Genomic DNA, 72,089 nt, shown 5'->3' on the forward strand with positions numbered 1-72,089 from the left:
CTGTTTTTGGTAGAGTAGTCTTTAGAGTAGTCTTCACTGTTGTTTATATACCTAGAAAGTTAACTGGGAGCTTTGACTCTTAATGTGCCTTCACTCATAGTGTGCCTTCTTAGCTGCTTGAGAATTCTGGGGAGAGGATGTACACAGCACTAGTGCCTCAGCCCTGCCAAGGTCTTCACTGTATATATTTCGTGTGTTCTTCTGAGAGTCTTGATTTCCTATATAGCAATAAACTCAGCATATATTAAATATAATTAGCGAAATCTGCATTATAAGATCCCTTAACAGGTGGATGACGCCTTTGGTGAATTGGGTCAGGCAAAGGAAGTGAAATAATTAGATGATGACTGTCAGATCATTGTGGAATACATTTCCTCCTTGAGGCTGACAGACATGGGCTACATTGTAGCCATAAATACTAAGATGTTCTCTGTGTTCTCACCCTTTTCTGGAAACATTCCCTTCAGCCTCTTTCTGTAACCCAAATCTGATCTTTCCAAAACACGTTCCTGCCCGTCACCCTCTCAAATTATTAGCTATTTGCTCTTCCTCACTCCTTCTGTCACTCAGCCCAGAAGTATATGTCTTTTTAGCTTATTACTACTGCTTTGAGATGAGTGGTTCTTTTTTTTTTTTTTTCTTCGAGATAGAGCCTTGCTCTGTTGCGTAGGCTGGAGTGCAGTGGCGCGATCTCAGCTCACTGCAACCTCCACCTCCCAGGTTCAAGCGATTCTCCTGCCTCAGCCTCCCGAGAGTAAACTGAGATTACAGGCACATGCCACTACGCCCAGCTAATTTTTGTATTTTTAGTAGAGACAGGGTTTCACCAGGTTGGCCAGGATGGTCTCGAACTTCTGACCTCATGATCCGCCCACCTTGGCTTGCCAAAGTTCTGTGATTACAGGCGTGAGCCACCGTGCCTGGCCGAGATGAGTGGTTCTTAACCAGGAGGGACTTTGCTCCTAAGAGGACATCTGGCAAAGTCTCAGAGACATTTTTAGTTGCCACTACTGGGGCAAGGTGCTACTAGCATCTTGTGGGTAAAGGTCAGAGATGCTGCTAGTCATTTTACAGTGCTCAGGACAGCTTCCTGAAACAAAAAAGTATCCAATCCAAAATGTCAGTGGTTCCACTGCTGAGAAACCCCGTTCTAGGGCATTAGCCATATTTTTTTTTTCTAAAAATGGCCAGCCTTGGAGCTCATGCCTTTCAGCTATACAGCTTGCTATTCCTCCATGGTTCAGCCATCTACTGAGCCCCAAATTGTTCCCCTTCATTCCTTGAAGATTATAGCATTGAGCTTGCTATGACTCCGGTACAACTCCTTATCAGTCTTGGGATAACTCATTGTCTACACAGACTTCTTAGTTCTGTGACCATTTCCCCAATGTTATTTTTTCCCTACTTAGCCTTACATATCCTAGATCTTGATTCCAACTGCACACTTTGCATAGTCTTAGTTTCAGGCATCCTGCAACCACAACCTCCCACCTTTCCAGCTCACCCACTGTAATAACCTGACTACTAATTCGTCTACCTCTTTGGAATCCACAATGCAGTGATTCTGCCACCTTCCTGTTGTTCCTCTCACCCACCTCAGGTCCTTCCCTTCATCCTTCCCAGCTTAGTTTCTACAGACCATCACTATAATCACTCTATTGCATAGTCTCCCTCTATCATTCTTGCCTGGCAAAACTCCAACCCAGGTTAGATCCAGCTTTCCATCTAACCCAACTGAATGATCCTAAAAAAAAAAAAAAAAAAAAAAAAAAAAGCGTGATGACTAGCCTCACTTTAAATTTATGACCACTAATTTCAGTGGGCCTTAGCATTGCCTGATAACCTGAAACATCTCCCCAGTCCATTTATTCTCCCATGCTTCTAGACAATTCATACTTTCTTCCCCTCAAACTCCAATTTCTACCCCACCTCTACTCTGTACTTATGACCTTGCCTCCTATTTCACCAAGAATATAAAAGGATTCAGAGAATTTCCCTAACCTCCCTACCACATGTACACATCTATCCAAATTCCTATCAAGAGCCAACTTCTATCCCGTGTACTAAATCCCATTCTGTAGCTATTGCCTGAGAACATTGCTTCAGTAATTTCCCCCTCTACCAGATTGCTTACTTCAGAAAATAAATATGGTACAATATTCCCTCTTCAAATACAAGTTTCCCTTTTGTATTAGTTGGCTAGGGCTGCCATAACAATACCACGGACTGGGTGGATTAAACAACAGAAACTAGTTTTCTCACGGTTCTGGAGTCTGGAAGTCCAAAATCTAGGTGCTGGCAGGGTTGTTTTTTGGTGAGTACTCTGTCCTTGGCTTGCAGATGGCAGCCCTCTGTTTTCACATGGCCTTTCTCCTGTGTGCATGTGCTCCTGGTGTCTCTTCATATAAGGACACCAGACCTATTGGATTAGGACCCCACCCACATGAGGTCATTTAACCTTAATCACCTCCTTAAAGGTTCTTTCTCCAAATAGAGTCGCATTGGGTGTTAGGGCTGAGTTTTCAAGAATTTCACAACCCACTTTAGCAACTTCCCCCCTTTTCTGCTCCTCTTTAAAAGGACCTCAAAAGAATTGTTGTTTGGTATCTCTAGTTTCCCTCCCATTCTCTGTACGATCTAATCCAGTCAGTCAGTCATCCTCAAGACTCCACTGAAATAGCTGTTGTCAAGGTTACCGGTAAACTCCAGGTTACAGAATCCAGTGTTCAATTCCCAACCTTTATCTTTTTTGACCACCCAATATCAGAGAAATCTTTTAAAACATGTCAGCTCATGTCACTCTTCTGCTCACCACTGTCCATTGGCCTCGCATCTCAGAAAAGCGAGCCTTTACATCAGCATGTAAGACCCCACATGATCTGGATCCCTGCTCTTACTGCCCACCCATCCGCCTCCATCACCCTGTTCCAGCCAAACTGGCCTGCCTGGTGCTCCTCAAACTCTCCACGCACTGTCTTGGGGCCTGAATCACTGCCCCTCCATCTGAAATGCTTTTTTCACAGATACCTTCATGGTTCATGTTCCTCTCAAGTTCTCACTCCAGTGTCAAATATCACCCTATTAACTACTCTGTACAAAATAGCAACTTCCCACCCCAGAGTTGCCCAGTTTCATCGCCATCTCACATATATGTATATGTTTTGTGGTTTGTATTTTTTTTTTTGGAGACAGGATCTCTGTCTCTCTGTTGCTGAGGCTGGAGTGCAGTGGCACGGTCTTGGCTCACTGCAGCCTCTGCCTCCCGAGGTTCAAGTGATTCTCCCACCTCAGCCACTGAAGTAGGTGGAACCATAGGCGCACCCCACCATGCCCGGTGAATTTTTTGCATTTTTTGTAGAGATGGGGTTTTGCCATGTTGCCCAGGCTGGTCTCAGAAACTCCTGGCCATCTCAAGCCTCTCGAAGTGCTGGGATTACAGGCCAACATATGTATGTTCTGTTTGTTGTCTGCCCTCTCATGCTAGATTGTAAGCTGTATGAGGGCAGGGATTTGATATTTTTAAACTACCATTCTGTCCCCGTGTAGGACAGTTCCTGGCAGATAGTAGAGACTTCATATTATGATCAGTGAATAAAGATCTAATTGGTAGAATTTTTCGTTTGGATCTCCTTTTATATCCATTTGGTATCTGTTTTATAAGCCAGACTTCCCTTCTCCCAAACCTCAGTATTTGTCATTTAAACAAATACCACTTGGAAAAGCAGCAGCCTTATCTCAAGCCTGTTGGATAAATTATATGCACCTGAGAGACCAGCCTTGAATTTTCCAGTTACCTCATCTAGGGAACTGCTTGTCATGAAGAAGCCTGTTGTATTATATCATCTTTCCCCATGTGCCTTTTAATGAATCCGATTTCAGAATTGAGAACAAAAAGCTTACCATTTATTTCAGTTGGAGGTGGTTTCAGTGATTGGACAACTTTATGTAAATGAAGTAACATTGCAATAGAAAATTTCCATAAGACATCTAGGTTCTGGCTACTGTGTTAGCCTTTAAGCAATATTAATGGTAACAATTCTGTTACAAATACTTAAAGTTTGTGTGTGGGTGTTGGGGATCGGGGCACTGTCTCATGCATGCACTACAGTGGAGTCCAAACCCAATTTAACTGAGCTGTCTTGCCTGCTGAAAGACCTGGCAGAGTCAGTGATCAACAGAGTCCAAGACTCTAAGGTGAGGCAAAAAAAGAGTGGGAGGATTGAGTAGCTGTCCCCAGCGTAACAAAGTGCTTCAGAAATCACCTTTGAATTGTGAGCATTGAAGCATCAACAAGATGCAGCATTATGATGTAACTTATGCCTCTGGTGTTACAGGTAAGAAAAAAGAGTCACAAATAAGAGCCTCTGTCCCCTGGGATGTTGCAACAGGATAAACACTTTGGCTGTCTTGGATAATAAACATACACATACCTGTCAGGCCACCCATATTCTAATGTCCAAAATGCAACAGTTGCTCAACTTTCCTCTAGAGAATGTATCCCTGTGTGGTAGGTTTGGCTCAATGAAGAGGTGGTTCAGTGAAGTGGATGCTCATTAGAAGCAGGATACAGTATAGGAAGAGGCATCTCACTCTGCCTTCTTAGCTCCTACATATTGATTTCCATTCTTTCATCACTTCCTCAGCTCTTCCCTGACTAGCTCCAATCCTGTTATAAGCCCTCCCAGCTGCACAGTCGTCTCTTGTAGCACTCACTCAGCATCATGGCTGCTTCACAGCCACGCGGGGTTATTTGATTAATGCCTGTCTCCCTTAGATGCTAAGCCTCAGGAGGACAGGATAGTTTTTCAGTTTTGCTTGCTTTTGTATTTCCAGTGCCCAGCAGTGCCTGGCATACAGAAAGTGTGCAATATACATTTCTGAATTACTGTATGAATAAGCAAGAAAATAGTCTCATCCTTCCTTTCTTATGTAGTCTCTACCTATTAATACATTTGGATTTAGCTATGGAATCTGGGAAAAAAGAACTCAAGATAGTAGAAACATTGTGTAGCTGCCTGTCTGTCTCCCCTCTTCCCTCCCTGGGGGTTAGGCTGGGTTTTGCTTTTTTTTTTCTTCTGCATTTTCCCGTATCTATCTCCATCCCCTAACTACTGACTTCTGTGGTACTTTGTACTATAAACGACCTTGGTTTCATTTTGTTATGAAAACATTTTAGTCTAGGTCATATGTCTAGGAATTCTGAATTTCTAGTATAATTCTTTGTGCCTACGGATGTGCTTTTAAATTTTTCCTGCCCTCTTCCTAAGGCTAAATGCTATATAACAAACAGCAGTACAATATCCCACTTTGGAAACCTAATTCTTTCAAGGTATTATAGTTGATAGCGAAATTTCAGACAACCAGAGGCCACACTGAGCACTGGTGTCTCCATGCTTATCCTATTAGTGCAGGAGAATCTGGCTTCACCTTTGAGCCCTCCTAAAAGCCATTTCATTGAGCAAAAGACAATCAGAGCAAAGAAACAACTCAGTGTTCATGAATTGCCATGCTAAATGACTCACAGGATTGCTAGAGAAATAAGTCACCTCCTATAAAGAGAAATTTTTTTTTTTTTTTTTGAGACAGAGCCTCCCTCTGTGGCCCAGGCTGGAGTACAGTGGTATGATCTCAGCTCACTGCAGCCTCCGCCTCCTAGGTTCAAGTGATTTTCCTGCCTCAGCCTCCCAAGTAGCTGCGATTACAGGTGCCCAACATCACGCCTGGCTAACTTTTGTATTTTTAGTAGAGATGGTTTTGCCATGTTGGCCAGGCTGGTCTCAAACTCCTGGCCTCAAGTGATCTGTCTGCCTCGGCCTCCCAAATGCTGGGATTACAGCTGTGAGCCACTGCAGTGGGCCTGCAATGGGAGTCACTGATGAGGTTGTTGAAGGGCCCAGGACTCTGCCCAGCTGTGGCATGCACCATACTCCTATTTGATCAACATGGCCAAGGCAAAGTCAAACTACAAACCTTCCATGAAGTCAGTTTTGTCGAGTAAGAAATACCTTGTAAATCCGGTGCTCAGGAATGTTGCACTTTGGTGACAGACGTTCACCATCTGGCTCTCAGCTGCACCCGTGCTGCTGCTGGTTCTCATATTCCCAGACCTTGTCCCACAGCAATAACACTAGCACTTGTGTGGCCCTCCATGGTTTTCAAAGCATTTATTACCTCATATCATCCATGACCAAATCAGGTGCAACAGGCAGATGTAAAAAGCAAATCCAGCAGCAGTAGTCGCATGAAGGAAGGCTGGTTGACAGGCAGGACTCAGTGCAGCACTTCAGTTAGACCACTACGTTGTGGGATGCTGTCCATCGCTAGAAGGTACAATGACCCACCCTGTCATACCTAAAGAAACTGATTTACACTAAAATGAATATGAGCCTGAGGGAGGATACCAGAATGCCACTTCCATTAATACATGAGACATTTCCATCCCAGCACTAGGATTTAAGAATGCATGTTTGGTATATTCCATCCCACTAAGGCAGTGGTTCCATTTCTTTCTGCATCCACATCAAATCAATAGCATCTTACAGCTATGAGAACACCTACCCAAGACATAACTAGGTTGCTTTGCTTGCGTACAATAACAAGGGAAATTAGAGAATCTGTTTTAAAATACCAGGAGGCATCTACCTTGCAGTAGACTACTTGTCAGTGGCCTCAATATCTGAAGATTATAGGTTACAATCCCTGCATCCCTCTCCAAACTAAAAGCCAGAATACTTGAACCTGAAAGAATTCCTCTCCCCTAAACAGGGCTTGACTGGAGACTGACAATGTTCGTCCAACACCTTCTAGTTGACATTACTGATCTATCTGGTCAAACATGTTATAGTATATATATTTGCTATGATATTCCCAGCGGAGCATGAGATACATGATAATCCACACATTTTACAGATGAAAGGATTGAGATGTCCAAGGAATCTGCAACTTGCCTAATTTCAGTCAGCAAATGGCAGAGCCAGGTTTGTACATTCTTGCTGGCCTGGGAGCCACTGCTTCTCAAGTGACTCAATCTTTACCTTGGTGTGTCTATCTTATAGCAAAACTTCAAAAAGGCAATATTACTTCCTTTGCTTCTTATCAGAAACCTTGCTGCTGCTAAGTTCTGAAAACTGCCCGCCTTACAAATGAGGAAGTCACAATGTAGAGAAAGTGAGGATTGATTGATTGACTGATTGATTTTGAGATGGAGTCTCACTCTTTCGCCAGGCTGGAATGCAGTGGCGCGATCTCAGCTCACTGCAACCTCCGCCTCCCGGGTTCAAGCGATTCTCCTGCCTCATCCTCCCCAGTAGCTGGAACTACAGGCACGTGCCACCACACCCAGCTAATTTTTGTATTTTTAGTAGAGACAGGGTTTCACCATGTTAGCCAGGATGGTCTTGATCTCTTGACCTCATGATCCACCTGCCTCGGCCTCCCAAAGTGCTGGGATGACAGGCATGAGCCACTGCATTCGGCCAATTTTTTTCAACGTTATACACCCAGCTAAGATGAACCTAGAACTAGAGTCAAGTCTCAGTTCTAGACTAGAATTCTTCCAACCAGGCCATTGTCTTTACCTTTGTAAGCCTTTAGATCTTGTCCTTATATAAAACCTCTGCTTGAACAGGCTCCGAATGCCTCAGTCCACACTGTGACTGGGTTAACACAGGCTCTTGTTTCCCAACTCAAGGGAGAGAAATATTTCTATGTAAGAAGAACTGTGATTCTTTCTAGCAGAAATTAGCAGAGTAAGTGTTTTTGGAATAATTGCTAATGAGAAGAAGGAAATCTGAATAGTTTCCTGAAGTATAAAATCTCAAGTGTTTGTATTAGGGTACAAACTGCTATATAAACAACACAAAAATCTCAGTAGCTTAAAAAAAAAGATTCCTTGATCATGTCATAGTCCAGTGTAGGTGAGCTGGTGCGAGGGGGGAAATGCACATGGGGAAGCCATCCCGGGACTGAGGCTTTACTAGTCTAATAGAAGGGCTGATGGCCAAAAACTAGGCTAAGAACTGCTGAGCCTAGTGGCTTCACCTTCCCTAGGGCCTTGTAATCTTCCATCAGTTCCTTTGCATCCCATAGGCTGAGGAGGGAAGAAACAGCATGAATGATCTTTTGAAAAGTGGTAGAGGGCAGCCTAGAAGTGACTTACATCACTTCTCTCCACAGTCTATTGATGCGGACCCCATCAAACTGCAGCCAAGATGGAAATACAGTCTCTCTGGGTGCCCGGGAGGAAAAGGAAATGGGTTTGATGAACACATAGCATTATTTCTGCTACACTGTCAAACACATTATTTATTAGATTGTGTCAATACTACTGTTAGTATTATTAGTATTGGATTGTACCAATAGTATTACTAGTATTGGATTGGATTAGTATCGGACTGGATTAGTATTTATTAGATTATACCAAATACTAAATGAAACAAAGATACTAAATGCTACAAATACTGTAAATTTGTAAAAATACAAATACTATTAAAAATGACACAAATATTATACAAATGCTACATATAATAGAAATGATATAACAGAAATACTAAATGATACAATGAACCAAATGATACTAAACGATATGGTGATAACCAATATTAAATGACTGAGTGATATACAACACTAAATGATACACTGACACTAAACAATACAATGATACAGATACTCAACATCTGTTCATGGACAAAGCATCTCCTTGACCTTCAGTCTGAGAGGAAGAACTGCCTGCACTGAGAGAACTGCAGAGATGGCTGGTTGCAGGGTGGCTGCAGGGATCGACTCTCTGCTCCACCCACAAAAAGATGGTTACAGGAGCAACATCACTGGCAAGAAGAGATGAAGAGATAGGATGGCGTCTGTGTTACAGAAGGTAGTAATAGTGGTTCTCCCATCATCAGCTAAGAAGAGATAGGCAACACAGAACTTTTTGAGCTTTTTTTCTTTTTTTTTGAGACAGGGTCTCACTATATTACCCAGGCTGGGATACAGTGGTACAATCACAGCTCACTGCAGCCTCAACCTCCCGGGCTCAAGAAAACCTCCTGCCTCAGCCTCCCAAGTAGCTGGGACTACAGGTGTGCTCTACCACGCCTAGCTCATTTATTTATTCTTCATAGAGATGGGGTCTTACTCTGTTGCCCAGGCTGGTCTTGAACTACTGGCTTCAAGCCATCCTCCTGCCTCGGCCTCCCAAAGTGTTGGGAATATAGGCATGAGCCACCACACCTGGCCCGCTTTTTTAACTTTACTGAAGCTTATGTACAATTCTGCAAGAGTTGTTTTCCAAAATCATCCAACTCTAAAATATTTTCTTTTATCTAAAAAAATCAAATGGTTTCCATACCACTCATTAAATAAATTGACGTATTAACATAATTGGTTAACTAATTGGCTAACATAACCCCTCCTCAATTCTGGGGATAAGATTATGCCTCATTTTGAGGAAGGTGAAAGGCTTGATGGTGAAATTGAAATGCAAAGAACAGAGTTCAAGGCTCATGATTAGGTTGTTATTCCCAGATCCTAATACAAACCAGCAGTGGTGCTATTCTGAGCCCTTATCCATGGGAGGTTAGATGCCAAAAAGGACTCTGAGGTCAGCCAAGGTGAGCTTGGTGACAGATTCTCCAGACCCTGATAGAACTTGTTTGGCCAAATCTTTCTTTTTTTCTTGGAGCTGTAAGATCTTTTCTTCTACTGTTCCCTCACAAACAAATCTAAAAAACAAAAACAAAAAAAAATAAGCAAACTATCAAAAACCAAAGCAGCACATCTAATAATACATTCAAACTTTTATTATGCTTCAGTTTTTAATGAGATTTCTTCCTTTAAGTCTTCTTAGGTCCAGTTAAGAACCCTGTTTGAGGGATTCAAACAACCTTGACTAGATATATGTCCCTTTGAAAGGATGTGACTCACATTGACATTCTAATACTTTGTGAAGCTAAGGTAATTGAAAAAATTCAGAATAAGCAAAAGATACCACAATCCAAAAAAGTATAGAGATCCACTTTCACCTGAAAAGTTCTACCTTGGTAAGTCCATAAGGCCTCAAAGGTTATCAAATTTCTGCTAGTTTAAGTAGAGTATCTATTTTTTAGTGAATTCACACTAAAAACAGGGTTTTCAAACCAAGTAAATGGCACTGTTGTCATTCATTCACTCATTCAAAAGTATTGATTAAGCACTCACTACACTATGCTAGGTGTGGGGATGGAGAGATGAATACGGTCTTTCTCTGGAGTAGGACACAAGCGAGACAAACATGAAAATAAACAACAATAATAATATGACCTGGTAAGTGCTATAATGGAAGTATGTGCTGTGTGCAAAAGGAAGAAAAGGAAATGTGTCCAGAGTAGTCAGGGAAGGCTCCATTAAAGAGTTAACTCTTAATATGAGACTTGTATGATGGGCAAGGGTGTGCCAGAGAGAGCAGTGAGGAGAGCACCCCAGGGAATGGGAAGATGTGCAAAACCATGGCTGAGTTTCAGAGCATGGTGTATTGGAGGAAGTTCACATTCACCGTGTTGTCCAAAATGGCAAAGGCTCAAGAGGCTGGCAGGGCCAGATCACGGGTGGCGGTGTATGTCATGCTAAGACATTTTGATTTGATCCTATAGGAGGTGAGAGCTACCGAAGAGTATGAGAAGTGGATGACACAATCAGACTGATTAGTTAGGAAGAGCCCTTTGGTGGTGATGCAGAGGACAGAATTCAGTGGAGTGGGAAGGGGGGACCTGGCAGTGGGCATGCGAAGGAAGAAATGGTTATCAGAAACATTTAGAAAATACAACTAAAGGACTTGGTACATGAAAAAGCAAGAAAGGTGGGAGTCTAGTTTCTGGCTAGATATAATTAGATAAAGAGTGATACTATTCACAAAGACAGTGACTACAGAAGAATAGCAGATTTGAGGTAATAGGAAGAGAAAATCAATTTTGATTTGTAACATTTGAATACCTGAAACATGTTATTATACTTGCTACATAGTGGGTGCTCAAAAGGTATGTTTTATGGGCTGAATGCTCAAATGAACAATGAATAAAAGAAAGGATAGCAGATGAGTATGTGGACACTCGGATTCAGATATTTAGCAGGGACTGCGATAGTCAGATCTAAAGTTTAGGAGACCTTGGAACTAAAGATATGAATTTTGGACTTACTGGAGTGCATGGAATTTGTAAAGGAAAGAATGCACAGAATAAGCAGAGAAGAGAGCATAGGAAGACTGTCATAATCACTATATTTGGCAAAGTCTGGAAGTCATTGGTGCCCCTTAACAAGAGCAATTTCAGTGCAGCAACAGGAGTAAAAACCAATTTGCAAAGGTTGAGGAATGAATGGGAAGTTATCAAGTAAAAATAGGCAGTGATTCCTAAATCTTCAGGAAACCTGGTCATGAAAAGGAAGGAGAAAAACAGGGCCATTGTGAGAGGGGACTGGCAGCATTAAGGCAGGTTTTGTTGTTTTTAAAGACAAGGGGGTCCAAAATAGAGGACATTTTGCAAAATAACTGGCTCATGCTCATCAAAATGTCAATGTCATAAAACACAAAGACTGGGGTACTGTTCCAGATCAAAGGAGACAAACTTATGACAACTGCATGCTACCGGAATCTGGGATTCTTTTTTGCTGTGAAGGACATTACTGGGACAAGTGAGATTGAAAAGATCTGTAGATCAGATAATAGTGTTTTGTTAACTTTAATAACCTGCTTTTGATCATTTTATTGGGGTTATGTAAGAGAATTCCCTTAATTTTAAGAAATGTACACTTAAGTACTTAGGGACAAAGGAGCATCAGGTCTACGACTTGTTCTCAAGTGGTCCAGAAAAGTGTTTCTACCCACATGCACACATAATATATGGGAACTTTTTGGTACTATTCTTGTACCTTTTCTGTGTCTGAAATTATGTCAAAATAAAAGTTAAAAAGAAAAATAAAAGAGAGGAGCGTCGTTTCATGGACTGCCCTCACCATATACACAAACTTGCTCTTCTTTTGCAGTGACCAACTTCAAGCTTGCCCCAAATTGCTCGTTTTTTCCCTGACTGTGGTTTGCCTGAGGGTATGCCTCAGGAGCATCATTAATAAAGTCATCACCAAATACTTTAAATTCTATTAAGACACTACCTAACAAAGAAAGACTTTCACAAAGTACAAGTTGAGAAGGGTCCTGGGGACCATTACTTACCTGTGTATGACAACATCTTTCTGCTGCCCTACTCGGTAAATTCGGTCACAAGCTTGATCCTCAAGTGACGGATTCCTGTTAGAAGACAGGTAAAGCTCAAAGGAACCGACATACTAGATCAGAAGTGGCAAACTATGGACCAGGGGCCACATCCAGTCCATAGCTTGTTTTTGTAGCTAAAAATTATTGTTACATTTTTAAACGGATTTAAGAAAAGAAAGCAAAGCAAAACAAAACACACACATCATGTGACAGAAACCTATGTGGCCTGAAAAGCCTCAAAGAAAAAAAATCTGTCAACCCCTGTCCTAGGTTATAGTGGCCTAAGACAAGCTGGTGCCAGATACCTTCTTGGCTAGTTTCTAGTGAGAAACTAGGGTCAGAGTGTTCATAATAGCTCTTATCGCTATCATCAGTTGACAACTCTAAGTAACAGAGATGAAACCAAAACCCAGGTCTGGTCTCTAGGTAGCTAGATGTCCTTGGGCTTCAGATTGCTCAGCCCTTCAGGCTTCAGATTGCTACTTGGAAACTGAAGGGCCAGCTAATGATCTTGAATAGCTACCTTTTTCAACTTTGATATTCTGTGATTCAATGAAGGAGACTTAATTTGTTTCCTTCTTTATTGATTCCCATTGTAACTCCAAATTAGTTTCTCAGCTTACCTCTTTAAAATCTTGGATAACATTTCTCTATCTCAGAGGAAAAAAAAAAAAAAAAGCATGATTCCTAGTATGCGTTCCTCACTCACGTGTATAGAGGAGTCCCAAGTAAGAACTAAACCCATTCTCCCGGAAGATGATAACAGGTTGACCTATTTGTACCAATCTGGGCTGTCTAGAGAACTAGACCAATGAAAATCCCTAGCAACAGTGCCTGGTGCAGCAATCCTTGATTGGCATAACCAGAAAACCAGAAACTGGTACTAATTATGAGATTTCCTGTTAGCAACACACTCATTCATTTTGTGGCCACGAAAGATGTGGTTGTACTCCTGGTATTAACACTACATACATGAATCCAAGGGTGAGGTATTAAGTATATTTCTAACATAATTAGAAAATCCCTATTCCTTTGCTTTTTGGAGTAATGCTTCTTCCTCTTTTCGAAGGTTGAAATTTCCTTGGACCCCAACAAGTATGTCTGAAATACAGTATTCTGGAGAAGAGGTAAAAATGAGCAATGTTAACTATTAGCCATGAGGAAAAGCTATGCTCCTAGTTTCCATGGAAACAGATGTTAGATTAACAATAACATGAATGAACTATTTTGAGTAGTCATTTGAAGGCTTGCTAGCTCAGGAATTCAGGGGAGTCAACTAGCCCTCTACCCTGCTTAGATCTGTATCTATAGACAGATACAAAGCAAGCATCTCCACAATACAAACACAGCAATCAACATAGGAAGTCAGTTCCTGCTGCCCCTGTAGCCCACTGGCCTCCTTGCTGTGCTGTGACAACTCAGGACAAATCCGGAATCATTACCAGTGCATGTCCAAAAGAAAGAGATGGTTTCCTCCAGTCAGGTTTAGACCAACACCTCCGGCCAAGAGAGAAATCAGCATTACCTTCAAAAGGAAACACAACAGTAACTTTAAACAGACTTGGTCTCGTAACACATCTTGGTCTCAGGTTTAAGTCCACGATCAATACAGATAAGCACTGTGTTCCTATCAGATTTCCTTCTGCTGTTATAAATTTTTTTAAACATTATAATGCTATCTCCCATGTCTCACTTTTGAGAAAATGTCTCACATCACATTTTGTGTGTGTGTGAGTCGACCTCAAAAAATTAACTGAGTGCCTGCCAAAATATATAAATACTGTAATTTAGAACCCTGGGGATGATCAGCTCAATAAACTTTCAATTAACCAGATTATGTTTATTTCATCAGTCCCTACCCCTCCATTGCTACAATAATTCTCCTGCCTATCATTCTACTAATGCTTTCCAAATCCTTATTATCTATAATTAGATGCCTGTGTTCTTTCATTTCCTTCCGTATTTCCTCATCCCATAACCCCACCTATCCTTCAAAACTTGCCTCCTCTACAAAAATTCCCCTCATCCTAACCAGCTCTGCTCTTAATCTCCTTTTAGTCCTCCTATTTTATTCTCTTTTTTTTTTTTTTTTTTTTGAGATGGAGTCTCGCTCTGTCGCCCAGGCTGGAGTGCAGTGGCTAGATCGCAGCTCACTGCAAGCTCCGCCTCCCAGGTTCACGCCATTCTCCTGCCTCAGCCTCCTGAGTAGCTGGGACCACAGGTGCCCACCACCTCACCTGGCTAGTTTTTTGTATTTTTTGGTAGAGACGGGGTTTCACCGTGTTACCAGGATGGTCTTGATCTCCTGACCTCGTGATCCACCCGTCTCGGCCTCCCAAAGTGCTGGGATTACAGGCTTGAGCCACCACGCCTGGCCTATTTTATTCTTTTTAGAATATTTGTGCTCTTTAAAAGTACCCCAATACATGTCTAATAAATTCTAAACACTTGGAGGAATCAAGACTGTAAATATTTTTAAGTTGCCATATTAGAATTCTCTCTGTATGGCTGGGCACAGTGGCTTATGCCTGTAATCCCAGCACTTTGGGAGGCCAAGCCAGGTGGATCACCTCAGGTCAGGAGTTCAAGACCAGCCTGGTCAACATGGTGAAACCTCATCTCTACTAAAAACACAAAAATTAGCCAGGCGTGGTGGCAGGAGCCTGTAATCCCAGCTACTTGAGAGGCTGAGGCAGGAGAATCACTTGAACCCGGGAGGTGGAGGTTGCGGTGAGCTGAGATAGCACTACTGTAGTCCAGCCTGGGCAACAAGAGCGAAACTCCATCTCAAAAAACCAAAAACAAAAATGAAACAAACAAAAAGAATTCTCTTATATAACTCAGAACAGTTAATTATGCAGCTCTGATGTGACCAGCTTGTACCTGAGGGCCTCTGGAGTGGTTAAATGCCTCTACCAAGTCCATTCTCTGCTTGGGGTTGACAGAGCCATCGATGGTGGCATAAGTCAGTCCATGCTTCTTCAGGTGCAATGCTACAACTTTCAGCATGTTGGTCCACTGAGAGACAATGACACTGGAAAGAAGGATAAAATAAAAAAATACCCTAACATAGATTACACAGACTCATCTGCAGGGCTTTAATGCCCCCATCATTCTTAAGACTGGCTATCAAATGTTGACAAAGAAAGGGCTTCTGCTGCCTAAGAGAGAAGGCATACATTTAGGTCATGTCTGAAGATTATAATGCTTCCAGTTATTTCTAGATCATTGCTACAATTTAATGGGTGCCAAATGAAGTCAGAAAAAAGTGGTAGCTAGACTAAAGTGATGACTCCAGCCTGCTTTTATTTGGGGGCCTAGTGCTCACCCAGAAATCTGTGGTCCTGCACAAAATGGACACTGACAACCCTTCCTGTGCCAGCCAGAGCAACAGGCTGCTAAGGCTCCTCCCTGCCCCCACGCTGTCTTAATTAGAGTTCTACATTTTTATATTGAATTATTTCACATATGCAAACGCAGGTGTATGGCACATATGTCAGGTATAGCAAATGACAAAATGAAACTCCTTGTATCCAAGTACCCAGCTTAAGAACGTTATCAGCACTGCTGGCGCCCGCTCACTCCCTTGCTTTTCTTTATATGCTTTTCTACTTTTAAACTCTTCTTCAGATGCTTAGCTTACCCTGATCCTGTAGGGATGTCCGTTTTAATTTGCACCACAAATATTTTAATTAGAAATCACAGGGAATGTGTGCTGTAACCTCAGTGCTTTCTGCTGAGCATGACTCACAGTCCTTGATTTATAACTCTCGGCAATATCAAATTTTCTCACATAATTATGACCAATACTTGGATAATGAGAAAACGCAGTTACCTCTTTTGGGACGCTGAATTTCTTTGAATTGCCTCCAATTCTGCCAACAGAGATGAAATCTGGGAAAAGGTTACATCAACACTGTATGTTTAAGCAATTCACTTTTCTCCATCTCCTCTCACCTGCCGTGCGAAGCAGGCTCCTAGATGGCGTCTGTGCTCTGGCCTCACCTGTCTCTATTCCACCCTCCTCTCTGTAGCCAGAAACCTCTTCCTAAAATGTGAGTCTGTCACTTCACCCCTCTGGCTAAAGCCCTTCCATAGCTTCCCACTGAGGATAAAGGCCAAGCTCCTCAAGGCAGCTTGTCGGATCCTTGCTGCTCCAGCCTCTGCTTCTCTGGGTTCGTTTCTCACTATGCCCTCCTCAAACGACACAGCAATCACACCAAAACTCTTCCCAAAAATCACACTTTGGCTATCCCATCCATTCTGTTCCCTCTGCCTAGAACACCCTTTTGTGTCAGTGGAGGTCCTCCCAACCCCCAAAGTATGGGTTAGATGCCTACTGCCCATGTACTGTCGTAGCACCTTTTGTTTCTATTATCACAGTCCTTGTCATACTATATATTAGTTGCTTATTATCTCTTGCTTCCAGGACTTGAGACACTCCAGGGAGGCAAATATTAGGAAAGTACCTTCTCTGTTTCGGCCATGTGTGAGGGGCTGTGAGTACACACATGGCCAAAACAGAGAAGGTACTCTCTTAATGCTTGCTGAAGAAGAAAGTGAAAGAGTTTTACCCACTTTACGGCCTGTACCAAATGTTGTTGAAAAGGACCTCTCCAGACGGAGGAACGATTGTTAAAGCTTCTGAACAGGCTCCCTGGATATTCCCCAAGAACCCTTAGGGTGCATTTGAGTCCACAGGGGAGCTGGCAGTAAGAACGCACGGGGCATGACTTTGGAGTGCAGCTGGATTAATTCTTCCCAGCTGCTCATGTGAAAAACCTTCCAAAAGCCTCTCAGGGCCCCAGAGTTCACCCCCAGAATGCTGGAGAAGGAAGAAAACTGGACTGTAAATCAATCAGGAGATAAATATACAGAAGTTCTTCCTCTGTCCTCGTATGGCTGAACCTCTTTGAGACTCAGATTCCTTATCAGTGAAAAGAAGGACTTAGGCCAGATAAATTCTGAGGTGCCCTGAGCTCCCACATTCGAGGATGTCGTTCCAGTGGTCACCCCATGGGGCTGCTTTCCAATCTTAACATTCTGCTGCCTAGGCAGGAAGTGAGTCACAGAACTGTACAATTCAAATCAGCAGACAGAAAAGCAGGTACATCTGTTATTTAGTTAACAATAGAACAGAGACACTGATGTGCCTGGTGTCTTGGCAACTTGAGACTGCGGAAGGGCGCTGTGACTCCCACATGAAAAAGCTGGCCATGGTGTTTTGAGAAAACTGCAGCAGGGGGGCTGGATTTGTGGCTCATGAGCCAGGGTCAAATTCCAGTAAGAAGCCTCCTTCCCTACTTGAAACAACCTTACGTGGTTTCAACTATTAATGGGCCTATGTTAAGAAAACTTGTGAATAAACATTGCCTGCATTTAACTAAACAAGGAACACAAATGATGAGCAATATTATAAGTTTTAGCCCAGTAGCTCACTCTGAAGGCACTAGCATGTGTGTTCTGGCCACATGGGATGCTCTTCTTATGTTTCTCTCAGCTATGAGTGGTAAAGACCTAAGTAAATGTTTTAAAATATTAATTAAAAGGCAGCATTTCTTCTAAAAAATAATGCCATTCCCCTGGAAGTGACCTCCTTTCTAGGTATTAATACACTTTTTCAAAAAAAGCCTTTGAAGAGAGGTTGAGCTCAAGAATGGCAGCTTGAGATGCTGAGAGAGAAACAAGCCCCACTTTCAAGACAGGCAGGATGATGAAGCACATTTCAAGCCAGCAGATAGGCAGGACTCAGGTTACGGCATATGTCAGCCTTCCTCCAGCAGAATGTTTCTGCCTTAAAAAGCTCTGATGAAAACAGAGCAGAATGACTAATGAAGATAGAAGGCTCTGTAGGAAACACTACTCACATATGGAAGTCTTTCAAAGTCAGAGCAATTGGCACTCACATGTACGACACAGTCTCTAGAGTGAAGCCTTTGTTTTCCTTTTAAGCTTTCTCTAAACAAATGCTCACTTGCATAGGCCCCGTCCCTAGCACAAACCTGGCAAGCTCCCCGGTGACCCACGACAGAAAACCTGCTTCAGTGCAATGCTGGGGCTGTCCCAAATTACTCTCTGAAAGCCCCCTATGTAGTAAGGCTTTAGTGTTATCTGTGAAATAAATGAAGCTTTAAGACTGGAGGGAGAATCCGATCAGCTAGAATCTGATGGCTCTAGCTCTGCTGGCAAATGGCTGTTCCCACTTGGACAAATGAGGTGCTGTCACACAGGAAAATGTGTGAGGAATCGAAGTCTCTCTACTACTATAGAGGAGACAAAAAGTACCTTGGTGCTCTCTCGCGTATCTTCAAAAAGTTCCGTCTTGAAGAAGGTGCCGTTAAGGGAAACAGTGGAAGACGGCTCTGAGTCACGGAGTTCTGACAAGGTCAAAGCACTGAGCTGTTCTTCCAGGGAAAGGACGAGACCTTCACCCTTCAGTTCCACTGGATCCAGGGCCTGAACAAATAAAAAAGGACAGGAGCGGTTGGAAGTCAAGGCAGCAAACCTTGTTACTTGTTGATGATGTTCTGATAGTTTAACACTTCACAGACAAAATGTCTTGTAATTTGTCAGCAGTAACTCCTCAAGACACCTTGATTAAAGTGTGATCTTGCAAGTTTTTTCACCAGATTAAAGATAAACCCAATGATGGAACTTTTTAAAGACTTGCCAGGCAGATGACATAATCATTCTATTTTTCCAAGCTAGAATATAGTTAGTTGAGATATTGATAATCAGAATACATTATTACAGCTCCTCAAATGAATAAAATACTCCTCTTAATTTTGGATGTGCCTCTATCCAATGTAGAGGCAACTTTTCAGTTTGTATAACTATCTGAGTTTTTATAACTGGAACCCAAAACTCCAATACTGCCTGAAAGCAGAAAACCCCGAGAACTAAATTAGCTTTGTAACATTCTGAAGTACCAGAGCATTCACAAAAGGCTTCTTTTTAAACAAAATGTCATTTTCCTTTCTTAAACAGTTAATCTAAAACAAAATAAACAATAGAAATACACTATTCTTGATGCCATAGGAATTATCAAGATTAATATGACATAAAGCAAAATAAATAAGCCCCCTTTTCTCCAACCCACCAAAAAAACAAAAACAGAAAAACCAACACAGCATTTCCTTTGATCAAGCAGACTGGATTCCAGTTGGAGGAGAGTGAAACTGACTTCTCGGTGGCCCCTCTGGAGCACTACATGACAGCAGGCTGAGGGCTTTTCTTACCGACTTCAGTAAAGAAAGATGACAGCAACACTGGCGCAGTCTCAGCAACTGGGACAGTATGTGGACGGTGCTGGATCTCGGTGAGTCTGCTGCCTCAGGGTGTCTAGGCTCCTCGGACCCAAACTCCAGTGCCACTTCCAAGAGGGAAGACAAGCCACAGGATGGTACGGGATTTAAAAGAGAAATACAGGGAGAGCTGGGAACTACACGGGGCTACTTTAACCGTGTTTGATCTCAGACTCAATAATATAGTTATCACTCACTTCCATGCCAATTAGGCCAAATGAAATATCGGTTTTCCTTATAGAACTACCTGCCTTTTAATAAAGCAGATTTAGGGAACAATTAAAAAGAAGTTAAACAAACACCAGATCTCATGTTCACAGATCAGTAGATTTTACTCTGGTTTGAGGGTCTTAGTTAAGGTCAAATCTCTGATACCAGGGATTCATAACCTCACATTTCTGTGTTTCACTGAATCCAAATCCCCATTAACATCAGTCATATGTATTTATGAGAGTTCTACAGCTTACCTCTATTGAATGGATTATTAGGGCTTCTTCCAGATTGGTTGCCTCTACTTTCATGCCTTTTTAGATAGGACTGCAGAGCTGACCTGCCTCAGATTAAAAAGAAAAAAAAAAAAAATGCAGGTATAATGGTCACTAAGACCTGCTTAACTGTGCCTGCAGTGGGATCTTGACAAATTATATAAGTGGACTTGTTAAATGATGCCAAGCTCATAAGAAGTAATGGCCAAAGGTAATGCAAAAGAGTTATTTTAAAAAACCAATCTTTAAAAAAAAATAAGCTAATAAATATAAGGTGTAAAAGAAGAAAAAAAATATTTACATTAGAAACGTAAATGAGAGGTACCAAATAGGAGACAGTAAATCTGGAATTCAGGGAAGGATAAGAGTTCAAGAGACAGTGCAAAGAACAGATGACACAAAGGATTAAAGTAGTCTCTTTAAAGTTCCAGTGAGATGCTGGCTGACAGGTCAAATGTCGAAGAGAGATCATCATTCAGTACAGCCCCATGAGGACCAGGCAGATTGAGTATATGGTGACCACACCCTATGCTATGCAAAGAAGTCAATGAAGAGTAGATTCAAAATGTTGCCTTCCATGTGTGTATGAGACAGAGGTAAGCTGGGGAGGGGAGAAGCAGAAAAATGGAGTAAAAAAAAAAAAGGAATACAGACATCCAACTAATCAATAATGCCACAAATAAAGTTTGTGGAAATTTGACCTTCAACTCACTCCCAAGAAAAGACAGGAATAAAACAGTGTGTGTGAGAAGGTGCTTCTTTAATACACACACCTTGATCTTGCAAAAAACACATTGTAAACAGTCTCTTCATCTTCAGAAAGCTTTAAATGGTGCAACTGAAATTTACGCTGGGGCAGTATCACCTGGAAGAACAAACAAAAAAAAAGCTGGCATGAAGCTATATGAATTACCTATTACAGAAGAAATTCCCCCACATACTGACACTGCAGAGCTAGTCAACCCCTGGAATGCAGCTTCCACCCTTTCTTAAACACAGGACTGCTCCAACATACAGTACAACTGGATTGCTGTGACACTAGGCAAGGAACTGCAACCCTGGGGTCTCCTCACAGGAGGATGGGAGAGTCAGAGGCTCCTGAAGCAAAGCAGATGGCTGTTCAACCCAAGACAAGGACACAGTCATGCTCCTTCCCGGCCTCCCCCAGGGACAGGTATAAACTTGATTACCAAAGGTCTGCCAGTAGAGTCCAGCTGGTCTTTTGTTCTCCTCAGCAAAAGGCTCTTGGTTAAAATACTTAACCGTTCTCCTCCTTTCTTTGAGCCATTGTCAACCTGACTCCTCCACAGATTGAACTCATCAAATGGAGAGCAACGGAGAAATCTTTTTTGTTGAGGAAGAAGGGCACAGAATAGGGAAGGAGAAGTCAGGGAGAATGGAATAAAAGTTCAAAGTAAGATGTAAGATGAAACACAAATCAGATTTTCTGTTACATCTGTCATCCAATCACTTTAAAAAGTGAATTTCATAGCAAACCTCTGCTGGACAGATCAAAAGGATGTAAGTCAATAACAAAACCACATTATAAAAATGTGAGTTTTCCTAGTAACAACACCTACGTTGTCACAACAAGACATATAACCAACAGCTAGGATTTGTTCCTCAAGCTACAGGGGCTAAGAAAGAAATTTCACATCCTATTATGGCTGACTCGAATAAAAATAAGTATTTTATTTATTTTTAATTTTTTTCTTGAGAGACTGAGGTCTCACTCTGCCACCCAGGCTGGAGTGCAGTGGCATAATCCTAGCTCACTGCAACCTTGAACTCCTGGGCTCAAGCGATCCTCCTGCCTCAGCCTCTCGAGCAGCTGGGACCACAGGTGCACACCCCTGTACCTGGCTAATTTTTTAATTTTCTTGTAGAGATGGGGTCTCATTTTACTGCCCTGGCTAATCTTGAACTCCTGGCTTCAAGCAGTCCTCCCACATCAGCCCTCCAAAGTGTGGAGATTACAGGTATGACCCACTACACTCAGCCAAAAGGAAATATTTTAAAATCAGCATTCTTTTCTGTTTGCTTCAAATAAATTGTAGTGCTGGCCCTAGACCATATGTTTTAAAGCAGAAGTAGCCGAAAACATTCACTGGACTCAAGAATAATTTAATTCAAGCTGTCCTATATGTTTGCATATTTATAAGGGCTGAATGTAATCAAAGTCCTATATCAACCAATCAACAGCTATTTTCTCATAAATATTTATTCTTTTGTCCTTTAAAGGTTGACAGGCTTGCCATCTGCTAAACAAGATAATCTGGCACATACTAAGGCTTTATTATGAGACATGAAATAATGATGAAGGGATACAGACAGGAGTCATATTTACACAATCACAAGAAGTTACTCACTTCAGCAGTGAATACATATCCAATAAGTTGTTTTGAATGGGGGTTCCAGTGACAGCCCAACGGGCACAGGCTTGTAGCTTACACACAGCTATGGATGTCTGCACTCGGGGATTCTTAACATTGTGAGCTTCATCCAATATGATTCGAGCCCAGGCTATTTGAAGCAAAGGTGTTGAGGTGCGCTGGAAGAATCACAAGTGAAATCTAGCCACAGTATGGGAAAATGTACATGTCCTCAAGGAAACAAGGGGAACTAGCAGCCAAGTATGGAGGACCCACCTTTACCTTTAAATTTGCGTAGCTCAGGTACACTGAAATAAGAATTAAGAAACCTAAGAGTAAAACCTCTCAACTGGTTCAAATAAATAAGTCATTTGAGAGTCTCAGTCTTTGAACATAAGATGGCTAAGAGTAAAATGTTTTCAAATTTGAGTTTTCTTTTATTCTTTAAATCCACACTTAAGCAATGGCTGTAGACCAGGACTACACTAGGAATTGAACCTGCAAATTCACTCACTCAATAAAATATTTACTAAATTTACTAAAAATTTTCCAAAAGTCTACTTTTAGATGTGAGATGCTAAGCCAGATATAAAAAACAGTTCCTACCCTCAAGAGCTCAAAATCTAGCAGGGGAGAAAAACAAGTGTAAAGATAATTACAATATGATGTAGATACAGTAAGTCCTACTGTCTAATTCAATACCTGAAGTGGGAATCTGGCTGCTCTTGACCAGACAGCACCTGACCCATAGCAGATACTCAACGTCTGCTGAAGAAATAAAGCGCTACAACTTATATAAGCACAAGGTGCTGGCAGAGGCATTCAAATTGGGGGAAGGTGGGAAGGGAGTGGTCCAGAAAAGATTCTTGAAGCAGGTTTAAAAAAATTAACCTGGGAGAAGCAGTGGAGGCAAAGCATTTCATTCGGAGGGAGAACAGACACAACGCTGTGACAAAGCATGGCGGGAACTACAGATCCCTTGGTATGACTGAACACGAGGTGCCCCGGGGAGGGGCAGGGTGTCAGAGAGATGAGCCACAAACAGGGCAAGATCATAAAGAGCCTAATACGGCCGGGCGCGGTGGCTCATGCCTATAATCCCAGCACTTTGGGAGGCCGAGGCGGGTGGATCACTTGAGGTCAGGAATTCGACACCAGCCTGGCCAACATGGCGAAACCCCATCTCTACTAAAAATGCAAAAAATTAGCCGAGTGTGGTGGCGGGCACCTGTAATCCCAGCTACTTGGGAAGCTGAGGCAGGAGAATCGCTTGAACCCGGGAGGCGGAGGTTGCAGTGAGCCACGATTGCACCATTGCACTCCAGCCTGGGCAACAGAGTAAGACTCTGCCTCAAATAAATAAATAACTAAAGCCTAATACATCATGAAAAGAAATTTAGGGTTTATCCCAAAAGCAATGGAAAATCAGTGAGGAATCTGAAAATTTCATCATCTGTAAGTCACAGTTGATTATAAGCCGGAGAGATGTTCTCTCTAGAGATCTCTCCAAATAAAGAAACCTGTGAATATCCTGTTGGGCTAAAAGGATAACATACGGAAAGATGAGTTCTTGGGATGACATTGTATTTTCAGAGTATAATTCCACGATAAAGCCTCTACATCACATAACTGAGGCTGCCCTGGACCCCCTAGAAGACCCTCAGGTCTTCACAATTGTCACTTAGCCTCTGGCCCATTATAGCCCTATTATTTGCAACCCTTTTTTTCTGGGAAGTAAAGGGAGGCAGGGAATGATGGCTTAAAATCAAAATACTAGTAGTAAAATGCTAGTCTGCACAATCAATATTAAAAATATCAAATACTCTAAAATAAAAATAGCAACAAGTGAGGCTTTCATTTATTCAGGTGATTACCCCCACAAATACAATGTAGTCATCTTTCGTTCTAAAAGGCAGGTGAATCCTGTGGCATATGCTGACCTTTATCACTGAGGTGGTTGTCTGGAATAAGGGCGATAGGATAGAGGAAAGAACAATTCCTTTCCACATGCAGATCATTTACTGCATTCCTGACCCCCAGGGAGGTCCTCTTGCTATCAAAGAGGCTGTGAAACACTCCCATTAAACCATCTGTGGCTCCAACTCCACTTCCCTGGCTGCCCCCCAGCCTCACCTCCACACTGAGGTTTGCACCTGGGATCTCTGCCTCTTGCTTGTTTGTGGGAATCTCCTTGGCCACGAGGCTATAGGTAGTGATCACGATGTCATATGTAGAGAGGCTGCATAGACATAACAAAGAAATCAATAAATGGTCCCACTATAGAGTGACAATGAGAGGGACAGAGTAATCTTTCAATAAAAATGCCTACAAATGGAACTCATTAACTCGTGTCCGTAACACACACACACACACACACACACACACTTTTGGAGGTAAATTTTACCCACTTCGTTTCCCTATCTTTTACCTCTGATCATTTACCACCTGCTCTCTATAGCTACCACAGCCTCCCTCTTACCATCCAGTGAGTCAGAAAGAAAAATCTCTGGCTGGGATAATATAATGCTTGATATGATCTGGCCAGAACAGAAAGTAGGATAGAGTTGGGAATTAACATTTAATCATGATTTGAGATGGATGACACCAAAGTCCAGGGGAGAAAGATACCCTCAGAGCACTGTTCACCTTATTTCAATGCTGCTTTCTTTCCACCACTCTATAATGGATTTGTGAAAATTCACTGATCTAGTTTGACATTAGGATATAAAAATACATGCTGTAAGCTTTCAGTGTATCTTGCTTATACTTGTTACATACAAAGATTCTTAATGAGAAACACAAATCTTTTTCCAGTGAAGCTTAATATTGTGAGAACTTCAATAAATACTTTATTTATTTTTGAGACAAGGTAGGGTCTCACTCTATCCTGTCTCAAAAGTAAAGTAATAAAGTATTTATGGAAATAAAGTAATTAAAATTCTGCTAATCATAGATCAAGCCAAGTTTATATTAAAAGGGAAAAAATGATCACTTATAATTATCAGACTCAGCATCAGAAATGATATAATAGGTGAGTAACCTACCCTGGTCACCCAGGCTAGAGTGTAGGGGCATGATCTCGGCTCACTGCAACCTCCACCTTCCAGGCTCAAGCGATTCTCCTATCTCAGCCTCCCAAGTAAATGGGACTACAAGTGCACACTGCCACACCCTGCTAATTTTTGTATTTTTGGTAGAGATGGGTTTCACCATGTTGCTTAGGCTGGTCTGGAACTCCTGACCTCAAGTGATCCGCCTGCCTCGGCCTCCCAAAGTGCTGGGATTACAGGCATAAGCCACCATGTCCAGCCCTAAGAGAACCTCAATAAATGCTTTTGATAAAAATGATATGCCTGATTCAGAGAGACAGCAGTGTCTATAAGTTATCCTAGCATCATATAAAGAAGTGTAATTGAGAATGATTCTAATCGGTCAACTAGTATATTTTAAATACCAAACAAGTTATGCTCAAAGTAAAAATCAAGTGAGATTCAATTTATTTCTAACTAAAAATTTAGAACAAAGGCAGGCAACTCACAGTAATCTATGCCAGGGAAGGCCTGCAGGCCTGCCACTGCCACCCTGATGCGTTTTGCCTGCAGAAGCGACTCTCAGTCATGAGAACTGGTGTGTCATAGACAGAGGGGCACCAGTCTAACAACTTACTCCTGAAAGACTGCTGCCCTGTTCTTTAGGAGATAAAATATCCAGATTAGAGGCTGGGGAGAGAAATTACTTAGAAGCAAAAATAACTTTGTTCTCATCCTTGACTACAGCAGCCAGTATTCAACCTAGATCTTCACTTCGCTATTAAGAACAGAAAACAATTCCTTTAAAACCAAAAGACAAAGACTAAGACTAAGACTGCCACGTGGGGAAGCATTTTCTTTCCTCCTTTCTGAGCATCCCTCTTCAAGAATTTACAGTTAGCTCTAATCATCCTAAATTATTGAGTCTAAAGCATCTTAGATGGTTCATATATTAAAAAGTCATAAAAATATAATCAACCTATAGCAACTAATCATTAGCATTCCATCAAGATGCTCTGTAGAACTGGGCCGGTTCCATTCACACTACATACACCTGGAATGAGAAGTCCAGCAGCCATGAGGGCCTTGCGAAACATCTCTTTTGACTAGGGGAATGCTGCTGCCACCTGACTGGCAGCTCAGGCATCTCAGGCCTCCTCACAGGGCAGCTTTCATTGAGGACAATGACAAGGACAGCAAAAGATCACCAATAGACCTCAGGATACAAGGCAAAGGCTGTATGGTGACGAGACTGAGGATCTGTCTTTGGCCTTCACGAATATGCTTCCTGATTAAGTGAAATCTCGGGCGGGGAGTAAAGGCCCACAGGCCCTTGAGCAGAGGTGCTGAATGGCCCCACAACTGCGAATTCCTGCACTTACACTCTGGCACGTGAATCCCGGTTTGGCCCATGGTAGAGATAGACTCTTAGTTTGTTGCTGTTCACCCGTTTCTCCACCTCATTTTTCCAATGATGGATCAGGGAGGCAGGACAGATGATTAGTGTTCCATGGGAAGTCAACTCAGAAGAGTCTTGAGAAGGGAAAAAAAATCAGTGCCTAGTTACATATACCAAATGGCTTTTAACTTTTTTTTTTTTTTTTAAATATATGGAGACATGGTCTTGCTGTGTTACCCAGGCTGGTCTCGAACTCCTAGGCTCAAGTGATCCTCCTGCCTTAGCCTCCTTCAGTGGGATTACAGGCGTGAGTCACCGTGGTTGACCAGCCTTTAACTTAAAGGCATTACCTCTTCCTCCTGACTGACTTTACTCCTTCAGTTAATATGTTTAACCATTGCTCTTATTTCTATACAGAGCCTACAGTGAAATAGGAAATGGAAGAAATGGTCTTTTATTTTTTTTTTTATTTATGTTATTTGTTTTTTGAGACAGAGTCTCACTCTGCCGCCCAGGCTGGAGCACAGTGGCCGGATCTGAGCTCACTGCAAGCTCCGCCTCCCGGGTTCACACCATTCTCCTGCCTCAGCCTCCCAAGTAGCTGGGACCACAGGCGCCCGCCACCTCGCCCGGCTAGTTTTTTGTAGTTTTTAGTAGAGACGGGGTTTCACTGTGTTAGCCAGGATGATCTTGATCTCCTGACCTCGTGATCCACCCATCTCGGCCTCCCAAAGTGCTGGGATTACAGGCTTGAGCCACCGCGCCCGGCCAAGAAATGGTCTTTTAAACTGAAACACTTAATTATTTATTTTCTCCGCTAAAAGTACAGGCAGAAAGAGAGGCTAAATAGGGGGAGGAAAGTGGGTGGCACATGACCTTAGTGTGAAAAAGGAATGTGCTTTCAGAGTGGCTGGAGGTGAAAGCTGGATCATTTCCTAACTCCTCTTGAGTTGATTCATTATACAGGCGTATGGAGTATTGTTATATTTTCTGAAAAGCATAACTTACTGTATGTACTTCTACCTTAAAATTAAGTACAGAAACCTTTTTTAAAAAATAAGCAAACATTGGTTTGGAACCAATTAGTGATGATTTGTTTGTACCATGGCCCCTCATCTCTGCGTGTGTATGCCTGTGCTACTCACACATGCTGCTACTACACACAAAGGGATATAGGACCCAGCTGCAACAGTGCTCATTAGAGGCCCTGAGAGCAGATGCCATAGATTTTTGATCTATCTAAGCAACTGAGAACTGTACTCAAATACATGGCAACTTACATGTAGTATTATCTATACATAACATATTCAATCTTTAAAGTACTTGTAAAGTTCTTACTTTTTATTTAATTTTTTTTTAAGAGACAGTGTCTTGCTATGTTGCCCAGGTTGGCCTCAAGCTCCCAAGCTCAAGCGATTCTCCTGACTCTCCTCCCTCAATTAGGACTACAGGTGCGTACCACTGTGCCTGGCTAAAGTTACTACATTTTAAAAACATTTGCTAAGATAGAAAGTGTCTATAATCTAGAACTTCTAGAATTTCAGAAACATGGAAAATAGCTTCCACTATAGTGATTAAAATGTGAATTTGTGACAGATCTTCCTTAAAAAAAATTAATTTGAATCTACCCTGTGGTTATTTCCCCAATATTTACAAAAATAATAATTATTGGCCAGGCATGGTGGCTCACACGTGTAATCCCAGCACTTTGGAAGGCTGAGGCAGGATGACTGCTTGAGCCCAGTTGTTTGAGACCAGCCTGGGCAACACAGTAAGGCCCTGTCTCTACAAAAAAATTTAAAAATTAGCTGGGTGTGGTGGTGCACACTTGTGGTCCCAGCTACTTGGGAGGCTGAGATGGGAGGATCGCTTGAGCCCAGGAGGTTGAGGCTGCAGTAAGCTGTGTTCATGCCACTGCCCTCCAGCCTGGGCAAGAGAGCGAGATTCTGTCTCAAAAAATAAGAATTATTATTATGCTTAAATTAAGTGTTCTAGAGCCTCACCTTTCTCCATAAAATTCTGCCTAGTTTATATTAAAAGGGAAAAAATGATCACTTATAATTAGTATACTCAGCATCAGAAATGATACGATAGGTGAGTAATCTAATACTGATTTTCCAGTAGAATAATTAAATATGACCAAAGGTATCCTTTTTTAGCTGAAAACTTCCCCTCTTGGGTGGCTCAAATGACGTAGGGAATGGCAGGCTATTAAGGCACTTCGGTCTACCATCTTTGGAGAGCCATGTCAAAGCTGTGCTTTTCTCCTTTTCTTTCTTTTTCTCTTGATTCTTCTGGGTCAGGATGAGTGCAATCATTGTCAGGGTTTTTCCTAAGCCCATATCATCCGCTAGAAAATAAAAGCAAAATTAAGAGAGTTAATTGCTTAGGGCAAAGAATCAACCCTACTTCAAGAGGAGAAACCACTGGCAGACATTTACCCCTTGTTCTCTCTGCTGTCAGTGCCACTCCAGTCACTACTCTGTGCCTACCTTAATGGCTCCTTTATCTTCCTTATTCAGCGGAACCCTAGCACTTGCTCTTTGAGATCTAGGTCCAAGACATTTACTATGAGTCTTGTAAAATTTAAAACTTACCATTTGAATCTTATTCTAGTCCCTATGTTATGTTGTTACCTGCACAATGTGCAGTATCTATTACAGTTTGATGATCCGTTACCTCCAAAAGTAAAAAATGTCCAGTAGATATATCCTACTACTTACTTTACCAGTACCAGAACATTCCTGGAGTTACAATAGCCTTCCATTCCCTTAACTTACTCATCAAAAAAGGACATAAATGAACATTTCTTGGGTACTGTCGTTGTACCAATCACTGAGCTTATCTAATTTATTATTCATACTCTACAGAGTACTGTTATCCTCATTTTAACAGACTGCAATCCTGACCCACTCAAAATAATCATTCTGCCGTAACAGAAGTAGAATGTCAGAGCATGGGCTCGGTTTTAATTCTGGCCCTGCTACTATCCAGAAAAAGAATGAACATAGCAGGCCCCTAGGCCTGTCTGCTATCCTTTGAAAGGCCTGCTTACAAGGTTGCCTCTGGAAACTCGGATGTAAGGTAAGAGTTGATCACTCTGCCTAAATTGTTTTGTACAAACAATATGGTTTATGTTGAACACCTGCTTTCCTTCTAGGAGCAGGAAAACTTAGTATATACCAAGCTGAAGCCACCTATGTAACCAGCCCCCAGTAAAAACCTTGGGCATTAAATCTCTAATGAGCTTCCTAGGGAACATTGAACGCCTGTTGTCACAACTCCCTGCTGGGAGAATTAAGCATATCCCATGGGACTCCACTGGGAGGATATTGGAAGCTTGTACCTGGTTTCCCCTGGATTTTGCCCCTGCGACTTTTCCTTCTGTTGATTTTGATCTATATCCTTTCACTGTAATAAATCATAGCTGTGAGTATGACCATATGCTGTGTCCTACTAGCAAATCATCGAACCTGGGGGTGGTCTTGAGGACCACTGACACAGTCACTTACTAGCCATAGTGGACATCTATCATGGCTTCTGAAAATTGAACACCTTAGAAAATTTTAGCCTGACAAGTCACCAAAGCAGAGTGGAAAACTTGCTTTCTGGTTTCTGTTGCAACTAAGGCACTAGCAATATGACCTAGCTCTATATATCAGATGTACTCATAAACGTCTTTAATTCAGGTATAAGCAGTTTTAGAAAGAGACTCCCTGTGAAATCCTTTCTGCAGGAAAGAGTGGCTATAGAAACAACTGACTTTGGGGTGGCACTGGTTGCCTCTAGCACTTGGTGAAGCAAAGGAGCTATGATGCTTTTTATAGACTACTGTTAGGCTGGGTGTAGTGGCTCACACCTGTAATCCCAACACTTTGGGAGGCCAAGGCGGGTGGAGCACCTGAGGTCAGGAGTTAGAGACCAACCTGTCCAACATGGCGAAACCGTATCTCTACTAAAAATACAAAAAATTAGCCAGGCATGGTGGCACAGGCCTGTAATCCCAGCTACTCGGGAGGCTGAGGCAGGAGAATCACTTGAACTTGGGAGGTGGAGGTTGCAGTGAGCCGAGATCGCACCACAGCACTCCAGCCTGGGCAACAAGAGCGAAACTCCATCTCAAAAAAAAAAAAGAGGGAGGCAACAGACTACTGTTTGTGTGTTGACTGTAGCCATGGCTCCTGAAATTGGCCTTGAGCCTGGCACTCCATATCTCCCAGAGATTGTGGGGGCCGCCAAAAAATAAACTCCTCCTCTATTTAATCAGCCAGTCAGCTTCTACTGCTGGCAACCAAAATCTTTGATCCTACAACTGAGTACTCTTGAGCAAGTTGCTTAACACTTCCACGCTTCACTTTCATCACCTGTAAAATGAGGAATAATAGTACCTGCCTCATAGAGTTCTTGAGAGAATTAAATAAAACAACACTATGTGTTTAGCACAATGCCTAAGCATTCAATAAAGGCTGGCTCTTATAATACCACACTTACCCAGAATTCCTCCTTGTGGCTTCTGACTTTCCCGCCACAGTAACCAAGCCAATGCCTGCTTCTGGTGTAGTAACAAAGGGACCTGACAAAAGTAATAACCAAATGCTAAGCATAAATTCCTAATGAGAGGCTACGCCAAGCCTGGCTATATAAACTCTACACTCTACTCTTTCATTTTCTGCAAGTGATCCCCTCAGTATTCTAACTGTCCTCATGTAGACCGTTCATTTCACCTTGAAGTCCTTACCAGCACCCTCTCTTAATAGAAATGCCTAACATTAGACGCAACCATACTGTCCTGGTCTGCCCCTGTTTGTTTTGGGTTGCATCTAATGTTAGGCATTTCTACTAAGAGTCCCCCTACACCCCAAGTGAGAGTCCTGATTTGTCTGCTTATCACTCAAAATCCACCTCTATAGTTTTTGTGGGTTTTTTTTTTTTTTTTTTTTTTTTTTTTTTTTTAGATAGTCTCGCTCTGTTGCCCAGGCTGGAGTGCAGTGGCGTGATCTCAGCTTCCTGTAGCCTCCGCCTCCCAGGTTCAAGCAATTCTCCTGCCTCAGCCTCCCAAGTAGCTGGAATTACAGGTGCATGCCCGGCTAATTTTTGTATTTTTAGTAGAGATGGGGTTTCGCCATGTTGGCCAGGCTAGTCCTGAACTCCTGGCCTCAAGTGATCTGCCTGCCTCGGCCTCCCAAAGTGCTGGAATTACAGGTGTGAGCCCCTGCGCCCAGTTCTATGCTTTTAACAGACCTGTGACTCTACTTTCAGCAGCCATTACATTGGCTTTTCATCATTTCCTCATTATCTCTTAAATTTGCCTCTCCTTTCTGCAGCCAATGTCCCAGTCTGCACTACTGGTCATAAATTTCAAAAGCCTTTTGACCAGAGTCCCCCTTCTAGTCCTTCTGTACTCCAGTTTACCTTGTACTTTGCGAGAGAAACTAATCCTCATCGGCCATCCCTGCTTAAATGCTACAGCGATTCCACAGTATATCTTGAGCTATTCAGATCTAATCCTTCACCAACGCCAGGCTCCTACTCAGTAACATCACCTGCTACTGCTGGCTCAGGTACTGATGACACCTGATCACCACTTCTGAATACCAATCTCTTTATCTTCCCACTAGTCACCACTCCTCTAATTGCGGTGTTTTGTTCCTTTCCTCTCTGCTATCTAAAGGCTTTCAATTCCTTTAAGGCACAAAGTAGGCAGACAACAAATAACCACTGACCTAGAGTGATGTTTCCTTTATTCTGAATCCCTTTTGTACTTTATAGTATATTACAAGGTACAACTTATTTCTGCCTTAAAGCCTTTGCTAACTGTCTTATATATATATTGTATATGTATTTTCACCCCAACTAGTTCATTACAAGCAGCAATTCTTTCACATTCTTGTGGCACCTACCAACTCAACAAATGGATCCTTTACTGCTACAGAAATACGTAACTTTATGACTTTTTAAAAAAGGAGTTTTGTTGTTATTGTTTGGCTGTTAAGCATAAAAGGAGAGGATTCTGCAAGGGAAGGCATTCAAGCATCTATCTGTAGGAAAGGTATCTCAGAAAGTGTCTCTGCAGCAGTTTCATGGGGCTGCTGGAGCACTGTCGTAGGGGACTGCACCGGGAGTCTTCCCTGGCTCACCTTCAGCCCAGCGGGATCTTCCGCAACAGCCGTCTCACCAGGACATGACTCAAGTGAGCGATGCAGCTGATCGATGGCTTCACTTGTGATTTTCCACACTGCGTGAATGTGATCTTGGTTTGTATGGCGTGCGTACAAATAGGTGTTACCTAAAAGATGTCACAAGTATGTTTTCTTTATCCCTTTAGAGTGAACTTAGCTAGAAATGGCCCTGTATTTATTTCTTACCCTCCTTGTTAACTACTCTCCTCAACTTTCCACTTCTCTAAGAGTTCTCCATTGGGAGGCAACTGGCTTTTGCTTTTCTAGTCACTGCCAGCCAACCCAAGCTCCTATTTCCTGATCAGTCTCCTGTCAACTGATCCTATTACACATTTCAGGCTCTACTTGGAATCTTCATTCTGCAGTTACCTCTGAATTCAAAGTTGCCTAGAAAGTTCAGGAAGGAAACACTTAGCTAATAGGGTGTTATTGCTCTCTGTGGATCTATTAGTCTTCAGTCTTGACTCATGTCTCTCCTCGGTCTTACACACACTTACATACACACACACACTCTCCTCGGTCTTACACACACATACACACACACACTCTGCTCGGTCTTACACACACATACACACACACACACACTCTCCTCGGTCTTACACACACACACACTCTCCTCGGTGTTACACTTACACACACACACACACACACACTCTCTCCTCGGTCTTTTTTTTTTTGAGACGGAGTCTCGCTCTGTCGCCCAGGCTGGAGTACAGTGGCCGGATCTCAGCTCACTGCAAGCTCCACCTCCCGGGTTTACGCCATTCTCCTGCCTCAGCCTCCCGAGTAGCTGGGACTATAGGCGCCCGCCATCTCGCCCGGCTAGTTTTTTTGTATTTTTTTAGTAGAGACGGGGTTTCACCATGTTAGCCAGGATGGTCTCGATCTCCTGACCTCATGATCCGCCCGTCTCGGCCTCCCAAAGTGCTGGGATTACAGGCTTGAGCCACCGCGCCCGGCCTTCTCCTCGGTCTTACACACACTTACACACACTCTCCTCGGTCTTACACACACACACACACACACACACACTCTCCTCAGTCTTATACACACACACACACACATACACTCTCTCCTCGGTCTTACACACACACACACACCTCGGTCTCACACACACATACACACACACACACACACTCTCCTCGGTCTTACACACACACACACACGAAGGAATAAGAGCATATCTGCAGGTCTGCCTACCTCATAATGATGCGAGCTAAGAGTTTTCATCCACAAATGCTGACTGGATGACTCCTGTGTGCAAGCCACTGGGCTGACTAATCAGCATGCAGTGGTGAACAAGGTAGACACAGTCTGTGCCCTCACAGAAAGCTAAGTAACACAATGCAAAGCTCTACTGAGCTGCACAATCTTTATTATATGGGCAACTTACGACTTAAGAATGGCTTCTCCCCTCATGTGGGCACAAAGACATCTACAGTAGTCCCTCCTTATCCACAGGGCATATGTTGTAAGACCCCCAGTGGATGCTTGAATCTGTGGATGGTACTGAACCCTATACACACGATGTTTTGTTTTGTTTTTTTATTTTCCCACACATTCATACCTATTTTAAACTTTAATAAATTAGGGACAGGAAGAGTTTAACAATAATAACAAAATAGAAAAATTATAACAATATACTGTAATAAAAGTTATGTGAATGTGGTTTCTGTATCGTTCTCCCTCCAAATATCTTACTGTACTGTACTCACCTCTTTTTGGACCACAGGTGACCAAGGGTAACTGGAAGTGTGGATAAGAGGTGACTACTGTACCAGGTGGCACGTAACTCCCAGGGGTGGCTATTCACAGCAGGGCCAGGCCCTTGGGTCTTACCTTGATAACACTGACTGGATCCTCCAGCAGTCACCTGGCAGGCAGACTTTAGTTCTAGAGAACCCACGGGTTGGGTACCACAACCAGGAAGGGGTTGGGGAGGCACCAGGTGGGGAGGGTCAGTGGTAGTTTCGGTGAAGTGACTCTGCTGTGGCGCTTGACTGTTACTCTTCTCATTAGTTCCTGCTCAGAAAACAAGGGAAGAGCAGATTAAAGTTCAGCAAACTAAGTGAAGGGATCGTATGTGTGGAGGTGAGGTCAAGAGAGAGGGATCATCACCATTCCAGTGAAGGATTCCTAGAGAATGTAGCATTTTAACAGTTGCTTAAACAATGGGGGAAGAAAGTAGAGTCCACAGGAAATAGGAGAAAGGTTTTTTATGAACCATAGGTGTAATGTGAAAGAAGGCTCAGAAGCAGATAATACAATGGAAAAGTGAATGAATCAACACATTCTTTATTAAAAGGGCTTCCAAATGTCTCTTGTAAAGTCCACGCAAACCCGGAGTTCTGAGGCATAAGCCACTTTACCTTGCTCTGGGGAAAGGGCAAGACCACTGAGCGCTTCCTCCAGCTCCTGGATTTGTTTGATCAACTTCTGACCCTTGTCTGGAAGAGCCTGGATGTTCACTGATGCCAGTGTGCTCTGCAAAACAGATTCCATCAAATGGATCTCTCTTTTCACACTGTTAGATGAATAGTTTCAGATTAAAATAGCCTGAAACGCCCAAACTCTGAAATTATGCTCTTTTAAATATGTGTGTAAAAACCAGAACCTTTTTAAAATTTTAACCCAGCTGGCTTACCAATCTTGAAAATATAAATAGGGGAAAAGGCAGAAACTAAACACACACCTATAAAACCTTCAATATGAACATATTTAACCCTTCTGCAGCAATGAGATCTCATATCTGCCCATAGCAAGCAATGCTCTGACCTCAAAAACAAAACACGAGTCAACAGTTACCTTCTTTTGTTTCAGTTGTGTTGTAAGGTAGACACGGTGGGCTGCTGGGTCTGAGGGCTCCACCTTCTTGGAAACACCTGAGGCCGGAGATACTTTTCTTTGCACACTTCGATCAGGGAATTGGAGGTTCTCCTTCGTCTGTAAGTCCAGAGTCGAGTCAAAGAGTAGGGGGCTCCCAGGCTTAGAGGAAACAAAAACAACATCATCTTCCTCCTCATCGTCACTGCTTGTGGCAGCTTCATGGCCCTCACCCAGGGAAAGCCCTGGTGCTGCTGGTGCAGCCTGAGCCACTGGTCCTCCAGGAGCAGGCACACCGTGGGTCTCCGGCCGCTCTTGGAAATGCCCCCGAGGCAGGCTTTTCTGGGTGGCCTGTGTGCTAGGGCCATCCTTTGCCTTTGTTTCTTTAGCCTCCCAGTTCTTGTACCCCTTGTTGAGGGGTCCCCCTTTCTGGGGCTTGCTTATTGAGCTGTGACTGTGAACGTTTTGAGGCAAAAGCTGGGTATCCTTTTCTCTCAGAGGTTCTGATTCTCTTTGGACATCTTGACTCTTACCACTTGATTTCTCCTGAGAAGATGCAGATGGTCTTGTAAGCTCATTACCTTGGCACTGTTGAGATTTAACTTCAGAAAAGTCTCTTTTGTGTGTGCCTCCAGTCTCCTCTGTCTCACACTGAATCTCTGCTCTCTCCTCTTGCTTCTTCTCTTGAACTACAGATTGTTTTTTCTTTGGTACCAGACCAGATGAGAGATCTTTCTCCATCGATTCAGGCTTCTGTTCTTTCTTTTGATCGAAAAGCTGATCTCCCTTTTCTCTTTGCTTCTTATCAGCCGTCTTTTCCTCACCTTCACCTTTGATGAGCTGTTTCCAGAGAGCTGGTTCTTGATTCTTGTCAAGTACCTTGAATGGATTTCTCAGCCGGCTGGAAGAATGATGAAATATCTCAGATGCGTGCTGAGACTTACTGGGGACAGAATGTTCTTTGGAATCAGGATCCTAAAGACAAAATAATTAATCTTCATATAAAATATTAATGCAAATGTCCTATCTAGAATGCCTTTCCTTTTCATCTCATCTTTTATTTTATATACAGGGGGCACACATGCAGCTTTGTTATATGAGTATATCGCACTCAGGCAGTGAGCATAGTGCCCAAGAGTTTCTTAACCCATGCCCTCCTCCCCTCTCCAGTAGTTCACAGTATCTATTGTTCCTATGTTTATGGGTGCTCAATGTTTAGCTCCTGTTTGTCAGTGAGAACATATGATATTTGGTTTTCTGTTCCTGCGTTAATTCACTTAGGATTATTCTGCAGAAGAAATGGAAACACAGTAAAAGCAGTCCAATATTTCCTGAACATTCTTGATACCATTTCCACGTCTAGAAAAGATGACATGCCAAACCCACAAAAGACTCATTTCTTCACGGTACTTTCAATGCTTCATTCCTTCTCTGTCCATGATCACGCTTTTCCAGACCTCAAGGAAAAGTAGTGACAAACCAAAGTGCTTTTACAATCACAATGGCCACAGTGTATACTTTTCAGGAAAAAACTGTTCTCTTAAGATGAACTACGGCCAGGCGCTCATGCCTGTAATCCCAGCACTTTGGAAGGCCGAGGCGGGCGGATCACAAGGTCAGGAGATGGAGACCATGGTGAAACCCTGTCTCTACTAAAAATACAAAAAGTTAGCCAGGCGTGGTGGATCACAAGGTCAGGAGATCGAGACCACAGTGAAACCCCATCTCTACTAAAAATACAAAAAGTTAGCCGGGCGTGGTGGTGGGCGCCTGTAGTCCCAGCTACTGAGGAGGCTGAGGCAGGAGAATGGCATGAACCCGGGAGGCGGAGTTTGCAGTGAGCCGAGATTGCGCCACTGCACTCCAGCCTAGGCGACAGAGCGAGACTCCGTCTCAATTAAAAAAAAAAAAAAAAAGATGAACTTTTCCCCAAACCTAATTGTCTTAAAACACTTGCTTTGATTTTGGCTTTAGGAAGATTTTACTGTGGTAATATAGAATCGTAAGTTCAAGCCATACCTCTGCCAAAACAAGTCTTATCATCTCCCTAGTTCTAGTTCCTTATGTACTGAATATCTATAGGCCTTCTCCTATTCAGAGGAGACGCTCCTCCTAGTTCGAACATTCTAGGAGCTTATACCAATATCAAGTAGAAATTCCTCTATAAAAAGATACAAGAGTTAGTCAAGGAAATCTATTTTTTTTCTTAAGTAAAAGAATGCTGACTGCATTTAAGACCTCAAATAAATATTTGTATTAGTAAATATTTATATTTACTAAGTGAAATAGGATGCAAATAATTAATCTTGATTACAACCAAATGTTCCTTTGAATTAAAGTCCCAACAGGGCCTACCTTGCTTAAAGAAAACTATCTTTCAGGACAGTCTGATGAAGACCAACTCGTTTATGTGAACTTCAAGGTACTTTCAGGTGATGCTGCATATTAAAAGTCTTAACACAACAGGTTTGAAAACAGATGAATAATTCCTACCTGCCATGGAATACTTCCACACCAGCATTTCCCCTCTGCCTTACTTCTAATGCATCGGAAGAACAATCTAATGAAGTATAAAACACAAATAATCAAGGCTATGAAAATCCATTAGAACAAGAGATAAGCTTATTTTTAATCCAAGAAAACAGCTTGCAACTATTTGATACTGGCTTTGGGAGGTCACTTGAAACCAATTACTTTTATATACACATTTAAAAATTATTTACTGCACAGAACATTTATAAGGGCTAAGAAGTCAAAGAATAAATATGGCATGGTCGCCAGAGAATGCACACAGGTTTATTCTTTTTAGTCTGTAACGAATGACTGAAATAGAAACACTGATCAGCACTAGCTACTAAAATCAGAGAAATGAGAGATAGCCAGACACTGTGTGTCCCTGAAGGGGGGCCACAACACTAGCTATAAAGCAATGTTGCCCCAAAAAACTCAAAACAACCAAGCCAAAACAAACAAAAAACTAACCTCTAGATCCAATTACCAATTTATAGGAAATAGAAACAACAGAAGAACGCGTAAAACTAGACCATGGAGAATATAATCTGCAAAATCTTGGCAGTGGGAAACGCTACAGGACAAACAACCTGATCCCTTCAACAAGTAAGTTACAAGGGAGAAAAAAAGATGAAGGGAAAACTAAAGAGACTTAAAAGACATATTAATCAATTCCAATTTGTGAACCTTATTTGGATCCTGATTTAAACAAATAAAAACTAATAAAACTATTTATGACAGTTTATGAATCCACTGAAAATATGTACAGCTGGATGCAGTGACACACACCTGTAGTCAGTCCCCTCTACTCAGGAGCCTGAGACAGGAGGATCACTTGAGGCCAGAGGCTGCAATGTGCTAAGATTGTGCCTGTGAATAGCCACTGCACTCAAACCTGGGCAACACAGCAAGACTCCCTTCTCTAAAACATAAAAATACATTTTTTAAAATAGTTCATATCTTGGCCGGGCATGGTGGCTCATGCCTGTAATTCCAGCACTCTGGGAGGCTGAGGTGGGTGGATCATGAGATCAAGAGATCAAGACCATCCTGGCCAACCTGGTGAAATCCCGTCTCTACTAAAAATACAAAAATTAGCCCAGCATGGTGGTGTAGTCCCAGCTACTCAGGAGGCTGAGGCAGAAGAATCACTTGAACCCAGGAGGGGTAGGTTGCAGTGAGCTGAGATTGCGCCACTGCACTCCAGCCTGGCAACAGAGTGAGACTCTGTTTCAAAAAAAAAAAAAAGTCCATATCTTTTAAAGCTACATACTAGAATATTGACAGATGAAATAATGTTATCTGGGATTTCTTTCAAAATAGGGCAGGGGTTACGGGGTGAAGTTGATAGGATACATACAGAACAAGAGTAGCCATGAGCTGGCAATTATTGAAGTTCATGCTACAGAACCCTATCTTACTTCTGTATATATTTACACTCTTTCCACCAAAAAAAGAAGGCTGAATACAGACTTAACATCCCAGTGCAAGAAAGTCCCTGCACACACAAACATAGCCCATAGTCCAGCTATCCAGAGGTGTCTATGCTGTTCCACTGCCGCACTAAGCCATGCACCCTCCAGTCTACTAGACTTTGCATGGGTACTACTCTCCATCCAAAGGATATCCTCATCATCCCGATCTGTCTACCATCTTCCCCATCTCCAGCTATGGAAGTCCTACTGGTCCCTCAAGGCCCAGCTTAAGTCATACCTGCTTGGCAAGGTTTCCCCACATTCCCTTCCCTGTTTAATCCATGAACTGCCTCTCTGCCATTACTTTTAATGGCAAAAAACACAATTACATTTACAGCAACCCAATAAAGCTGACTGTCCAGCTATAAAATATAGCTGACTGTCCAGGTATATTTTCAGCTACTAGAGGGCAAAAACCATATATGATCTCTTTATTCCCAACTATGACTTGCCTGTTGAACACAATTAAGTATTGCTGCATAAAATAGAACTGATTTATGTCATTACCTAAAATAACTCCTCAAAAAATTTAATTGATTAAATAAGAACTTTAAAAATATATATTTTGTTTGTTGAAATAGGTAACGTATTCAATCCATAAGTATTAAAAACACAGTGAGGAGCCCCTTCATACCCTATCTGCCCGGTTCACTTCTCTCCCAACATGTAACTGCTCATTAGTTTTTTGTTTACCTTTCCAAGAGATTTTTAAATGCATATTCAAGTCAATATACATTCTTTCTTCCTCCTCTACAAAGATGGGTAGCATAACATACATACTGCTAAATACCTTGCCTTTCTTTTTTTACCTAGTACCTTGAAAATTTTGTATAGTAACATATATGTAAAGAAGGCCCTTGTTTTTATTATTTTTTTTCCAGTTGCGGTTTTCCACTGTATAGGATGTTTCGTCATCTTTAACCAGAACCCTCTTGGTGGGCAGTTCATCTGTTTCTTATCCTTTACTATTAAAAGCAGTGGCACAAGAAGTGAAACTACGCATACGTCATTTCACGTACGTTTTAATACGTCTGTGGTGCAGCTCCTTATTTCTCATATTATGTATTTGCGCTGTTCTTCTTGACCAGGTAAGCCTCTGATTTTCTTTATTAATTATCTATATACTGCTTTTTAACTCATTAAATGTAATTTTTACCAACATTAATTCCTTCCTTCTGCTTTCCTTCAGTGTAATTTATTGTTCTTTTTCTAACTTCTTAAATCAGTCCCACGATGTACAAGATGAATCACAACAGTCTGCATCCTAATTCAGGAGCCCTGAACAGGTCCCAGTCCCTTGATGCCACTACTTCACCAGGACACATAAACAAAGATGAACAAGCCCAAATGGACAAGTAGTCCATAAAAGTTAAGCTAAAAAGAAAATAGGTCCAGCCCCTCCCTCTTGTACAAACATGATTTTCCCATCCAAGTTCAGAATTTTTAAAACCTTACTGGTTTCTTTAATTTTTCTCATTGCAATAGGATATTATATTAAACATATGTAATACAATTTCTGAAATGCTTTGAATGCATAAAATTCAAAGTACCAGCTGCCATCAGTGGGTGCTACTACTTACAGAAATAAATCAAGAACAAATCCCTGCTGTTGTTTAAAGCATATCAAGTACTTGAAATCTTTACTGAAAGAATATTTCATAAGTACAGTCACATGCTGCATGATGATGTTTCAGTTAACAGTGGATGGCATGTACAACTGTGGTCCCATGAGATAATACTGTATTTTTACTGTACATTTTCTTTGTTTAGATACACAACTACTTAGCACTGTGTTACAACTGCCTGCAGTATTCAGTATAGTAATATACTGTACAGGTCTGTAGCCTAGGTATGTATTAGGCTATACCAAGTAGGTTTGCGTAAGTTCACACAGTGACGTTCGCACAACAACGAAATCTCCTAATGACGCATTTCTCAGAATATGTCCCCATTGCTAAATGACTCATGACTGTAGTGTCTACTTTAAAACTCATGCCATGTAGACTTTCAGAAGGGCAAGAGTTGGAGAAAGAAGGAAGGAAACACACTGAACATCTGCTATGTGCTAGGCACAGTGCTAAAAATGCTTTCCCTTACATTTTTAATTAAAATCAATCTGGATGGGCTTTTCTGATTTTAGGATAAAAAGTTTGTTTGTTATGTTTTATTGTAAATCAACAAAGAATGCAGTGGAAATATATTTTTGCGGACAAAGTAAATATCAATTCCACTATAAAGAAAAGCATTAATTTCTGCAGTATGTTTATTAATTGTTTTCTAGGACAGAGGTTATAGGCAATAACGATGAAGGAACGAGCTAGAGGAAGCCAGACCTCTTCAATCCTGACTTCTTCACCAAAACACAAATCCTTCCATCTTCCTAAAGGTAACCGTCCAACTCAACATCACATTGCCAAGTGCATTCACTTTAGCAAGGCTGCGGTTCTCTCAGCCTCCAGAACTATCCTCCTTGGTTCGAATCCCAGCCCTACCACAGAATTAGTTCTGAAACATCAGACACCTTAACTGACTGCCCCCTGTGGCAGTTTCCTTTTCTGTAAAATGGCAAAATGATATAGTCCATACCTCATACGGTCATGATGAAGACAAAATACAATCAGAGCAAAGCCTGATATATACCAAGGTCTTGATAGGCAACAGAAATGCGAAGTTCACTCTAGCTGATCACCCTGCTTATTCCTACATCCACACTTCTGCTGAAGCTGTTCTTCCTCAACACTTCCTTGCCCTTTCCTCCATCAAAACTGTCAAGGTCATTCAAGGACAACTTCAGGTCTCAACTCGTCCACTTTCTATGTAACCTTCCTAGCCCTGAACTGTATGTCTGAGAGTCAGAGAACCATCTGGCATCCGAACGTCTTCAATTTAGCACTCTAACGTGCAGAGGAGACTGCATCCCAATCTCAGTATGTCTAACTCTTATTCCAGTTGTGTTAAAGGCTCCTTGGGGATTATGAGTTCACATCTTTACATGCTCCAGCTCTGGAAAAACATAAAGCCCAATTTCTACCTCATTCTTTTACATGAACATTCAAGATGGAAAAAAAATGTGAAAGTAAAAAACAAAATTGTAAATGTTCTAGGAAAAAAACAGATGAATATTCTTGTAGTCCTAGAGTGAAGAAGGCTTTTCTAAGCATGGGATAAAACTCTGAAGCTGAGAAATAAAGAATTTAGTAATTTTGACTGAGGTGAGAAAGAATTTAGTAGTTTTTAAAAGTTTACACTTCCATATGATGAAAATACTATAAGCAAAATTATAAGACAAAAAGCAAACTGGGAAAACGTAATTGCTGCACATATTACAAAGGGTTACTATCCTTATACACAGGGATTGCTCCCATTATTGCACAGTGCAGTGCATGGTACTGTACACCGCCTCATAAGTATGGCTTTATTCAGTGGGTCCTTCACAGCTGGTGGGGCCCAAGGTTCTGGCCGGGTCTGGCGCATGCCTGGTTGCCTCTCTGTCATCAGCCTGCTCACTATACTAGGGCTAGATAATCTGCAGGTCAATTTCACCCAATAGTCAACAACACGAGGAGTTTTCTACACATGTGAAGTTTCAAGGGTTATTAAAAGTAAAACATTTTGAACATCTCACCACAACCAATTAATTTTTTTTTTGGAGGTGAATTTTTTTTTTTTAATTATACTTTAAGTTCTAGGGTACATATGCACAACGTGCAGGTTTGTTACCTATGTATACATGTGCCATGTTGGTGTGCTGCACCCATTAACTCGGCATTTACATTAGGTATTTCTCCTAATGCTATCCCTCCCCGCTCCCCCCACCCCACGACAGGCCCCGGTGTGTGATGCTCCCCTTCCTGTGTCCAAGTGTTCTCATTGTTCAATTCCCACCTATGAGTGAGAACATGCGGTGTTTGGTTTTCTGTCCTTGCGATAGTTTGCTCAGAATGATACCATAACCAATTATTTAAAGAACTAAAACTTGTTTTACCCACATCTAAGAAATATTTCCATTTATTTTGACCCTGTATCCTTGAGAGTGAAAGCTCTGTGAGAAACAGAGAGAAAGGAAAATGTGAACTCAGCAGCTCAATGACAATGTCCAACATTTGTATACCAGGGTGTGCCACATCATTCATGTCAATGCAAGATTTCTTCCCCCTGGTTCTACTGAGATTATCGGTTTCCTTTACTGCCTGTACACAGAAAGCCATCGCTGAAGGGCCAGTCAAATGCTGGTGAGTGGTGCCATCTGGTGTTTCAGTTAGAGATCTGCACACAAATGCAGCTACACTGCAAGGGATGAAAAAATGGGCATCTTCACCTCAGTTTACACCTCCCTTCCATTACTCTGTTGCACCTGTCTCCTGGCTATATTAAGCCAAACATAATACTATGAATTAGAGGATGTAAAATACTTAAGTTCTTAAAAAGAAAACCCAGACTGTGTGAGGGAAAGGCTGTACTCCCCTAGGTCACTCTCCAGGGGTTCTGGCTCAACACCCTTAATGTTCACTACGGAAGCCATCATCCATATATAGGCTTATCTATTTCTGTTCAAATGTCCAGTCCATACCACCTATCAGGGTACCTGGTTTTCTGTTGTTATTGTTTTTTAATTTGTTGTGTGTTGGGAACTGCCTTTTACTTTTATTTGTCCTAAGACAACCTTTTTTTTTTGAGACTGAGTCTTGCTCTGTCATCCAGGGTGGAGTGCAATGATGTGATCTTGGCTCACTGCAACCTCCGCTTTCCCAGCTCAAAGTGATTCTCCTGCCTCCCAAGTAGCTGGGATTACAGGCACCCGCCACCACGCCCGGCTATTTTTTGTATTTTTAGTAGAGACGGAGTTTCACCATGTTGGCCAGGCTGGTCTTGAACTCCTGCCCTCCAGTGATCCGCCCACCTTGGCCTCCCAAAGTGCTGGGATTACAGGTGTGAACCACCACACCTAGCCCTAAGACAACCTTTTTAAAGCTCCAGTAAGTACCTCCTAGTAATAGTGTTCTGGATTTGGGCTAAGAGAAATACATGTAACATACTTTTTTGTTCTATTTTAAAATAATAGTCCCCTCTCAGTCTCATCCATCTAGTACAAAGAATGCTAACAGCAAGTTCTCAAAATTCTGACCTCAATCACGCCTTTCTTCAGAGCTGCACGCTCATTTTTCTAGCTGGTTTCACATGAAAATAAGACACAATTTGGCCAGGTGTGGTGGCTCACGCCTGTAATCCCAATACTCTGGGAGGCTGAGGCAGGTGAACCACTTGAGACTAGGAGTTCGAGACCAGCCTGGCCAACATGGCAAAACCGCGTCTCTACTAAAAATACAAAAATTAGCTAGGCATCGTGACACACACTAGTAATCCCAGATACTCGGGAGACTGAGACATGAGAATCACCTGAACCTGGGAGGCAGAGGTCGCAGTGAGCTGAGATTGTGCCACCGCACTCCAGCCTGGGTGACAGAGCAAGACTCTTAAAAAGAAAAAAAAAAAACAAAAACAGACATGATTAGTCCAAAGCTGTACATGTTGGCCACACATCCCAATACTCTATCAACCTGACCTTTCTTCCTTGTCCTGCTTAATGTAAACACATTACCCAGAAGTCCCACCTTAGCAACCATTTCCCTACTGAGCACTGACAACATGCCAAACACCAGACCGAGGCCATCACACACGTTCTCTCTCGGAATCCTCCAACCCAGGGAAGTTAGGGTCACTGTGAGCAATACTCCAGATGAAAAAATGGAGGAAGGAACACGCTTATATGCCCTACCAGGAAATACATCTTATCAGTGCTCTTTCAGCAAGTTTTCTCCATTCTAATTGCACCCAATTCCACTGCTGCTACCTCAATTCAGGCCCATCACCTCTCACTTAAGAGAAAGTTGGTGTGTCTGGAATCAGTTGGACTTGGGTTTAAATCCCAGCAATGCCACTTTATAACCAGATTCCCTTTCTGACCTGTCTCAATGGTAGTTTCTTCATCTGTCTGGTAAACAGGGATATTGACATCTATCACAACAAATTATATGAAGGTAAAAGATAATGAACAGGCTAGGTGCAGTGGCTCACACCCATAATCCCAGCACTTTGGGAGGCTGAGGTAGGAGGATTGCTTGAGCCCAGGGGATTGAGACCAGCCTGGGTAATAGAGTGAGACCTTGTCTCTACAGAAAAAAAAAAAAAAAAAAAAGTATGTAGTGGGCTTTCAATGGTAGCTAGTATTTCAGTGGTCTCTTTGCTCTATTTTCACTTTCTAATCTGTCCTCCACAGTTCTTTTAATGCAAATTGGATCAAAACTCCTTCAGTGGCTTCCTAACACCTACCACAGTGTATCTGTATGGTAAAGGTCCTCCAGTAGTATGTAAATGGTTTTAAGTAGCAGTAAATATAATAACTTCATGCAATAAAGCCTTACCAGCCCCACTGTACCAGCAGAATACAATCCAAAAATGAAATTTTAAAAATTCCATTTACAACAGCATTAAAAAACATAAACACTGAGAAATAAATTTAACAAAAGATGTATAGGAAGTCTGTAATGAAAACTATTAAACAATGCTCAGAGACTTTTTTTTGTTTGTTTTTTGAGACGGAGTCTCGCTCTGTCGCCCAGGCTGGAGTGCAGTGGCGCGATCTTGGCTTACTGCAAGCTCTGCCTCCCGGGTTCACGCCATTCTGTTGCCTCAGCCTCCTAAGTAGCTGGGACTATAGGCGCCCGCCACCACGCCCGGCTAATGTTTTGTAATTTTAGTGGAGGTGGGGTTTCACCGTGTTAGCCATGATGGTCTCAATCTCCTGACCTCGTGATCTGCCTGCCTCAGCCTCCCAAAATGCTGGGATTACAGGCATGAGCCACTGTGCCCGGCTGATATTTTTAAAGTCATAAACAAATGCACTACATTCATGGATTGGAAGCCTCAATATTGACAACAAGTCTCTCCAAATTGATCTACATAGATTCAATGCAATCCCAACAGGGTTTTCTACGGAAATTTTTAAAAGCTGATTGTGCATTTTATATGGAAATGCAAAGATCCTAGAATAGCCAACACAGTCTTGCAAAAGAATAAAGTCAGAAGACTCACACTATTTTATCTGATTAATTATGTAAAGATAGGCAAATGGATCAATGGAACAGATTAGCAACCCCAGAAATAGACTTACATATATTAGATCAATTGATTTTTTACAAAGATGCCAAGCATTTCAATGGGAAAAGGAAACTCTTCAAAACATGATGCTAAAACAATTGGTAACATATGTAAAAATAAAGGAACCTCTACACTACCTTATATACTATACAAAAGTAATTTAAGCTGTAGATAATAGACCTATATGAAAAAGCTACTTAAAAAAAAAAAAACAGGCCAGGTGCAGTGGCTCACGCCTGAAATCCTAGCACCTTGGGAGGCCGAGATGGGTGGATTGCCTGAGCTCAGGAGTTCGAGACCAGCCTGGGCAAAACGGTGAAACTTGGCCGGGCGCGGTGGCTCAAGCCTGTAATCCCAGCACTTTGGGAGGCCGAGACGGGCGGATCACGAGGTCAGGAGATCGAGACCATCCTGGCTAACACGGTGAAACCCCGTCTCTATTAAGAAATACAAAAAACTAGCCGGGTGAGGTGGCGGGCGCCTGTAGTCCCAGCTACTCGGGAGGCTGAGGCCGGAGAATGGCGTAAACCCGGGAGGCGGAGCTTGCAGTGAGCTGAGATCCGGCCACTGCACTCCAGCCTGGGTGACAGAGCGAGACTCCGTCTCAAAAAAAAAAAAAAAAAACGGTGAAACTTCGTCTCTACTAAAATACAAAAAAATTATTGGTGAGCACTTGTAGTCCCAGCTACTTGTGACTACTTGGGAGACAGAGGCATGAGAATTGCTTGAACCCAGGAGGCGGAGGTTGCAGTGAGCCGAGATTGTACCACGGCACTCCAGCCTGGGAGACAGAGCGAAACTCTCTCTCTCAAACAAACAAACAAACAAAAATAAAACTATAAAGCTTCTAGACAATTCTTGGCAATATTTGTGACATTGGGGTAGGCAAAGATTTCTTGGAGATCAGACAAAAAGCACAAACCATACAAAAATGATAAACTGGACTTCATAAAAAATTAAACCATTTGCTTTTTAAAAAGCAATTAAGAAAACACATACCACAGACTGGGAGAAAATATTCACAATACAAATATCTGACAAATAACTTATACAGAGAATTTTTTTTTTTTTTTTGAGAGGGAGTCTCCCTCTGTCACCCAGGCTCGCTCAGCTCACTGCAACCTCCCTCAGCTCACTGAATCCTCCTAGATTCAAGTGATTTTTCTGCCTCAGCCTCCCGAGTAGCTGAGACTTCAGGAGTGTGCCACCACGCCCGGCTAATTTTTTGTTTGTTTGTTTTTTCGCTTTTTTTTATTTAGTAGAGATGGGGTTTCACCATGTTGGCTGGCCAGGCTGGTCTCGAGCTCCTAATCTCAAGTGATCTGCCCACTTTGGCCTCCCAAAGTGCTGGGATTACAGGTGTAAGCCACCATGCCTGTCCTAACCTGTATAAAGAATTTATGAAGAACGCTTCCAACTCAGTTTTTTGTTTTTTTTTTTTTTTTTTTTTGAGACGGAGTCTCGCTCTGTCGCCCAGGCTGGAGTGCAGTGGCCGGATCTCAGCTCACTGCAAGCTCCGCCTCCCGGGTTCACGCCATTCTCCTGCCTCAGCCTCCCGAGTAGCTGGGACTACAGGCGCCCGCCACCTCGCCCGGCTAGTTTTTTTGTATTTTTTAGTAGAGACGGGGTTTCACCGGGTTAGCCAGGATGGTCTTGATCTCCTGACCTCGTGATCCGCCCGTCTCGGCCTCCCAAAGTGCTGGGATTACAGGCTTGAGCCACCGCGCCCGGCCCTCCAACTCGGTTTTAAAAAAAGACAACATAATTTTTAAAACAGGCAAAGATCTCCAAAGTTATACTGTATGATTCCATTTATGTAACAATTGTGCAATGACAGAATTTTAGAAATGAGGAACAAATTCCTGATTGCCGGGGTGAAAAGGGTAGAAGGGAGGGAAGGGGGTATGGTTATAGAAAGGGCAACAGAGAGGTCCCGTGATGGAACTCTTCAGTACCTTGACTGTAGTGGTAGATACATGACTCAACAGGATAAAACTGTATAGATTTAAATACACACACACATACACATATAAATTAATTCAAGTAAAACTACCTTTACCAATAAAACTGGTGGGTTTTACCAATATTAATATTCTGTTAGTGATATATTTCTAAACCTTGCAAATGTCACCACTGGGGGAAACTGGATAAAGTCTATAGGGGATAACTCTGCATTATTCCTTACAACTGTATGTGAATCTAAAACTACTTGATACAAATTTCAATGCAAAAAAAAGGACAAAAGATTTAAACAGATACGTCGAGATTTTCTGATGGCAAATAGGCACAAGAAACAAAGTGGTGCATTTATAAATGAAATTCAACTCCACAATAAAAATGAATTCCTGATACATATTACATAAATTTCACACATTGTTAAGTAAAAGAAGTCAGACACAGAAGAGTACATGCAGTAGGATTTCATTTATATAACATTCAAGAACAATCAAAACACATCTAAAGAGATAAAAATCAGAACAGTGATTGCTGATGGGGGTAGAGATGGGAGGGTTGAAATTAACTTGAAGGGGACTGATGGCACTTATTGGGGTAATAGTTTGACTCGGAGCTTGGTTTTATGAGCAGGTACATACATTCTCAAAACTCAACTGGCTGACAACTTAAGACTTGTGTATCTTACTATACACATAACTAAATTAAGAAAAATAGAAGTATGAACAGTACTCAGGTATGTAAAAATTGTAGGTGGTACTCAAATGCCTTCAATTGGGTGGGGGGGGATCTAGAATATACAAATTCTGAAGTGCATAGAATATCACACAAAGACTATCACATCCTGACCCCTACCTTCCTGACCAGCCTTATCTCCTAAAGTCTGTGTTCAAATTTTCCCTGAAAACGCCATGCTAATTCACGCCTCAGTACTCTAACGCAATATATTAATCCATTAAATACGACCTCTCTGTAACACTTAGGGAATTCCTCCTTTATCTTTAAATACTCATGACAGATATCTCCCATCTCTATAGACTTCTCTGCCCTTCCCAAATTCCCATAGAAAGGAAAGGAAACTAACATTTATTGAGTACTAAATATCTGTCAGCCATTTTTACCCATTACCTTGTTCTATTATCGGAATTGGAAGGTTGACAAGTTAACTGCAAGTTAGTGGCCAATGGTCAGCTGACATTATAAGCTACTTGACAGTTGGAGAGGGATGATTGTGGAGCCATTTACATGAAAATTACTAGAAATCAGACTTCTCAGATTAACTAGTTGCTCAGCAGTTATGGAGTGACAGCCCAAAAGACACTTAATACATACACAAATTTTGTTTGTTTTTTTAAAATGACTTTTAAAGAACAATCCTAATACATACCTGGCTGCAACTCTTTCAGGGAGAAAAAAAAAGCAAATATACTTAGATGTTCCTTTTGGACCCTTACCTGTATTCTTTCTTGTCCTGTGGCAGAAGCAAACCCTGAAGCTCTACCACAAAGTCCTCATGCAATAAGCAATGAGAAACAGGAATGCTAGAGAAAAGAAAAAAGTTGAAAACATTTTTAGGTCAGGAACAGAGATCAATATCCTAAAGTCAAACCAAAACTATAGGCTTTTACATCAAGAATCTATGTATAACCTCTACTGGGTTTGTAATTCCCACTCATTATCACGGCTGTGGGCATTCCTTTGGGGAAGGGGTCCCTAGCTTTCATCTTTACCCACTTTCTCAAATAAAGCATAACTATTTCTTGATGACTCAAAAGTTTAAAATTACACTGCACTGTATAACCTCTACACTGAGTTCCCCCTATGAATGACATAATTAGGGCTGGCTGAGGCCCTGTATGAATTTTCCCCAGGCTCTTCCTTCATGCTTTCCCTGAGAGCTGTCAATTAGTGTTATTCACATGCCTACCTCTAATAATATGTCCTATATGCTTCTTGTTTTGGGTAAGTTTTTTAATCACTCCCAACTTACTATGAAAAAATTTAAATATATATAACATTTGAGAGTAAACAGGTTTGAGTGAAAGTTTAAAGTACTCTCCTATACCTATGGCACTTTTTTGGCCTATATTTTGGTTATCAGATATATTCCAAATAAATCAAGTTTATCAAATAATTGTCTTCAAATACCACTGTACTAGTTTGTATAGCAAAGCATTTGTGTAGATGGGACCTAAATAAGAGTGTTTCTCTTAATGTAAAACCAAATCTTATGCCACCATTAATGCTGAATTCCTGCAAACGTAAAAATGCTTCTATCTCACAAAACTTGACCTGACAGGCTCAGTGTAAATCATCTAACTCATGAAACAGAAACATGGGAAGTTAGTGTACATGTTGAAAGGACACTTTTCTAATACTGATATCCATTATGTACTTTACATCTGACACGTGGAAAAATAACTTTTCTCTAACAAGTTCCGCTGAATGGAGAGCAAACGTTTAATGATGTGATGGTAGTTTTAAAATTCACATAGAAGATGTAGACACTTGGTATTGTGAAAACATTAACACTTGACAAACTATTAACTTTCCTCACTTTAGAGAAGATGCTTAACATTTCTGACTCTCTCCTCCCACCTCAGCCTCACGAGTATCTGGGACTACAGGCGTGTGATACCATGCCCAATTTTTTTTTTTTAATTTTTTGTAGAGACGGGGTTTCACCATGTTGCCCAGGCTGGTTTCGAACTCCTAGGCTCAAGCGATTCGCTCGCCTTGGACTCCCAAAATGCTGGGATCACAGGCCTCACACACCGCGCCAGGCCCTCCGTTGTTTCTTCCAGCGCTAATTTCTTTGAATTATCAATTTCACCATTTAGATGCAGAGACTCCTATTTTAAAATAAAAAGGCTAACAACTAATCACTAGAGTGTTTTAAGCTCAAACATTTAAAAAAACAGTCGGGCCTAAAACTAGTGCAAAACACAGATAAATTATTTTCCACCATGTCTGCTGTGTGTCCTTACTCCTTTAAAGGGGGAGGGACTGTCTGAGCAGAAGAAGGGAGTGGTTAAGTCCTGTCAGGTGAATAGAAACCCAGAGCTGGAAAACACCGATCTTCAATTTTACAGGTAGGGAAACCATCGGCCCAGAGAGGGAGAGTAACCAGCCTCGGGTCACACAGCCAGAATTAGCTGGGCGTCTTCCAAACACGCCACGCTGCCCTGGGATCACCAACTGCTTAAAGGGTCCTGACAACGCAGACCAGGGCCCCACCACTCCTCGTCTCTGTGGCCCCCAACAGCGGGGAGCCGGCAGCTCCTCTCGGGAGGCCCCGGGCAGCCACAGGGAGTGGGGCCCAGGTCGAGACCTACTCGGTGGCCCGCACGAAGCTGCACGTGTCTGCCCGGCACACGTAGAAGCTCTTTCCTTTATTCGGGCCATCGCGGACGCCGGTCTTAAGAAAGCAGAAAGTCCCTGAAGAGAGAAGAAAGTGAACGATTACGCCACGCTAAATTAACAGGCCCCAGGGGACGCTGAGACCCTGGCCCCTTACCGTGCTCCGGACACCTAACTACTTCCATCTCGCTGGGTCTCCCAAGTTCCACAAGGCCCCGCCCCAAATTCTGCTTCCGCCTTTTACTCCGCCCTCTTTGTTCAGGAACCAACCATCACTCAGCTCTTGCAGTCTTAATCCCGCCCACAATTCTCCGCCCTTGGCCTTCTTCCATCCTACCCGCCATCAGCCAATCATATAGGAACTTCGCTAACCTCCAACCAATCACAGCCGCCCTCAGGTATGGCGCGCGCCGAAATCAAATACTAAGCGAGCGGACGTGGAGGACCCGGCATTTGCTGGCTGGGGCGTGGCTGAGGCTGGGGAGAAACTTAGAAGGCGGCGGGGTTTCCGGAGGAAAGGAATCATGGATTTGCAGGTCTTGGAAGAGGGAAGGGCAGCTCTTGTTTACGTTTAAAACCGAGAGGCGGCCCTAGGGGTAACGCCAGTTAGCAGGCGCTGAAAGGCCCTGGCTTCGCGGGCGTCTCTGAGCCAGGCTGGCGCTCGTGCGCGCTGGGCTCCTCGCTCAGTCGCTGGCGGGGAGGCCGGGGGAAGCCGCAGCTGCAGGCGGAGCCGCGAGATTTGCGGTGCAGGAGCCGGAGCGGCCGGGGTGGTGGGAAGTCCCTGGAAGCTGCTGCGGGGAACTGAAAAGGCTCTCATAGGCAGGCACAAAGACTTCTCTAGGACCCCCGTCCCCCTAACAATGCTTTAAGTTTGCCTCGTGCTTTAGATTTCACAAAGTGCTTACACATACACGGCTCTCCTCACTCAGCCTGATGAGATGGGTAGCATTTTATGGAAGATCCGGAGACTCAAATTTGAGAGACTCACCCAAGGTCAAAGAGTTGGCCAGTGGGCTGGTCCGTGGACAGGTGCGCGGGTCTCAGCGCCATTTGGCCCGCGCAGCTGCTACCTGTGTGTACTGGATGTTCTTTAGGCTCGCCCAGAGTGGAAGCCCCGAGTTACCAGCCTCAACGTGGAAACTACGGAAGGGGAAATAGATGACTTTTGGTGAAGGCGAATTTTGCTTTATTATTTTGTACTGTCAAACTTTTTTTTACTAATATTCTTTTGTAATTTTGAAAGTGGAAGATGAGGTTAAATAGAAGAAAGGGGACAGTTCCCTTCTATTTAGCTTCATCCTCGATTTTTAAAATTTGAAGTTGTAATCAAAACTATTAGTAAACAAAAAGAGAGGAATAGATACCAGATTTATTGCAATAGAAATAGTTTCATATTGCAGCTATTGAGGACCATATGTCCCAGACATATGGTGTGGCACCTGCACTGTTCTTATGGGGGCCGTAGAACAGAAAATCTGTAATGTCTAGGAAATCTCGGCGATGTGATAAACGTACATCTTATGGGGATCCAGAGAAAGGGAGACAAACCTGAGGTATCATTTATTAATTAAACAATACTTGTTAAATAGCTTTTTTATGCCCGATGTGGACTAGGTGCTTGAGAAATGTAAAATTTATTCATTTACACACACAAAGTTTGAAACAACTATTCTAACCACAAGAAACTTACTCAGTATTTTGAGGAGACTGAACTAGTGCATACTGAACACTTACATAAAAATATAAAATAGTATTTAAATGTCAAAATGAATGGAGTTATTAGCAACTCTCCAGGACTAGAGAAAAATGGAATTTCCAAAGTGGAGTTCATTTATACATGACTACCCTTCTGAAACTTAGATGAACTTAGAGATAAGACAGGAACAAAAAACAGGTAGAGGCATTTTCATTATTCCAAGATTGTTATTCTTGCAACTGATGTATTTGTACGTGTTTAATAGATGCTGTGTTGGAGGTAGTACACCATGAATACAGGATTTGCAGAAAGAGGGGCATGGTAATTAATTATTTCTTGAATAATTTTTAAAATAAGGCAAAATCGGGGCCTCTTAAATATCCCATTAAGGAAGAAGCACCCCCTCTGCAAGTACCCAAGTCAGTATCTCCAGTCCAACCCGGTAAAAGTGTGCACAGCCAAATCACGAACGGGGAATATTTCTTCCATAAATTTAAAATATACTAGATAAAAATGTTAAGTCTCTGGGCAACTTATTCCACCTCATCATATTTAAAAGATTGAAAAAAATAAGTTTGAGATTGGATGAAAGATGGTCATAACTGGAAACATTTTTAAAAGTAATTTTTATGCCTGTTGAGTGTGGTGGTGGGCACCTGGGGTCGTGGCTACTCAGAAGGCTGAGGTGGGAGGATGGCTTGGGCCCACAGGTTCGAGGCTGCAGTGAGCTGTGATTATGCCACTGCACTCCAGCCTTGGTGACAGAGTGAGACCTTGTCTCTTAAAAAAAACACAAAAAAACGTATGCCTATTGAAATAAAGTATAATGAATTATACAATATACACTTTTCAAAATACATATGTGTATTGGTGTATGTGTATTATTTTTTATTCTTCATTTATATTTTAAATTTGTATTCTTAATTAGCCTACAGACCCCTGGAGAGACTTTGGGAGAATGTGCTTTATGGATCTCTATTTTGAGTAAAGTTTAGAGTTTGTTTTTCCTTAAAGCTTGATTTATTCAAAATAATGTCTAGGCTGGGTCCTAGATTTAGATGGTTTAAAATGCACAGGTTAATTATCCAAGAAATTTTTCAGTATGGAGCTGGTCAAATGCAAAGTATATGTTGGAATTGTTCTAAAACTGGACTGTGGTAATGGGTGCACAATTGATTAAATTTACTGTACTCGTCGAATTTTACACTTTAAATAGGTGAATTCTGTGATATCTAAATTATACCTTAATAAAGCTGTTTTCAAAACTAAGTAATGCCAAAACATCTATCTGCTGCATGGAAAGTAATAACTAAAATTAGTCATCTAGATATGTTGGCATCCTAAGGAAATATCCTAATGGGTGAAGAAATAAAATGGTAGTAGAAACCCTTCAGTTACAGAAGAAAACTAGTTCTCTGACCTGTGAAATATTGAATAAAATCTAGGGTGGGCCAGGCAAGGTGGCTCATACCTGTAATCTCAGCATTTTGGGAGGCTGAGGCAGGTAGATCGCTTGAATCCAGGAGTTTGGGACCAGCCTGGGCAACATGGTGAAACTCCATCTAATACAAAAATACAAAAATTATCCGGGCTTGGTGGAGCATGCCTGTGGTCCCAGCTACTTGGGAGGCTGACTTGGGAGGATCACCTGAGCCCAGGGAGGTTGAAGCTTCTGTGAGCCATGATTGAACTACTGTGCTCCCGCCTAGTGCAGACACTCATTTTGTTGTTATTTATTTTTCTTTTCTTTTTTGAGACAGTGTCTTGCTCTGCCACTGACTGGAGTACAGTGGTGTAACCATAGCTCACTGTAGCCTCAACCTCTGGAGCTTAAGCAATCCTCCCACCTCAGCCTCTGGAGTAGCTGGGACCACAGGTATGTGCCACCACACCTAACTAATTTTTTGATTCTTTGATTTCTTTTTTTTTTTTTTTTTTTTTTTTGTAGAGAGGAGGTCTTGCTGTGTTTCCCAGGCTGGTCTCAAACTACTAGGCTCAAGCAGTCTTCCTGCCTCACCCTCCCGAAGTGCTGAGATTACAGGTGTGAGCCACCACACCCAGGAACAAGTCCAACCCCACAAAAGCAGGGCTTGGCCGGGCACGGTGGCTCAAGCCTGTAATCCCAGCACTTTGGGAGGCCCAGGCGGGCAGATCACGAGGTCAGGAGATTGAGACCATCCTGGCTAGCACGGTGAAACCCTGTCTCCACTAAAAAATACAAATAAACTAGCCGGGTGAGGTGGCGGGCGCCTGTAGTCCCAGCTACTCGGGAGGCTGAGGCAGGAGGATGGCGTAAACCTGGGAGGCAGAGCTTGCAGTGAGCCGAGATCCGGCCACTGCACTCCAGCCTGGGCGACAGAGCGAGACTCAGTCTCAAAAGAAAAAAAAAAAAAAAAAGTGGGGCTTAATTCTTGGGAAAATGAGAGAATTATACTTTCTGTGGTCAGCATTGTGCTGACTGGCATACATTAAACATGTCAGACCTCCATAAGATACCAGTGGTGAGAGGATGAGCTAGAACATTCACCTTTTGACATCTCAGTCACTACCTTATTGTTTTAAAATAATCAGCATTTCCAAGTTTCAAGTGATTTGTAAAATTCCAGCTGCTATGCTTTATTGATTATTTTTTAAATTGTTCAAATTTATTTTTCAAATCAGCAGATCATTTTAAGAATCATATTTACTTTTCTGAATTTCTGGTGTTTTTGCTTGTTGCTTTGGGATACGATGGGAAGCAGTAACTAATTTTAATTGACAGATAAAGGATTGTTCCCCATTAGGCACATTCTGAGAGGGAAAGTCATATTCTAACTTTTCCTGAGGTGTGTTCTGAGATAGTACTTGTATATGCATTGTCACATTTCATTGTCACAACTAGCCTAGGGATGGGATTGTTTATCCCGATTTTCAAGATGAAGATACTAAAGTTTAGAGCAGTTAAGGAGCTGACCTTACAGAGCTGCTCCTAAAACTTTGGAACGGGATAGTACCCATGGATTAATTTTGAGCTGGCTCAAAGTCACAAAGCTGACACCAGCCGATCAGGGACTAAAAGCCATTTTTCAAAACTTTCAATCCAGTTCTTGCCACTATAGTATTTTTATAAAGCATAAATTATTCAGCAATACATTCAGATATTTAACCCACACATCGGTAAGCGTTTAGGTATTTGCTGTGGTGTACAGACATGGCTGAACAAATCCAAGACAAAAACGAAAAACCCAAGTCCTGCCATTTTCTAAATGACCACTAGGTAGCAGCATAGTGACATAAAAACCAAACTGAGGCCCACCCTCTTCTGTTTCATTCTTTTTGTTTGAAGATAGGTAATGGTAATTCAATTTCATTTCGTGCCTTTCAAACATATGACTGTTTTCAACTTGTCCTTTGACATAGGCTCAATCAGGATGATACTGTAATGAAAACAAATGTGGTTATATTTTGTAAAGCCAAGAGACTACAAATTCTTTTGTTGTACCAATATATTTTCAGTATTAGATTCCAAATTTCACTGTTCTTGAAATATTATTCCAAAAGTGGTTCAAAGCAGGCTCTTCATCTTCGTCTTCTTTTTTTTTTTTTTTTGTAAATGTGCAATTCTTCATATATATATATATATATATATAAATGGAGTCTTGGTCTGTCGCCCATGCTAGAGTGGAGTGCAATGGTGGGATCTTGGTTCACTGCAACCTCTGCCTCTTGTGTTCAAGTGATTCTCCTGCCTCAGCCTCCTGAGTAGCTGGGATTATAGGCTTGTGCCACCGCGCTCAGCTAATTTTTGTATTTTTAGTAGAGATGGGGTTTCACCATGTTGGCCAGGCTGTTGAACTCCTGACCTCAGGTGATCTGCTTGCCTTGGGCCCCCAAAGTGCTGGAATTACAGGCTTGAGCCACCATGCCTGGCCACAATTCTTTTTTTGTTTGTTTGGTTTTTTTTTTTTTTTTTTTTTGAGACAGAGTCTTGCTATGTTGCCAGGCTGGAGTGCAGTGGCATGATCTTGGCTCACTGCAACCTCTGCCTCCTGGGTTCAAGTGATTCTCCTGCCTCAGCCTCCCAAGTAGCTGGGATTACAGGTGCCCGCCACCACGCCTGGCTCATTTTTGTATTTTTAGTAGAGATGGGGTTTCACCATGTTGGCCAGGCTGGTCTCGAACTCCTGAACTCAGGTAATCCACCCACCTCAGCCTCTCAAATTGCTGGGATTACAGGTGTGAGCTACCATGCCCAGCCCACAATTCACTTCTTAAGTAAATTTATGAAGTTGTGCCATCACCACCAGAATCTAGTTTTAAAACATTTCTATCACTCAAAAACTTTCCTCAAAGCTGTGTGTAGTCAATTCCAACTGCCACCCCCAGCTAGTCCCAAGGCAACATCTGATATGCTTTCTGTCTTTATAAGTTTGCCTTTTCTGGACATTTCATATAATAGAGTCATGTAATATGTAGACTCTCGCCTCTGTCTTCTTTCACTTACATAATGCTTTTGAGGTTTATCCATGTTGCACATATATCAGTATTTCACTCCTTTTTATTGCTGAGTAGTGTTCCACTGTGTTCACTCACCAGTTGGTGGACATTTAGATCATTTTCCTTTGGAGTTATTAGGAATAATATTGCTATGAACATTAATGTTAAAGTCTGTTTTGTTTTTGGTTTTGTTTTTTTTAAAATGGAGTCTTGCTCCGTCAGGCTGGAGGCAGTGGCGCGATCTCAGCTCACTGCAACCTCCTCCTCCTGGGTTCAAATGATTCTCCTGCCTCAGCCTCCCGAGTAGCTGGGATTATAGGCTTGAGCCACCATGTCCAGCTAATTTTTATATTTTTAGTAGAGATGGGGTTTCACCATGTTGGCCAAGCTGGTCTCAAACTCCTGACCTCAGGTAATCTCTCTGCCTCAGCTTCCCTAAGTGCTGGGATTACAGGCATGAGCCACCACACCTGGCCTAACGTTAAAGTCTTTATATGAACATTTGCTCTCATTTCTCTTTGGCAGATAACTATGAGTGGAATTGCTAGGTCATATGGTTAGTTTAACTTTTTAAGAAATTGCTAAACCACTTTCCGAAGTGGCTATACCATTTTATATTTCCACCAGCCACGTATGAGGGTTCCCAGTTCTTCGCATCCTCGACAATGCTTGTTATTGTGTGCATTTTTTAGTAGGTGTGAAGTGGTATCTGATTTTTTTTTTAATTTGGATTTTTCTATTGATGTGGCACTCTTTTTCATGTGCTTTTTAGCCATCATCTTCCTCTTTTTAAATGGTCTTGAAAGTCTCTTTAATGTTTGTATGGAACTTAAACCTAAGTTAAAATGACATTAATTATTATTAATACAAAGAGATGAAAGACATAGTAATCGTTTGTATAATGTTAAGTAACAAACATTATACAATGTACTATGTACTATGACTATAGTCATGTCAATTTTTTTTTTTTTTTTTTTTTTTTTTTTGAGACAGGGTCTCACTCAGTCCCTCAGGCTGGAAGTGGTGCGATCTTAGCTCACAGCAGCCTCCATCTCCCAGGCTCCAATAGTCTTCCCACTCCAGCCTCCCAAGTAACTGGGACTACCAGAGCACACTACCACAGCTGGCTAATTTTCGTATTTTTTGTAGAGACAAGGTTTCACTATGTTGCCCAGGCTGGTCTCAAACTCCTGAGCTCAAGCAATCTGGCACGTTGGCCTCCCAAAGGGCTGGGATCATAGGTGTGTGCCATCGCACCTGACATGAAAAATATGTTTAGTCACAACAAACTATTAACTTTCAAGACTGCATATTGTATGATCCCATTTATATACCTCTGGGAGGTTGGGTTGGGAGATTGGTGCAGTTTTTATTTCTACAACTAGCATGTATTGCTCTGATTTTTAAAAATCCAATAAAGATATTAAACGCAAACACATAGAAAACAATAACAAAGAGGATGTACCAAAATAAGAATAACAATGCTTATTTAAGATGGTAGGATTATTGGTGTTCTTTTCTTCTTTTTCTCCCATTGTTTTATATGGCATATAATGGTATTATACTATCAGCAGTAGAGTAGTCATAGGCGCCACGTCTCTGTACCTTCATCAGAACAGCTCTTAAACTTGCCTAGTTCTCATCCTAGCTATTCAATCCTAACCTTCCTCTAATTAATCCTTTCTTTCTTTTATTTGCTTCATGCCCTCCTACCCAATTTTTTGGTATCTGATTCAAGTTTTATACCAAGCTGTTTATTCCCTCTTCCCCTTAACCCTATACTAGTTATTCTACTTAATTCTAACCTTCTTCTCGACCCTCATTACTCATTTGTTCCCTAAAACCTTCGCCGCTTTACACATTCAAGATAACCTTGAGCCTCAAGGCCTCCACTGGCTATGTACTTGTTTTCTGGTGGCCACCCTGAGTTGTATTTCTTTCTTTCTTTTTTTTTTCCCCCTTGTTTTTTGAGACAGAGTCTCACTCTGTCGCGAAGGCTGGAATGCAGTGGTGTGATCTCGGTTCACTACAATCTTCGCCTCCCAGGCTTCAGCAATTCTGCCTCAGCCTCCCGAGTAGCTGGGATTATAGGCGCATGCCACGATGCCTGGCTCATTTTTGTATTTTTAGTAGAGACGGGGCTTCACCATGTTAGCCAGGCTGGTCTCGAACTCCCAGCCTCAAGTGATCGCCCACCTTGGCCTCCCAGCGTGCTGGGACTACAGGCGTGAGCCACTGCAGCCGGCCTCTTTTTGTTTGTTTGGTTTTCTTTTCTTTTTGTTTCTGAGTTGCATTTCTTCTGGAAAGCAACAAATGGCACTAGGGTGGATTCCAGGTTCTCAAGTTGAGCTTAGACAATACTACCCAATGCTCTGAAGACTTTTGCCATGAAGTTTGTGAGCCTCCTTGGATGCTGGGATCTTAGTAGCTGAGAAAACTCTGGCAGAGTTCTTCCTGGTTCTCCCTCCTTTTCCTTTCTGAGTTAGCCTGGGAGCCAGAGCAGAGCAGCCTCTGGTTTTTGCTGCTATTTTTTAGTATGAAAATGGCCTTAAAGAACTCGTCAACCTTTTAAAACATGAATCAGGTTCTGTTACTCTGCTTATAACTCTTCAGTGACTTTCTATTACACTTAGAGAAAAAGGTGAAGTCATCCTTTTGGTTCCTATGGGCATTGCATGATCTGGCCCTACCTGCTTCCCCTCTCACAGACAGCCATCCCACTCCCCAACCATTATATTGCAGCCGCCCTAACCTGTTTTCTGTTCCTCAGTGTGCCAAGCTTCATATTACCCTAAGGCCTGCATTTATATTGTGCTTTCTGCCTGGAATGCTTTCCTCAGTTCTTTAAAACCTTAGCCCTTCATCCTTAGGTCTCAGCAAGCACCATCTCAGTGAGCCTTGCCCTGACTACTTTATCTACAAAGGTTCTTCCTTGTTCTCTCTCAGTACCCGGTTTGCTTTCCACATAACATTTATTTCATAGTTGTCTGTTGACTTGTTCATTGTCTGTCTTCCCCATAGACTATACATGTAAGTGCCAAAAAAGCAGGGACTTATTTCTCTTTGCCTCACTAATCACTGTATACACAGCATGTAAACATTGCATACGTATCTGTTAAATGGAATGGATGAAATCACAGGGTAGAAGGAACCCTAAAGCCACCTAATGTGTCCTCCCAAATCCCTTCCACAGCGTCCCTAATGGATTCAGCATAGAAACTTCTGTTTATAACAAGTTCGCTTTGAGTGTGTCAAAATGTCAGTTAATTCTAATGCATATTGAGCAGAAATCTTTCTGTCTGAAACTTCTACTTTCTTGTCATCTGGAGTTAAACAAAATACACCTGATCCATTTTTACATCACTTTAAAATATATGAATATGACTACTTCATCCTCTCTGCACTTCACATGCATTCTCTTTCCCCAGAGAAACTTGTCCAACTGCATCAATTACTTTTCTCCCCCCGACACACCCTCACCAGTATTTTGTTTTTTCTTTTTTGAGACAGTCTCGCTCTGTTGCCCAGGCTGGAGTGCAGTGGCACGATCTCAGCTCACTGCAACCTCTGCCTCCTGGGTTCAAGCGATTCTCCTGTCTCAGCCTCCCGAGTAGCTGGGATTATAGGCATATGCCACCACACCTGGCTAATTTTTGTATTTTTAGTAGAGATGGGGTTTCTCCAGTATTTTTTGATGAATGTATGCTTAATTTGAGGCATCCCAAAGAGAATGCGATATGAAAAATACCGTGGGGTAATTATCTCCTTTATTTTGGATATGACCATTTTATATATGCAGTGTAAAACTCCAAATTTTTTTCACTGTTTTTAAATAAATATGTTATGCTAATAATGTATATCAAGTCTGCAATCAACCAAAACCTACTGTTTTCATTTTTCATGCATGAGCTCATCTCCCCTACTTGGTGCACCTAATTGCCTAAACTTAACTATATTTCATGTTAATTTTGATTCATTATTCTAGGTTATCTAAATCTCTTTGAATCTTGTTCCTGTCAACTGACTTATTAGTGCCATCTCCTAATTCTGTGTCAACTGAACACTTGACAAGCCTGCTCTCTTTCCCTTCTTCCAAGTTGCCAATAAAAATGCCCAACAAGGCAGAGTGCTTTAGCAAGACCTGGAGAGAGCCCCTCCAGGTAAACATGGCGCCATGGTCTTTACGCCTTGGGTATGGTCATTCACTCAAGCATGCAGTCACGTAGTATGCATGTTGTTCCTCTTGTTCAAAGGCCTTGCTGCAGTTCATACATACAGATATAGCCGTCCCATGACTTACCAGCCTAGCAGAAAGCAGCATATCAGAAAAGAAAGTGAGTTTAACTTGGCATGGCATTTTCTTTTTTCTTTTTTTTTTTTTTGAGACAGAGTCTCACTCTGTCACCCAGGCTGGAGTGCAATGGCACCATCTCGACTCACTGCAACCTCCGCCTCCCGGGTTCAAGTGATTCTCCCACCTCAGCCTCCTGAGTAGCTGGGATTACAAGTGTGCGCCACCACGCCCAGCCAATTTTTGTATTTTTAGTAGGAATGGGGTTTCACTGTGTTGGCCAGGCTGGTCTCGAACTCCTGACCTCAGGTGATTTGCCCGCCTCGGCCTCCCAAAGTGCTGGGATTACAGGCGTGAGCCACCACACCTAGCCTGGCATGGCATTTGCTTGGTGAGCAGCACAGGAAGCAGCCCAGAGGCCTCAGGGGGGTGGCTCTTCAGAACAGAGGCCCTTGCCTCACACTAGGCTAGTGATTCATTCAGTCACACCACCATCTCCTGCGTCGATTTGCCTCACAATATCTGTCACGTCTCACTTCTTATAGAATCTGTCGACTCCTTCCTCTCCCTCTTGGTGCTCTCTCAAGGTTTACATGCATTTGGATGAAGGCTAGGAAGGTTCTGTGTTGTAAATGAGGGATTTGCTCTGTCTCTCAAGGAGAAGAGGAAGTTGCCTCTTTTGATGAAGATCCAAGGCATCCTCCACTGTCACGTGGTGCAGAAGCAGACATCCCCTTGAAAAGATCTAGCTCCTCTCAGCTCTTCTGTTCCTCTTTAGTACTTTCTTACCCTCCCTTTCAGGCTGAACTTCCACCTAACTCTAAGCGGAAGCCCACACACCTCTTTCCACACACAGTAAGACAGGACTTATCCTGTCTGCTGTCCCACAGAGACAGTGACGCCTTGCCTCAGTGTGGTGGGGCTTGCTGCCTCCCATGGTGTCTGAAGGGTTTCTTCCTGCAAGCACTCAGCCTTCTTCCTTCTCTGGGCCAACAGTTTCTTCGGGGGCTGTGAGCGCTGCTGGCACGGTGGATCAGAGAGACCCACTTGAGCCCCAGAGCAGAGCTGGGTGGGGCAGAGGCTGGTCAGTTCTTTTTTCTGTGATTTGTTGGCTTTTATTTCTGCCTTCTCGCTTTTATGTGCTAATTGTCGCTTTTTGTTCTCTCTTGTTTCTCTTTTTCTCCTGCTTTCCCCACTTCCTCCCTGCTCAACCCTCCACATTTCTCCTTGAGTTCAGGGCAGACAGAAACAGCATTAATGATCAGCTGTGGAGGAGGAGGTGTCCAGGGTTTCTGTATTCCCACCCAGAGCTCCGCATGCATGTTTAAGCAATCCCTTTCCATCCTTACACTCTTTCATGATGACACCATTTCTGACACTTCAGTGATCGCCTATTTCTGATGGAAGAGCTGGAGCATTGCTAAGTGGCAGTTGGGGAAATTCTACTCAGTTCACTTGACTGGTTTTGCTCTTGAGTTGTACATCCTCCTACCTAAGTGTATACATGCACAATAAAAAATGCCAAACATGTAGCACTCAGATAACTTATTCCGTCTGAACTATGTTAACAGACATGAAGAGTGCACACCTTGGACAGGACAAACCACAGTCCAGTTCATTAATTATGCTGTCAATTTGGCTATAGTCTGAATGATGTTCCCCACAATTCATATATTGAAGTCCTAGCCCCCAGTGTGATGGTATTTGGAGATGGAGGCTTTGGGAGATAATTAGGTTTAGGTGAGGTCATGAGGATGGGCCCTTCATGATGGTATTAGTGCCCTTCTAAGAAGAGACCAGAGAGCTTGCCCTCTTTGCTATGCCATGCGACTACACAATGAGAAGGTGGCTTGTCTACAAGCCAGAAAGAGAGTCCTCACCAAAATCCACATCATCTGGCACTTTGACTGGGACTTCCAGCCTCCAGAACTGTGAGAAAATGAGTATCTGTTATTTCAGCCACCCTATCAGTGGTATTTTGTTATGGCAGCCCAAGCAGACTAATACAGATTCCCAAACTAATTATTTGCTATCTTCCATAACAGTTGTTCTCCAAATGTGCCATTTGCACTCAAATCTACATGTAAATTGAAACAGGTAATTAACATAGGTAAAATGTACCTCAGAATAGGAGCCTCTGGTGATTCCATTTGTCATTAATTCCCATATACTATATATCTTCACTTGGAACTCTTGGAGTAAACTACCCTGGCTTTGCATTTAACTGTAAAGCACTCAGATAATTCTATCCACATGCTCCTCTATTCACACTGCCTTGATATCTTGACTTCTGAAACTTTATACTTACCTATCCCTTAAATTATCCTTTTGAGCTGAGAACCCAAGCAATGATCCTATCTCGTGGCAAAACCCATGCTTGCATTCTGTTTCCACATCCTGTTCTACTAGTGTGCTAAGAATTAAGAAGTAAAATGCAGGTATCTCGTTTTCTTTTCAGGAATAGGAAGAATTAAAATGGCTAGCTTGTTAAGAATGATGATGACACCTAACATGGGTTCTGACTTCCACACATGTAGATCTCATTTAATCCTCACAGTCAACTCTGTGAAGTAATGGGTATTATCCCCATTCTATGGATGAAGAAATTGAGGCAAAGCAAGATTAACCGGCAAAGATCACACAGCTAGTGGGTGACATCATCAGAGTTTGAACCCAGGCAGTCTGAATCCAGAGCACACATTCCTGAGTATTAATTTATTGGATGTATTCATTTGGCACACCATCTAAAAGAAGCAAAAAAATCTAAGTAGAGGAGTGTAAGACATAGTAGTTAGTGGCTTCAATTTCATCTCATTGATAGATGAGGGCTCATATATTTACTATTTCTTTTGTATGGAAAGACTACTATTAAATCCGGAGTTGCCATTGAGCCTTCTGTTGCCAGGTGGAAAATCTACTGGTTTACTGCACTTGAATGATCCACATTTAATCCTAACAATGCCTTTCCTCAATCAATAAAAGAACTTCAAGGGAAATATTTGGACACCTATGTGTGTTAGGAGCTAATGTTGGGCTGAGCCAGTAACCTTTATTTGATATTGAAGCAAAGCCCAGTTACTTTAGACTCCTGTAACACCACTCAATGTTTTGCTTCAATGTTTTCTGTTTGTTTGTTTTGTTCTGTTCTGTTCTGTTTTTTCCACACCAGCAGTCCCATCTGTCAGTTTTAGGGCTAGAAGGTATTTGGCCCATGCTTAGAAAATACAGGCCCTTCTGACATCAGCACCCTTTTATTGGGCTGGTCACATCTTGGGCATTAAGAACAGAAGAACCCTCATTTTCCTGCTGCCAGCAGAGTGGTACAAATAGCTGCTGTCAGACAGACCATTAAACAATACAAAGATTCCCTAAAGACAGACTTAAGAACTTGTAGCATCTGCCTTCAGTCAGGGGAGACCATAACAAAACATGCTCTTATGTGTCTATTTGCACAGCATCAGAAGGCAGCACAGAGTGGTCACTCAGTCAACATGTGTTGGGCTGAATGGAAATCTGTCAGAACCAGAGCAAAGAGTGCAAAGGGGTCCCTGCTCCTCAACTCCAAATTTATCCCCCCCCCCCTTTCAGAACATGCTAGCACTTAGAGACTCTGTGACAACACAAGCACCTAGCATTGTTTTCTGTCCCAGTGGTCCTCTCATGACCTTATGTTTACAGATCTTTGCCCATAATGAAATGGTAGAATCTTTATGACTTGAGGAGTCTACTGTGATCGAAAGATCATTGCTTTTGGAATCAAAGGATCCGGGCTTGATGATCATGATCTTTAATGCCACTTAATGATCATGATATTTAACTGCTTTTTACTGATTTATGGTTATGATGGCTAATTTTATGTGTCTATTTGACTGGGCTAGGGAATGCCCAGATAGCTGGTAAAATACTATTTTTCGTTATATCAGTGAGGATACCTCACCGATGTGGAGAGGACATCTTCCAGTTTGTTGGGGGCCTAAATAGAACAAAAAGACAGACAAAGGGCAAATTCTCTCTCTGCTCTTGATCTGGGACATCCATTTTTTTTCTGCTGCCTTTGGAGCTCCTTGCTCTTGGGCCTTCAGGCTCCAGGACTTATATCCCCTCCCCACTCAGTTCTCAGGCTTTCTGCCTCAGACTAGGAGTTACATCATCAACTCGCCTGGTTCTCAGGCCTTCAGACAGACTGAATTACACCACCAGCTGTCTTGGTTCTCCAGCATGCAGATGGCATATCGTGGGGCTTCTTGGCCTCCATAATTGTGTGAGACAATTCCCAGAATAAATCTCCTCTTATATATCTATACATAGCCTAACAATATTCTATTGTTTCTGTTTCTCTGGAGAGCCCTGATGAATACAATGGTTTAATCTTGGCTTCTTGACAATATTGTCGTAAGGATTCAATCCTTATAACACATGATGGCTGCTCAATAAAGTAAACCTTAACTCCTTTCTCCTTTCTTTGTTGAAGGAAGAAACAATGTCAGTCATTTCTGCCTGCCTACCTCCTGACGTATGTTTTGGCACATACTAAGTACCAGAAAAATGCTCGTTGAATACATAAATCTTACAATTTCCCGTCTATATTAAAACTCCTCATTCTATATTGGTCATCTGCTTGGTTCTCAACTACTTTTTGAAAGAAAAATGCTTTAAAAAACCCTCAGGTTTAAATTATTTACATATAATAAGTTATGTGTTATTAATAAGTTATATGTTATTGAGTTATTTGCATACAAAAAATACTCAAATCTTAAAAAGACAGCTCAATGAATTTTTACATATGTATACACCCATGAAACCACAACCTAGATCAAAAAAGAGAACATTTCAGTTACCCCAGAAGGTTCCTTCATGCTACTTCTCCGTTAATACTTGCTCTGCCAGTGAAAATCCTTATTCTGACTTCTGTCACCATAGATTAGTTTTGCTGGTTCTTGAATTTTGTACTTTTTGTGTCTGTCTTCTTTCACTCAACAAATGCTGTGAGATTCATTCGTGCTGTCATGTATGTCAGTAGTTTGTTCATTTTTATTACTGTGTAGTATTCTGTGATATGTAGAAACTATAATTTATTCATTCATCTCTCAATAAACAAGGGGATTGTTTCTAGTTTTTAGGAATGGTGAATAAAGCTATGAATGTTCTTGTATATGTCATTTGGTGGACATAAGCATTTATTTCTCTTGGGAAAATGCTAGTAGTGGAATTGTAGGTCGTAAAATAGGTATATGTTTAGCTTTATTAGAAACTACCAAACTAGTTTACAAAATAGTTGAATACATTTACCCTCCCACCTGCAATGCACTCTATTTCTAGTTGCTCCAAATTCTTACCATTGTTTGATATTGTCAGTCTTTTATATATTCTATCCTGGTATATGAATAAAGTTATCTTACTTTTAATTTGCATTTTTCTCATGAGTAATGACATTGAACATCTTTCATATGCTGTGGCTGAGGAGCTGTACCACTCATATCTCCTTTAAAGGGAGCCTGCTGCAAAGACCATAGCTAATTGACAACCTCCAGCATCCAGATCTTCAAATGTTTATGCTAAGGCCACATTTCCCGTGGGCTGCTCCCCGCCAAGGACTAAGCATGGCAGAGCTACTAGAGCTGGGCAATGTCTGCCCCATGGAGTACTTCTTCAATAAGCAAGCTTTGCTCAGAGACTCCTTATCAGCTTGACCCAGATTATCTCAGAACTGCTGTGCAATCTGAAGCTTTTCTTATATAATCCTCCTTCCTTCTCTGTTTCCTTTCACAGAAGTCAGACCTGCAGGACAGACAAGGGTTCTTTCCCTCTTCTGCTCCACCCACTTTCTTCTTCACTGGCATTGCCCCCAGTAGATCCCTTTCATGTGTAATCTTGGCATGTGCTTCTCAAAGCACCTGAACTAACAATATGCTTATTGGCGATTCTGAGATCCATGTTCAAGTCTTTTTTCTTTCTTTTTCAAACCATATTTAAATCTTTTGGCCATTTTTAAATTGAGTTCTGTGCTTCTCCTCTTTTAAAATTGATTTATAAAAGTTTGGTATATATTCTGGATATAAGCCTTTGTCAGATATGTTTTATGAATATAATTCTCCCAGTCTGTGATGTAATTGCTATTTTTGGAGACAGAGTCTCTCTCTGTCACCCATACTGGAGTGCAGTGGTGTGATGACAGCTCACTGCAGCCTCTACCTTCTGGGCTCAAGCAGTCCTCCCATGTCAGCCTCCCAAGTAGCTGGACTGCTGGAACACACCACCAAGCCTGGCTTTTAAATTTTTTTTAACTTTTTTTTGGTAGTAAAGAAGTCTCACTATGTTACCCAGGCTTGTCTTGAACTGCTGGGCTCAAGTGATCCTCCCACCTTAGCCTCCCACAGTGCTGGGATTACAAGCATGAGCCACCATGTCCAGCCATCACTTTCTTAATATTGTCTTTTAATGAACAAAAAAAGTTTAATTTTAATGATGTCCAATGTTTCTATTTTTTTCTCTTATCCTATAACATGAGATAGATGTCAAGGTTTGTTTTCCCCCCATATGAGTATCCAATTACTCTAGCACCATTTATTAGAAAGAGCATCCTTTCCCCACTATAGTAGCACCTATAATGGAAATGTGTATGTGTATCTGTATTTCTAAACTCTATTCTGCTTCTTAGGTTTCCTTGTTTACTTGTGCACCTATTCCACATCGTCTTAGTTATTATAGTTTGTAGAATGTTCTGGAGTCTGAGAATATAATTCCTCCAAGTTTTGATTCTTAAATATTGTTTTGTCAATTCTAGATAATTTGTATTTCCATTTAATGACAAATGAGCTTGTCAATTTCTTAAAAAAACGCTTGAGATTTGCATTATGATTCCATTAAACTACAGTTTCTCAACCTGACACTATTGAAATTTGGGGCCAGTCAATTCTTCATTGTTGGGGAGAGCTGCTGTGCTGTTTATTGTAGGATGTTCAGTACTAGACCTGGTCTTCACTCACTGGATGCCAGTAGCACTTCCCAAGTTGTAAAGACATGCCAAAATGTCTCCATAAATTGCCAGATGTCCTCTGGGAGCAAAATTGCCACTCCCTCCCCATGGATAACAACTGCATCAAATCTATAGATTAACTTGGAGAAAACTGACAACTTAATGATATTGAACCTTCTAATCCATGAAAATGGAATCTCTGTTTAGTTAGGTCTTCTTTATCTCAGCAAAATATTTTAGTTTTCAATGTAGAGTTTTTGCACATCTTTTGTTAAATTTATTCCAATGCATTTGATATTTTCTGCTATAAATGTAATTTTCAAATTAATTTATCAATTTTTGATTTTTAATATACAAAAATGTAGTGCATTTTTGATCAACATGTTCATCATGTGTTCAGCAACCTTGTCTGGAGACACTTTTGGATTTTTTACAAATATAATCAAGTCACCTGCAAATAAAGAGTTTAACTTCTGTTCTAATCCTTTTACCTTATATTTATTTGTCTTGTTTTTTTGCATTGGCTAGGACCTCCAGTATAATATTCAACAGACATAGTGATAGTTGACATTATCATCTTATTCCTAACTATGGGAGAAAGCATTTAATATTCCACCATTAAGTATGATATACTTTATCAATTTTAGAAAGTTCCCCTCTATTACTAGTTTACTGAGAAATATTATTAAGAATAAGTGTTAAGTCTGGGTGTGATGGCTCATGCCTATAATCCCAACACTTTGGGAGGCCAAGACAGGGGATCACTTGAGGCTGGGAATTTGAGACCAGCCTGGCCAACATGGCAAAATCCCATCTCTACTAAAAATATGGATTTAGCCAGGTGTGGTGACACACACCTGTAATCCAAGCTACTCAAGTGGCTAAGGCACAAGAATCCTCCCTTGAACCCAGGAGGTGAAGGTTGCAGTGAGCCAAGATCATGCTACTGCACTCCAGCCTGAGTGACAGGTGACAGAGCAAGAGTCTGTCTAAAAAAAAAACAACAAAAAACAGAAGTATCGAATGTTATTAAATTCTTTTTTTATTGATCTATTGAGATGATTTAAGTGTTAATGTACTGATTTACATAGATTAAATTTTAAATGTTAAATCAACCTTGCATTCCCTGTAAGAAATCATGGTTAGTAGTAAGAAATCATGCTCAGTAGTAAATTGTTATTAAATCATGATTGGTTGTGATTTATTTTTTTTTTTATTTTTTATTTTTTTTTGAGACGGAGTCTTGCTCTGTCGCCCAGGCTGGAGTGCAGTGGCCGGATCTCAGCTCACTGCAAGCTCCGCCTCCCGGGTTTACGCCATTCTCCTGCCTCAGCCTCCCGAGTAGCTGGGACTACAGGCGCCCACCACCGCGCCCGGCTAATTTTTTGTATTTTTTAGTAGAGACGGGGGTTTCACCGTGTTAGCCAGGATGGTCTCGATCTCCTGACCTCGTGATCCGCCCATCTCGGCCTCCCAAAGTGCTGGGATTACAGGCTTGAGCCACCGCGCCCGGCCGATTGGTTGTGATTTAATGTATTACTGCAGACTATTGTGGATGGGCAAAGATTTCTTGAACAATACATAAAAACATAACATTCACCTAATTTATGTTATGGATGCCACTACAGTGGGGAAAGAATGCTCTTTTTAAAAATATGGTCCTGGAACAATGGGATAATCATATGGAGCAAAATAAACCATGATCTTTATCTCACTTTTATAATGTGGTAAAATATGTAACATAAAATTTACCATTTTCACCATTTTTATGTGTTCATCTCAGTGTGTATTAAGTTCAATCACATTGCTGTGCAGCCATCACCACAATCCATCTCCAGAAGTTTTTTCACCTTCCCAAATTAAAACTGTATAACTCATTAAACAATCATTCCCTATTGCCCCTCCCTCAGGCCCAGCAACAACTATTCTAGTTTCTGTCTCTATAAATTGGACTGGTTTAGGTACCTTATATAAGTGGAATCATATAGCATTTGTCCTTTTGTGACTGGCTTATTCACTTAGCATAATATCTTCAAGGTTCATCCATGTCAATAGCATGTGTTGGAATTTATTTTCTTATTAAAGATGACTAATATTGTATTATTTTTCATATACCATATTTTATTTATCCATCCATTTATCCATTGATGCACACTGGGTTTCTTCTACCAATCTTTGGCTTTTGTGAATAATGCTGCTATGAACAGGGGTATACAAATATCTCTTCATGCCCCTACTTTCAATTATTCTGGGTATATACCCAGAAGTGAAATTTCTGGCTCATATGGTAATTCTATTTTTAATTTTTGAGGAACTGCCATTCTGTTTTCCATAGCAGCTGTACCATTTTACATTCCCATC

The 72,089-nt window shown here is 41.8% G+C and overlaps 1 protein-coding gene and 1 non-coding gene across 4 annotated transcripts; both read right to left on the reverse strand.

Moving 5' to 3' along the window:
* Window positions 1–6,149: 6,149 nt before the first annotated feature.
* Window positions 6,150–52,536, reverse strand: TTF2 (transcription termination factor 2). Of its 3 annotated transcripts, none has more exons than XM_015149058.3 (24): window positions 52,447–52,536; window positions 52,265–52,367; window positions 50,384–50,470; window positions 38,326–38,392; window positions 35,815–36,807; window positions 35,379–35,493; window positions 34,849–35,031; window positions 32,968–33,116; window positions 31,322–31,403; window positions 29,061–29,180; window positions 26,814–26,964; window positions 24,536–24,641; window positions 22,400–22,581; window positions 21,221–21,374; window positions 20,804–20,895; window positions 20,013–20,095; window positions 19,480–19,613; window positions 18,527–18,697; window positions 16,077–16,135; window positions 15,125–15,275; window positions 13,684–13,766; window positions 12,200–12,274; window positions 9,537–9,719; window positions 6,150–6,320 (listed from the first exon to the last, which is right to left on the reverse strand). In XM_015149058.3, exons 1-23 carry the CDS (start codon window positions 52,472–52,474, stop codon window positions 9,575–9,577), a joined length of 3,513 nt encoding a protein of 1,170 aa, XP_015004544.3. In that variant the 5' UTR covers window positions 52,475–52,536; the 3' UTR covers window positions 6,150–6,320; window positions 9,537–9,574. The 3 variants fall into 3 exon arrangements, with proteins under 3 accessions (XP_015004544.3, XP_077806442.1, XP_001112974.3); XM_077950316.1 differs by having other exon boundaries at window positions 6,150–6,360; XM_001112974.5 differs by lacking the exon at window positions 6,150–6,320 and having other exon boundaries at window positions 8,278–9,719.
* Window positions 16,698–16,783, reverse strand: MIR942 (microRNA mir-942). The gene is given in 1 exon segment (NR_032713.1): window positions 16,698–16,783. It is a non-coding gene; the product is annotated as a microRNA mir-942 (primary transcript).
* Window positions 52,537–72,089: the final 19,553 nt, after the last annotated feature.

The sequence above is a fragment of the Macaca mulatta genome, chromosome 1, assembly GCF_049350105.2.
Source record: "Macaca mulatta isolate MMU2019108-1 chromosome 1, T2T-MMU8v2.0, whole genome shotgun sequence".
NCBI classification, from domain to species: Eukaryota; Metazoa; Chordata; class Mammalia; order Primates; family Cercopithecidae; genus Macaca; species Macaca mulatta.

Excerpts from the sequence above, each read along its gene's own strand:
- TTF2 (XM_015149058.3), bottom strand. The coding sequence starts at position 52,474 with ATGGAAGTAGTTAGGTGTCCGGAGCACG. Across the intron at positions 24,642-26,813 it reads CGGGATTCACGTGCCAGAGT|CCTCTCTACATATGACATCG; the intron begins GTAAGTGCAGGA and ends ATGTCTATGCAG. Across the intron at positions 12,275-13,683 it reads TTTCTTTTGGACATGCACTG|GAATCCGTCACTTGAGGATC; the intron begins GTAATGATTCCG and ends GTCTTCTAACAG.